Genomic DNA, 72,089 nt, shown 5'->3' on the forward strand with positions numbered 1-72,089 from the left:
CGTAGCCCTCATCCTCATTAAATCTTCGTTCTGCTCATAAAGCTTTATTGGTTGTCCTGACCTTTTAGAAAAAACGCCATGGCGGCTGCTGCTTTGACCATCTTGCAGCCACCTTTTGGAATTCGCTACCGTTTCCTTTAAAAATGAGCCCAGATCTTCTCACTTTTAGACATTCTCTTAAAACATGGCTTTTCAATCAGGCTTATTGTTGAGTATTTACTGTGTGTTATGTTCCCTCCGATAGCGCCATGAAGCCTTCGGGCGTACGAGCGCTTAACAAATAGTAACATAACATAACATAATATAACATAACATCCTCCTAGACCTCTCCGCAGGGTTCAACACCATCTCGCACCACACACTAGCTACCAGGATCCACAACTCGGGAATACAGGGGGATGCCCCCAACTGGACCCGATCCTTCCTCTCCGACAGAACCCAGAGGGTCAGGCTCCCCCCTTCCTCTCTGCCACCACCAACATTATCTGCGGAGTGCCGCAAGGATCTTTACTAAGTCCGTCTTTTCCCAACATCTACATGACCCCCATCGCCGCCATCGTCAGGCAGCATGAGCTCACCATCATATCCTATGCTGACAACACCCAGCTCATTCTCTCCCTCATCAAGAGCCATGAAAACACCAGACTCAGCTTCCAGAAAGGAGTGAAAAACATGGCAGCTTGGATGAAGAAAAGCTGTCTCAAACTCAACTCCAAAAAGACCGAGGTCATCATCTTCGTACCCTGCCCTTCCCCCTGGGACACCTCCTGGTAGCCTCCTGCCCTCAGGACCCCACCCACCCCTACAGATCACGCTCGAACCTCAGCATAATCCTCGACTCATCCCTCTCCATGAACCGCCAAAGCAACGCTATCTCCTCCGCCAGTTTCAACTGCCTTCGGACCCTATGAAAAACCCTCAAGTGGATCCCCCCCGACTGCAGAAAAACCGTCACCCACGCTCCCATCACCAACAGACTGGACTACGGCAATGCCCTCAATGCCAGAATCAACAAGTCCCTTCTACGCAAGATCCAAACCATTCAGAACGTGCCCGCATGGCTCGTCCTAGGAACACCACGCCGCGAACATTTGACCGTAAACCTGCTAGAACTACACTGGCTCTCCGTTGAGAAGAGGGTCGCATACAAACTCCTCAATCTCACCTACAGATCCCTCAATGATATCGGACCCAAATACCTCAACGACCATGTGTGTTTCCACGTACCCAAGAGGAACCTTCACTCAGTCGACCTCGCCCTTGCAGAGGTCCCCCACATCCACAGAAGCAGAGCGGGCGGGAGGGCTTTCTCCTATACCACAGCCATAACATGGAACATTCCCCCGGTAGACGTCAGGCACTCTCCTACCCTGGACACTTTCAGACGGGCCCTCAAACTCTGGCTCTTCGACTGACCGGAGCAGCCTTTCCCTTCCCCCAGTGCCTTGAGACCCTCATGGGTGAGAAGCGCACTTTACCAACCCCTGAATGATTGATTGATCGATTGAACATGGGGACCTCAGATGTCTTATATTTTTAGTTTGAGACAATTGATGAGGAGGTTCATTAAGGGGTTTCTGGATGTCTTGAGATCCACCAAGTAGGTGCTTTCCCCTTCCTCTCAGTCACCTCATAGGGCCCTGTACAACAGCCTTGGAGGGCCCTGGGCTCAACCGGATCCATCACCCACACCTTCTGGACAGGATGAAACTCGATCAGAGTGGCCTCCTGGTATACAACTGTTTTATGACTTCTCTGCTAGATTCTTAGTTCGCAGATGCCTTCTTCCAGAACTTGACCTTCAGGTATTTAAGGGATCACATGTAACTAACCAGATTATGGTGGATGCTTCTTGGGTAACTCCCCTCACAAGAAGGAACTAAAATGGGTTAAACCCAACCCCTTTCTGTGGCATCTCCTTGTAGGCAAGAGCAGGCATGGTAATACGGTGCCCTATTTCTGCCTCATGAGCTCAGGCAGGCCCATAACCAAGCCTTTCAGGGTCTTGTTAAATCTTTCAACATCCACATTAATCTGATGATGTTAGTGTGTAGAGAAATTGTATGTTACCCCACTCCCCTACCACAAGGACTTCATGTACACAATCAATCAATCAATCATAATACTTGTATAGCGCGCTACTCACCCGGGAGGGTCTCAAGGCGCTTGGGGGAAGGGGTCCGCTACTGCTCGAACAGCCAGGTCTTGAGTTGCCTCCTGAAGGCGAGATGGTCCTGGGTCAGCCGAAGGTGGATGGGGAGGGAGTTCCACGTCTTGGCTTCCAGGTAGGAGAAGAATCTGCCTCCGGCCGTGGCTCTTCGGATGCGTGGTACGGCGGTGAGGGCGGGGCTAGTATATCGTAGCTGGCGGGTGGGCGTGTAGAAGGTCAGGCGGTCGTTGAGATACCTGGGGCCCAGGTCGTGGAGAGACTTGTGTGCGTGGGTGAGGAGCCTGAACGTGATCCTCTTGTTGGCGGGGAGCCAGTGCAGGTCCCTCAGGTGGCCGGAGATGTGGCTGCGTCGGGGGATGTCAAGGATGAGTCGGGCGGAGGCGTTCTGGATGCGTTGGAGTCTTTTCTGTAGCTTGGCTGTGGTTCCGACGTAGAGGGTGTTTCCGTAGTCCAGTCAGCTGGTGACGAGTGCCTGGGTGACCGTCTTCCTGGTTTCGGTCGGGATCCATCGGAAGATCTTGCGGAGCCTGCGTAGGGTATGAAAGCATGATGAGGAGACGGCGTTGACTTGTCTGGTCATCGAGAGGGAGGAGTCCAGGATGAAGCCCAGGTTGCGTGCGTGGTCTGTTGGCTTGGGAGTGGTGCCCAGGGCGGGGGGCCACCAGGAGTCATCCCAGGTGGAGGGCGATGGTCCCAGGATGAGGACTTCCGTCTTGTCTGAGTTCAGTTTCAGGCGGCTGTTCTTCATCCACTCGGCGACGTCTTTCATCCCTTTGTGTAGGCTGGTTCTGGCGGTGTCGGGGTCTCTGGTGAGGGAGAGGATCAGCTGGGTGTCGTCGGCGTAGGAGATGATGTTGAGGTTGTTTTGGCATGCAATGTCTGCAAGAGGTCTCATGTAGACGTTGAAGAGGGTGGGGCTGAGTGATGATCCTTGTGGTACGCCGCAGATGACTTCGGTGGCCTTGCATCGAAATGGGGGAGGCGGACTCTCTGTGTTCTTCCGGCGAGGAATGAGATGATCCACTCCAGTGCCTTCTCTTGGATGCCGATGTTGCTGAGGCGTTGAACTAGGGTGCGGTGGCAGACAGTGTCGAATGCTGTAGAGAGGTCCAGGAGGATGAGTGCCGCTGTTTCCCCGTTGTCGAGCAGGGCTCGGATGTCGTCGGTGGCTGCGATGAGGGCGGTCTCGGTGCTGTGGTCGGCTCTGAAACCGGACTGCGAGGGGTCGAGGGATCCGTTCGTCTCGAGGAAGGCGGCCAGCTGTCTGTTGATGATCTTCTCGATGACTTTAGCAGGAATAGGGAGGAGCGAGATGGGGCGGAAGTTCCTGAGGTCGGTGGGGTCCGCTGTTGGTTTCTTTAGTAGGGCGCTGAGCTCGGCATGCTTCCAGCTCTCCTGGAAGGTGGCGGTGTTGAAGGAGGTGTTGATGATGTTCTGGAGTTGGGGTGCGATGGTGGAGTCGGCCTTTTTGAAGATGTGGTGGGGTAGGGGTCGGTCGGAGATCCGGAGTGGATGGTGTTCATCGTGCGGGCTGTGTCTTCGGTGGTCACCGTGGTCAAGGTGCGGAGGGTGGCGGTGGGGGGCGTTGGTTCGACGGTTGGGTGCGTGGATGGTGTGCCGAAGCTGTTGTGGATGTCGGCGATCTTGCGGTAGAAGAACGAGGCGAGGGAGTCTCAGAGATCTTGTGAAGGAGTGATGTCGTTGTTGCCGGTGCTGGGGTTGGAGAACTCCTTGACGATGCTGAAGAGTTCCTTGCTGTCGCGGGCGTTGTTGTCCAGTCGTTCATTCAGTGATTTCTTCTTGGTGGTGCGGATAAGCTGGTGGTGCTTGCGGGTGGCGTGTTTGAGGGCGGTCATTTTGTTAGTGGTCTGGTCGAGGAGCCAGGCTTTTTCGAGGGTGCGGCAGGTCTTCTTGGAGTCCTTGAGTTCGTCGGTGAACCAGGAGGCCTTCTTGTTTCTGGGTCTGCTGGGGGGGTTCTTCAGTGGTGCGAGGTCGTCGGCGCAGGCGGTCAGCCACTGTGTGAAGTTGCGGGCTGCTTCGTTGGAGCACACCAGATATGCAGTTAGTGCCCCTTTGACACCCCTTCCTTGGGGAACCCCATCCTGGGTAAAAATACCCATCAGGGCTCTAGACACTGTACGTGCAGTCCTGGGAGGGATGGCCTCTGCTTATTTAGTAGAATAATCCACCAAAACACGATAAAATTGTAGCCGAGGCATTATTCATCCAACGCCACTAAAATGTTGATGTTCACTCTTTTAAACGGGGTGCCAATAATATATAGGTGACTCAAGGGTGCTGTTTTACCACTGGCAGGTGAGACATGTCATGCAGAATATATCTGAGGATATAGTCATCCTTGGCCAATAGAAGTGGAATACAAGTCTGGCAAAGGTCTTGTCCTCTCCCAGGTGTCAGGCCAGGGGTATCTCTTAAGCCTGCCCAAGTAGTAAGACCCTGTAGCATTGGGGGACCAACACCTACCATGTTGGATGATACACAGGTGCCTTAGGCCCATTATAAAGAAGGTCATTCTCCCAATAAATGATTTGATCACCGGAGGTATAACCAGCTACCTGGTCTTGTTCTTGCGTCACCATGCGGTCTAGGATTGGACACTTCTTCAGTATATGCAGAACACCTCCTTGGTAGGACCACCTTCAACTTTCCATCCAGCAAGCTCGGTTAGGTCCCGTCGGGAAGAAATGTCACCCCTGGTAGGTTCTAAGATGGTCTCTTCTGCGCCCTATCCACCTGTTCAGCTGGAGTTTCAGGGTCTGGTTTCCAATGACCCCTGCCTTTCCCTTTCTAGGCAGCTGTCTGGATAATTATTCCAGGCTTTGGGCCTCTTTGTTTGCCATCCTGGGCAGCCATGGACTGTGTGGCCATGCAGATCAAATCAGGTAACCCCAACATTTGCAAGTGTGACCTGAGCTCCACTTCCTTCAAGGCAGTGTGCTCCAGGTAATTTTCTAACAAATGATTCACAGGCATGGCAGGGCTCACAGCTGCCTTAAGAGAACCTAAAAAACACTCATTCAAAGGAAACCAGAGCCACTGGGTAGGGGCCCTTGTGGTTGTCTGCTACTATAACCTAATGGGATATATTGGGGATCACCTGCTCTAAGGACCCCAGATGACACCTGACAGTAGTCATTCTTGTTTTTGTGTCCCTCAGACCCTCCACTCTCTGCCCATTGATAATGACACACTACTTGTACTAGGAAGAGTAGGGTAACCTAGGCTATCTCTCCCAAAGTAGTGTCCTTCTGTAGTGTCACACTGCCCATTCATTGTGGCAGTACCCTCTCAGGGTGCTTGGCATCCCCCTTGATATACCCAAGCTGGTAACACTCAGAGCACGTGGGGACACATTTACCAGTTTTCTGCTCAATCAACCCATTTTTCTTCTGGTCAAATTAGGGCTGGGTCCCTTTAACCTGTGAATTATTTTGCTTGTCTTGTTTTTTATCTCCTCCTTCCTTTTGCTGGTGGGAATCTTGACCACCATTTTGGTTGTTCTCCCGGAAACAATTTTGGATACTCTGGTACTTACCCAGATGTCTGCCTCTTCAGCAAGCTTCCTAGGGTCAGTAGGCCTAGTACTCACTAAGTGCTGGTGCAGCTCTGTAAAATAAGCATTGCTCTGGGGCTCTCACAAGTTGTACAGGCAACACATTCCTCAACATTTCTGTCCCTCACCCAGCCATTCACTTGCCTTGCTGGACTAGCGTTAGATATCCACCCGACTGGTTTGGGAGGTTGTGGCTTTCCTCTAAGGGGTCATTCCAAACTGAATGAAAAGGATGGGCTCCTAGGAATATGCTTAGTCTGGTCACCCATCTCAAGTGTAAGAAGTGTGGCCCTCCCTCGTAGGCATGTGTTTCCATAGGTTAGCCCCCAATGCTTCTCATGGACCTTTGAATTCTCAGGGTTACAGCAGAAAACCATTTGCCAATCTCCCCCCTACCATATAACTGCCCCCCAGATTTTGTGATATACAGACTCTTACCTCTCCATTAGCCACTGTATATATGCTGACATTATTATTGATACACTTTGCTTACTTGGCTTTGATTTCCAATTCACTTAGGGCCAGATGTAGGTAAATCATATTTACCGTCTCTTAAATACCGAATTTTACCGATTCGGTGTTTAAGAGTCGGTAAATATGAAGGGGGGAGATGTAGGTATTACAGATTCTGTAAATACCGAATCGTTAAGATTCGGTATTTACCGAATCTGTAAATACCTAATCGGTATTGCCAATTGATTCCTATGGGCCTTGAAGCCCATAGGAATCAATGGGCAATACCGATTCTGTAATTACAGAATCGGTAAATACCGAATTTGGCAAGGGTGCAGGGGGTGTCACTTTGACACCCTCTGGCACCCCAAAAATAGGCATGTGCGCCATGTGGCAAACAGACATGCCCGAAGGGCATGTCTGTCTGTCACATGGCTAGGTGTACATGCACACATGTGCATGCACACCTGAATTCGGTATTTTAACACCCAATTGGATTGTGTGTTAAAATACCGAATTTGTAGGGCCTTTGGGACTCAGAAGAGTCCCACCTACATCTGGAAGGTACCGAATCGGTAAAAATACCGATTCGGTATTTTACAGATTCTGTAAATTTACCGATTCAGTAAATATATAGAATCTGTAAAATCTGGCCCCCTACATCTCAAGATGCCAAATACCGGTCGGAAACGGCCGAATTCGGCCGTTTCCGACCGGTATTTGCCACCTACATCGGGCCCTTAGTCTTCAATCATGAGCAAGCCTCTTATCTTCCAGTCCTAGTTTTTCCTCTAATTTAAGCATGGATGTTTGTAGCCTGAACTCCCTCTCATCCATCCTGTCTGCAAACTCTTCAGGAGTCAGGCTGTGGGGGGACATACAGCTCTTCTGTTCAACAGAAACCTCCTTTCCTGTGGACAAGTAGACCTTTACTGTGGGTAGTTACAGTTCTCTTTCCCTAGCCATGCCCTCTTCCTGATCCACGTCCGAGTCCTACACCTCGGTATTGTCATCCTCCTGCTCTTCTGGTGTGACCTGTATCCACTTGACCTCCTCATAGGCACAGATGGCTCTCTGGAGGACCAGTTTTTAAGCCATCTTTTGTGCATGTAACCCCTCTTTTTGTAGAGATTCTGCAGCCCAGCCCTGCTGAAGGTATCAATACTGAGTAGCTTTGTTTATATGGATAAAGAAAGGAAGTATTTAATTTACATTTCCTTTCTTTCTAGCTCTGACTCCAGAAACACCACAAGGGAGTAATCAACACTCTGTGTGAGCAGAGGACACTGCATAGTCAGGTGTGTCAGCTCTTCCGTCACATACTGCACAGGATGAACCATGAGGATACAGCTGGGCACTCAGATACACCGGACCTTCCTTTGTGTGTGGCTGTCTAGAGGGGATATACAACACCCAGACATGAATTGGAGACATACAGAAGGCCCACAGGGCTGAGAACAGGAAAATGCCAACTTTCTTAAAGTGTCATTTTTTAAATTGTAATGATAAATTCAACGTTATCATTAAAAGAGATGTATCATTACAACTCTATAGGTTCTAAACATGACAGCCCTACCTTATTCCACTTCGGAATTTCCTTTATTAGATGTAACAAGGAATTGCCAATGTTCATCTAGGGGAGGAGCAGGCCTCACAGAAGAACACATTTAGAAAATGTTCACTACCAGGACATGTCTGTCTTATGGGCTACATATGACTGACCTACTGTGGTGCTAGAGGCACTTCTATGTATTGAATCTATGTGATGACCTTTAACCACCATTGTTTTAATTGACTTTTGGTGATTATTGGTGTTTTACTTTATCCCAGCTTAAATCTGCACATTTCTATGGAGATGTCTTTTGTTTCTCTTTGTTGTTTTAGACGGGGACACCTTTCAAAGAGTAGAACAGTCTTTCCAGGAATAGAACATGTGGGATGTGCATTTGAAAGCATGAGCAAGAGAGAGGTGTGAAAATTAGTTATTGGTCTCGAAGTGCAGTGTTATGAGCAGTGGTGCTCAAATGTGCATTATTTTTTACATTGGGAGATGAAGTATGTGAGGCTATAGGTAGTGGAGGACCGATGTTTATTGTGCTGTATATTGGGACGCATTATGAAGTTCTTACTATTGGCTTTTAAATGCCCTCATGTCATCTTGAATTCTGAGTCTTTCTTGCATGAGCTTTTGCGCACACAGGCAGCGCCCCAGATTACTCAAGTTGTTTAGGCTATTCATGTTCGAAGTTTTTTTGTTGACTGTACTACTGGAAGACTTCTGTAAGCTTCATTAAGATAAAGGTTAGAATATGTGAGAGTGCTGAAGGAACGTGAAAACTATTTTGCCTTTGGAATGCTTGCATGGATAGGGGCCAAATCAGGTCAAGTCAAGTCAAGTCAAAGAATTTATATAGCGCACTACATACCCGGAGGGTTTCAAGGCGCTTAGGGAGGGGAGGAGGATTACTTGTCAAAAATCCAAGTTTTAAGTTGCTTTCTGAATTCTAGGTGGTTCTGGGTAAGGCGAAGGTAAGCGGGGAGTGAGTTCCATGTTTTAGCAGCCAGGTATGAGAAGGATCTGCCTCCCATGGTGGTCTTGTTGATGCGAGGTACAGTGGCGAGGGCTTGGCTGGAAGAACGTAGTTGGCGGGAGGGGGTGTAGAAGGACAGTCGTGAGTTGAGGCAATCTGGACCGATGTCGTAGAGTGATTTGTGTGCGTGGGTAAGCAGTCGGAAGGTGATCCTCTTATTGACGGGTAGCCAGTGGAGGTCTTTAAGGTGACCAGAGATGTGATCGTTGCATGGGATGTCTAATATGAGTCTGGCTGAGGCGTTTTGGATTCGTTGGAGTTTCTTCTGGAGTTTTGCGGTAGTACCTGCGTAGAGGGTGTTTCCGTAGTCCAGTCGGCTCGTGACCAGAGCGTGGGTGATTGTTTTCCTTGTTTCGGAGGGGATCCAGCGAAATGTTTTTCTGAGCATGCGAAGAATGTTGAAGCAGGAAGAGGATACGGCGCTGACTTGTCTGCTCATTGAGAGTGAAGAATCCAGGATGACGCCTAGGTTCCGTGCGTGGTCTGTCGGGGTGGGTGCTTTTCCGAGGGCTTCCGGCCACCAGGAGTCGTCCCATGCGGAGGGGGATGTACCTAAGATGAGGACTTCTGTTTTGTCTGAGTTCAGTTTCAGACGGCTTTGTTTCATCCATTCGGCAACTTCTTTCATTCCTTCGTGTAGGTTGGTTTTGGCGGTGCTGGGGTCATTGGTGAGGGAAAGGATCAGTTGAGTGTCATCCGCGTATGAGATGATGTTGAGGTTGTGTTGGCGTGCGATGGCCGCGAGGGGGCTCATGTATACGTTGAAGAGGGTGGGACTGAGTGAGGATCCTTGTGGTACGCCGCAGATGACTTCAGAGGCCTCGGACTTGAATGGTGGAAGGCGGACTGTCTGGGTTCTTCCGGTGAGGAACGAGGTGATCCATTCAAGTGCTTTTCCTTGGATTCCGATGTTATTGAGGCGTTGTAAAAGGGTGCTGTGGCAAACTGTGTCGAATGCTGCAGAGAGGTCGAGGAGGATGAGGGCGACTGTGTCTCCATTGTCCAGTAGAGTTCGAATGTCGTCTGTTGCTGCGATGAGGGCGGTCTCAGTGCTGTGTTTTGCTCTGAAGCCAGATTGTGAGGGGTCGAGGGATTTGTTGGCTTCGAGGAAGGCGGCGAGCTGGTTGTTGACAGCTTTCTCGATGACTTTGGTCGGGAATGGAAGAAGCGAGATGGGGCGGTAATTTTTGAGTTCGGTGGGGTCCGCTGTGGGTTTTTTCAGAAGGGCGGTGAGTTCAGCGTGTTTCCAGCTTTCCGGGAAGGTGGCGGAGTTGAAGGAGCAGTTGATGACGTCTCGGAGGTGCGGTGCTATGACGGAGTCTGCTTTGTTGAAGATGTGGTGAGGACATGGGTCTGTGGGGGATCCTGAGTGGATGGAATTCATCAGGCGGATGGTGTCTTCAGTGGAGATTGGGTTCCAGTCGTTAAGGGTGTTCACGGGGGGAGAATGTTCAGCAAATGGTTGGGTGGGTTGGTCTCCGGGTTGGATGTCGAAGCTGTTGTGGATGTCTGCAATCTTGTTGTGGAAGAATGAGGCTAGGGAGTCGCAGAGGGCTTGAGAGGGGGTGATGTCGTTGGAGTTGGCCGAGGGATTGGAAAATTCCTTGACGATGTTGAAAAGTTCCTTGCTGTTGTGGGCGTTGTTGTCAAGTCGATCCTTGAATGCTGTTTTCTTGGCCTTTCGGATTAGTTGGTGGTGAGTGCGGGTGGCGTTTTTGAAGGCGTCCTTGGTGCTGGTGGTTGTGTCTTTTTTCCAGGCCTTTTCAAGGGAGCGGCAGAGTTTCAGGTAAGTTTCCTTGGCACAGAGGAGGGCCTCTCGGAACCTTCTAGTCGGTGTTGAGATTATAAAGGTGCGGTTTGCTAACTTAGAAACTGGGATTTGGAATCTGAATGGAGACGGGCGCGTATACTTCGGTACAGCAGAACCAGGTTTGAATTGATCTCAGTAGTTTAGTAGTTTTATTATTATCAGCCATGGGGAGCACCAGCGGGCGGCCTCACTGCCAGAGATTTGTGGGCCTGCTCGACCACCAACGTCTCTAAAAAGCCTTCCTGGCCAACAGGTCAATGAGCATCTGCTCTATATACAGCTCCATCTTACTGGTGTTTGTGGTCTCCAGAATGACAACAATCCGAACATTGCTGCGCCCTGAGCTGCCTCCAGGTCTACATTTTTAGCTTGAATAATATTGAGGGGCTTTTCCATTTCCGTGCATTTGCTTGTTGTGGCTTGTACAACGTCATCTACATTAGATAGTCTCTGCTCCGCCTCTGCAATTCTCGAGGCTTGTTTGTCCAATTTCGATGCTCTGGAATTCATCCGCTGATTTAGCGTGTCCATCTTACTGTCTATGAAAAGAAGGCTTTGTTGCATGGCCTGAAGCGTCGCTGCAAGTTGCGTAGGGTCCGGCGCGGAAGGGGTCTTCTCCTGGTCAGTCTGTGCCGTTTCTTGTGATTATTTTGCCTCAAAGGTGAGACGAGGCTGCACTTCATCAGGCTTATCATATTTGTTGGTCGGTCCCAAGGTGGGGGCTGCCTGTGTGCCAGCCAGGGGCCTTTAAATGTGTCAGCCTCACCCTGATTGCATCTCCAGCTTATCACTTTTGATGTATTTTTTTTTTTTTTTTTTTGTTTGTTTATTTTTTTTTTTTTCTATCCACTGAGACGTGGACTTCACATGTCCTCAGCTTCCTTATCACAGCAGCAGGGGGGAATCCGCCCCCTTATCGTTCCCTGCTTGCTGTTGTCCCATGAGACTCCCCAGTGTACCGCTGCGACAAGCGGGACACCGCAATATCTGCAAGCCCTCACTCATGCCGAAATATTACAGGCCTTCACCCAGTTCTACAAAATGGCACCAGCGCAGACACTCTGCATTACGTCTGCCTCAAGCGGGCTGCTGTGAACCCTCAGAATATGTCGCTTAGCACAGAGCAAGCATGCTTATTCAATGATACAACAGTGTGGCCAATTTGGGAAAATTCATGTCTCAAGGTAAAGTAAGAAAGAATTTTGGGACTGTTTGGAATTTTTCTCCCAAATTACTGATGTAAGGTTAAATAATAGCAGGTCCTTTTCAAAGAAATTGGAGGGCATGGTCAGGATGGGAATGGAGAATGGGAATGAAGAGAGATATATCTCACCTCAGCTTGGGATCCGCATGGGTCTACATATTGGCTCGTGGGCTCTTTGCCACCACTCCGGCTGCTATCGTCCTGGGGCAGCTCCCGCAACTATGTGAAGCAGCTGGTGAGGGCAATTCAAACTTGCTATTGATGATCTGTAGCCCAGAACATCATCTAAAGTTGGTAATTTTGAACAATACGCCTCCTACACCTCGTGAGGCCTCTGCTGAGAGCCACTTTGATGACTTGTCCTGCCCTGGGTCAAAGCAACAGTAAGTGCAGCCCATAAAGCATACCTAAGAGGGCCCTGAGGCGGGCCCATCTTCCTGGCCCTCTTGTAAGAAGCCATGGTGACATCCTGCCTCAATATTGGGTTGGCCCCACCATACTCAGCCATTATTTTGGATTATGCCTTGATGTCAGAGGTCTGTTAGATTGCCTTGGTGGACTCGGGTGCTGCCACGTGAGGTCATGTGTCACCGGGGGTCACATTACACACTGCACACTGCTGCTGCCCAGGGCCCTGAACTGAATGCTGCAACCCCCGGGGGCTTCCTTGAATGTGGGACAACACATTGCTGTACTAGGCCCAAGAGGTAACCTGGTAGTGTGGAGGGCCTGCCTTTGCCTGCCTTTCTTACCTGCTGGTGAGGCACCCGGTCTGCTAAGACCCCCTGAAGGGACCACTGCTGGCCTGGCCGCCCTCATGGCTCTTGATTTGAGTGTCATCACTCTGGCATTGTTGGGAGGCTCTGGGGACCAGGTGGAATAACCATACGGATAAATCCAGTGCTAATCACTGAGCCTTGTATTGTGAGTGCCTAGAAGCCTTGAACTGTGAGTACTGAATGGCCAGTGTTTCAGAGGATAGTGATGTGCAGGGCATGTAGGGAGGCTGTCAGAGGACTTGGTGACAGCCCCCCTGGGAGCCGTTGATACTGCCCTGCTATCTGTGAAAAGGCACCAGTCTGGAGGTGGAACAGAACCTTGGCGAGGAGACCATCACTGAAGGATTGGTGCAGTGGGAGTTTGGGGGCAACAAGACTGTAAGCACACCTCAACTCATCTGCTACATTCCCTTTTGGTGATGCCCTGATACAATTGCCTTTTTGTTTAGTCCTCCCAGAATTGTAAGAGGGACACTAGCGAGAATAGTTTGTTTAGGGTTATTGTGTTATATATTCATGCTTTTTGGTTTATGTATAGTATGTTGCAATATATGTCACTGTTGTGTTCACTTCATTGATTAGATGCTATTGTCCATGTAGGTTATAAATATGTTTTGATATATTCATCAAGAATAATAATTGTGGAGAAGGTAATTAAATGTGCTCTACTCAGAAATGATCTTGTATTTATTTCCTTTATACCACTTGTTATTGTATAAAACATTGACTTTTTGTTGCCAAATCTACTGGACCTGGGCCTACCCCTCTCTCGGTTTTGGCAACCTGCATGTGGCTGAAAGGAGAGGCCCTCTCCTGCTGACCTGCTGGTACATAGGGATTTGTCTCTCCACTAGAGTCCAGGGACTAAAGACATGTCATGCAGTCATGCAGAGGGCCTGAACTTGCTAGATAGGTGATTGAGGGGTTCGGACACTCTGTAGTCCTTGCTCCAGGGACCCAGTGCCTGCAAGATCATGGTGCTACATTATGATGCGTCTCAAGTCTACCAAGGAGCATTCTGTGACTTTGCTGTGGGGCAAATCTCCTGCGACTCAGGTGGCCACTTGGAAAGCATGCCCTTAGCGTCAACTGGTGGCTCTGCACCGGCACCTACATCTCAGGACTATAAGGACCACTTTTATGAGGAGATACACTATGAAATTGGGTCACTCAAGACAGACTTTAAGTTCTGCATCCATGAAATTTGCAGATAAGTTTCTGAAATTGGAGGTCCGGTGTATGATCTGGTGTGGATCCTGGATGCGTGCATGGAGGGACAAGAAATGCTCTGGCATAGAGTTGCAGCACTCAATGATCAACAGGTTAAATTATTGGCCAAGCAAGACAACCTTGAAAACAGGAGTGTCATTAACAACAGCTGTATATGAGGTGTACCAAGAAGAGGAGAGGTGATGATGTCATGGCATTCACCACCAACCTAGTTACTCGCTATTGAGTGGCTACGGTGGCTGGGTGACGCAATTCAACTCTGGATATCCTAACACAGGTCCACTTCTTTACTGTGAAAAATTCTATTATGTGTACCACCAGGGTGTTTAGAGATCATACTATCCATCTTTTTTTAGGACCTCTCCCCGGTCACACTGCAAAAGAGACGCAACTTCAAATTGATTCTGGACCTCTTGAGGGAACTGCACATTCGGTATCACTCTTCGGCACTCCTGGGAGAGGCAACAGAGGTCTATTTGTTCCATGACTGAGGCCGGGCAATTGTTGTGTGTCATGCATGACCCAACTAAAGGTTGATCTTTGCAGCCCATTTGGACCCCTGGAGATGGCTTATGTAATGTCTGGAGAATATCGTAATGCTGCTGATACGACAAACAGCAAAAAGAATATGAATCTCAAGAGGCTAAGTAGGGCATCAATACCCATCTACAAAATATTGGAAGGCACCCTTCTCTCACTGTCACCGTACCCTCCTGATCTGGCAGGGACTGTGTGCCTATGGAGTGGCCTGCCATCATCTCCGCTGCTGTGGACCTAGAGGTCCTTGGGGCCCTATCTCATGGAATATCTGATCCATTGGTCTGAATTTACACTATGAAGCCACAAGAAAACTTCTCTGCAACTCACCTATCCCACCTCACACCCCAGACGGGTGATGCCTCTGGCCATCTGTGTATCTACACACCAATCTGTGTAGGATGCAGATGACTCTATTGGGGCCCGTTGGCCCTTGACGGAATTGATTTTTAATCTTTTTAATTTTCTTGTAGGTCCAGCATTTCTTGGATGAAATGCATCTGGAATAACAAAATTCAATTTCCTCCCTTTTTCCCAACTGCTCGCCACACTCCCTGTACCACAACTTACTCTGATGTATGGGGATCGTCTTGCATACTAAGTCACTTTCCTTAAATGTCATGTGGTTAAATCCACCTAGTAAGTGCAAGTAGATCTGGTAATACCTTTTACAGCAAGACTGGGATGTCATTCTCCTTCCGGAGACTCACCGCCTGGAAGTGGATAGCTGGTGCATGGCCCACCTGATTTATTTGCATTGATATTGGCACGTGCTTCCACTAATACCCTGAGAGTCGGAATCCAGTGCAAGGTGGGCTTCTGCACTACTATCCTGAAGGTGGCCAAGGAGGAAGAAGGCCGCTTCCTAAGTTTACAGCTTAATATCTATGTCCTGAGCCAGGCACAGGATGCTTACCTCAGGCGGGTCTTGAAGGACCAACTGTCTGGCAGAGAGGGGGATATTTTGTGTGAGTGGGAATCTGAACTTGGTGTGGGATTTGGATCTAAACAGAAGCACAGCAACATACCAGGGTGCAGGTGATGCCTGTTTAACTTAAAAGAGATATTATGCATCGAGGATTGGTAGATGCATGGAGGCGCATTTTTCCGTCGCAGGGGGAAGGAGTTGTTCTGCCGATCCCTCCATCGTGGACTCCATCTATTTCGGACCTACGGGTGAATTTCAGGCTCTCTGCCTCTGCATTCTGTAACTTTGCCTAAAGCGTGTGCACATCGACGCTGTCCTCGCGTCTATAATGGACATTACCCGACCCTATCATTAAGGTCACCCGAATATCGATTCCTGGTCCTTCTGATAATATTTTTCATCTATTTGGAGAGGCTTTATCAGACTTTGTTTGGAACCCTCTAAAAGACATCTGGGTGGTCTTTTCTGCCCTCCTGACCCGTATTGGTAGCCAAGTTCCCTCCATGAAACGTGTTTGGACTCTCTACAGGCCCCTTAAAATGTGATGCTCCAAATTTTGTTCGCCTATTGAGCACATACACTGGACACTCTTTATATTCGTTGGTAGCCAATTACCTATTTCTGTGAAGTCGCCCAGTGGTCCCGCGGTTAAAGGGCCCATAGAATACCTACTTTCAGTCTCTGATGCTACTAGGACCGCCTTTCCAGCACCTTGTGTCAGACGTTCTTCATTGCGTCTGCTTTGTTTCCATTCCAAGTGCGCCCTGATGAAGGAAGCCTGTTATGGCACTTGTCCGAAACGCGCGTCGGCGCTTTTTGTGTGTGATGATACGTATGTGAATGTTTGTGTATGAATCTGACTGTACAAAAGGTGTGTTTGAGTGTATGAGTGAATGGATTTTGTGCCTTCTTTTTGAAATTACTTCTGCGTGTCCTAGTTTTTATATTGTATTTTTGTATATGATCCCAAAAAAAACTTTGCAGATATTATTTTACTGTCTAAATGAAATTAATTTTCTATGAAAACAATGCATATATAATAATAAAAAAAGTTTTCTTTGAATAAATAAATTCTTTTTGTGGTTGTGTGGGTTAGCTGAATGCGCGATCAGACTTCTTGCTCTTCTGATATTTAGGGAACACCCCTTTCCATGTTTTTCTCTAGTATTCTCGCCCTGGCGGGTTGTTTCCCTCTTGTCATTTATTTATAGATTCAGGGCCCCTCTCTTGTTTTTTGACTTTTTGGCACATTGTGTTCATGCCTTGTTGTTTGTGATTCATTGCTCATTGTTGAAAGATAGTCCTATGGCCTTCTGGGACATGTAGTCCCCATGTACCCCTTTTTTGGTCCTTGATGATAATTATAACATTTTAAATAAAAAATAAAATAGAGACATTAACTGTATGTATCCTGTAATGTGACTTGCACCATCCTCACATAGACGTGGTGGTATTATCCATACGATATGTATCTATATTTAACTCCTTATGTGATGATTGCTCGGTGTTTGTCCACTGTTACTGTGCCTGTTGTTTTTTCAAAAGTATTCTTGATATTATCATCCGTGTTCTCTATAGGACGAGAACTGGCCATTCCCTGTAATATGTGCTCATCTTACTTTCAGGATATCATAACACGGCCTATACATTGTTATTCCTCTAGGGCAGGCACAGGGCATTCCTGTACTCTAGACTCCACATTGCTTATTATGATGTTTTACCTGGGGGGAGGTATATACAAAACTGACATCAAACCTGTAATGACAGGGTGTGGAAAATAGTCACCGGGTCACTCACCTGGTGCAAAAATCCCAGCACTATGGCATGGCACCTTTTGCTTGATGTGGAGAAGGCATTTGACAGGGTGAGTTGGACTTTTCTGACAACAGTCCTGGACAAGATCGGGATGGGGCTGGGTATGATCACCAAGCATTAATGGTCAGTATAAATCCACATCTCCAGAGACACTCAACAGGAGTGCCTGCTATCACCCCTCCTTTTGCCTTAGTGGTTGAGCCCTTGACTATTACTGTGTGGTAGATGGTAGATATAGTTGGCATCCCTTTTGATAGCCAAGCCCACGAGTTCAGTCTTTCTGCAGAGGACCTCTTACTTACCATCATCCAACGGAGCCCTCCTGCCGATGATCATTGACTGCTTATTCACCTTGATGGAGTCTCAGGATTTAAAGTCAACATGACAAAATCTTTTGTGCTCAATTTCACCATAACCCAGAAGGCTCTACCTGTATTTCAAGAGTTAGTGCAGTTTCAGTGGGCCCTGGGCAGCCCACTTACTTTGTATCTCTGAATGGGTAATTCACAAGAGTGATAATCACTGGTAACATATGGACTGGGCAGTGACCTGTTCCATCGATGGGATCTAACTTGGCACCCTAAGCATGCTCAATCAAGTAGCTTCTATTTGCCCACTCGCACTCTAATGGTTTGCATGATCTTGGAAAAGACAGCACTCCAGGGAGGCCTTGCTACTTCCCCCTCCCCTAATCCCTGTACCCCTGAATTCCGCATGGCACTAAGCCCTCACGTGTTTCCTAGCTGGGAAGCCAGGAAATGTAGAACACTAAGGAATCCATTATTGAGTGGCACACTTAATTCATTAGTTATTTTTATTTAACAAAGGTCCTAGGTTTTTAAGTAATACTTAGAGAAATAATTTACACAGGCTCGAGATAAAGGCTGTGTTTTTCTTCTTCAATGTCCAGCCGGACCTAGAAGCGTTTATTTGGAAAGCAATTTTTAGTATAGGCAGAATAGGGCGAGACAAGTCGCACATTGGTAACTGGGCACAAGCCTGTACCTAGTCAGAAGAAAACAATACAAGGGAAAAAGAAAAAGAGTTTACAGGCAAACAAGGAGAGCAGGGTGGCTTATAATACAATGCAAACAATTTTTGAATAAGCACAAACCCACAGTAACTGCCGTGAAAATTATAAATCATGAAACGAGCAGTACTGCAAAACAGTCGACGAACGTTTCGATCCCTATCTCCTACAATATAGTGGGATCATCTTCAGGACTATAATTGACTTTGCCTGATTGGTCGAGTGAGCCACAAGCGAGGCAAGGTTGGCCGGGCGTGGCTGAAGACACTTCAAATGAGCAATAGGCTTCCGATATAGCTGATGCCGTTTCCGCTTCGTAGTCGGGCGGCGTCAGAAAATGTGTGGATATCAACCCAGTTGGGTCGGTTCAATTCAGACCCTTGAAGCCTAGCATCTAGCGTGGGCTCGACGGGGAACTTCAATGGAAGTTTAACCGTAATATGCGGTTTGTGATCTCCGCATGGCGCTCAATAGCGTGGGCCTTATCCGTGCGAGCCGTAATACGCTCGTAGTGGGGCCGCAATGGGTTCCCGTCTGGAGGCTCGATGGCCACGCCCGGCCAACCTTGCCTCACTTGTGGCTCACTCGACCAATCAGGCAAAGTCAATTATAGTCCTGAAGATGATCCCACTATATTGTAGGAGATAGGGATCGAAACGTTTGTCGACTGTTTTGCAGTACTGCTCGTTTCATGATTTATAATTTTCACGGCAGTTACTGTGGGTTTGTGCTTATTCAAAAATTGTTTGCATTGTATTATAAGCCACCCTGCTCTCCTTGTTTGCCTGTAAACTCTTTTTCTTTTTCCCTTGTATTGTTTTCTTCTGACTAGGTACAGGCTTGTGCCCAGTTACCAATGTGCGACTTGTCTCGCCCTATTCTGCCTATACTAAAAATTGCTTTCCAAATAAACGCTTCTAGGTCCGGCTGGACATTGAAGAAGAAAAACACAGCCTTTATCTCGAGCCTGTGTAAATTATTTCTCTAAGTATTACTTAAAAACCTAGGACCTTTGTTAAATAAAAATAAGTAGTTCCACCCGTGGTCCTTGGCCATTTTTACGGGTTCCCTTGTATACTGATACCTACAGTTAATTCATTAGAGCAGATAACTGACATAATATCGACGGCAACAATATCGACCTTCCAGAATATCATGTCAAGAATATTGATGTGCAGAATATCGACATCCGATCCACAACATGTAAATGTAAATGTAAATGTGTTGGACTTGTAAACCGCATGGCTGCCCATAAGCGTACCGGCGCTGGAGACCGCTGGGGAACCCGTCCTGGCTTTCCCTGTGAGATGGTCCTTTCTGGGTATTTCCAAGGTGAAACCAGGCATCCCCGGCGTCTGTGGGGGGCCGTTGTAGAGATGAGGCAAGCTTAATACCCAGATTTGCCGAGTGTGATCCCTGGTTAGAGTAGGCACCGAGGCGAGAATTGTCGAGTCCGCTGACCCTGGTCCACGACCCTGCCGTGTCGGGAATTGAACCCTGGTCCCGGGCCGTTCTCTGCTTCCGGGTCTGCTGCCTCTAACCAGTGAGCCACACCACTCCAACATGGTCTTGTAAGAGCACTGGCCCACATTGGGTTGACAGGCAGTGAAAACTTCATATTTGTCTGCCCAACCTATATTGCGAGGCCTTCCATGATCTTAATATTTTCCACTACTATCTCAAGTAAAGACTGCTTTACTTTTTCTTCACAAACTGTTTCCTGGAGTGGAATCAGTCTTTCAGTTGAGAGTGGGGAGAGGTCATTGTCATTGTTTCTTAGGACCTCATGTAGATATGTTTAGTGATTCAGAAATTGCTCTCAAATTGATTTGCAACCACGAAAAGTTTCCTAACAATTTATGAAAGGTCTGATAAGGGTAATTCAGTAAACTTGAAATATGTTTTTTCCTGTGTCTTCCCCTCCATGCTTACATGGCTTTCTTTGTAGTTGCATCACATGTGCGGTGTGTTATCTGTACTTTCCCTGTGAGTAATTCCAGTGTCTCATCCGTGACATTTTGGGCAGCTACAAATGTTGGGAGAACGAGTAGTCATTGTGAGAGCACCCATTTGTATAAGCCCTTTTAACCCAGGAAAGTATGATACATTAGTATCTGTAATATTAAACTCTGGTGACAGTGTATATGTACATAGAATTTCTCTTTTCACTCCACTTTACCTAACCGTTGGTTAGAATTGGTGTTATATTGCATATAGGTACCCTGATATAGGTCAAGGGAACATCGTATACTTTCCCTACATCATCTCCTCGTCATTTCATATGAACGAGCCTTATAAGGACATAACTCCAAATAAGGACAGAATGCCTTATACGGACATAAAACCTTATAAGGACTGTAGCCTTTTAAGGAATAAACCTTCTATGACGAGAGTGAGTTCTGCCCGATCAATATTGCTAAGACGTCATCCTTAGCACATACCTACAGGAGGTACACTTCACCTCTCCTAACTACGCAGAAAGGTTTAATCCCCAACGTTATCCTCATACTGAACAATGGGTAACACACAAACATAGACTGTACAAAGACAGCATCTCTTGCTATCAGTAGTGAGGAGGGAACCAAGACTTCAAGGCCGACACACTGACCAGAGCTGCTGCTGCTCTGGCATGCCATCGCTCCAGCTGACAGTGGTCTGACTATCCCTTGCGGGGTGTCCAACTCAAGTCCAGGATGAAGTCCAACACTCTCACTATTCAGGTTTGGGGGTTGTAAACACACTCAACTGTTTCTTCAATGTATCTCTCTGAGAGCAAACCAAGCAAGCACAAGTGACTGGGTGAAAAGTAGTATATTGTTTCCACGAGTCTGAGGTTATTGTGTTCTGAAATTGAGAAAAACGTATCTCTCTGATAACAGGAGATTCTAGTGGCACTGCAAGCTAGCTAATACAAAGACATAGGCTAACATATGGGGGAGGGGTGTCCGGAGTCAATCTGCCACCAGACCCACAGTATATGTTTTCCGTAAACAGCATAGGTCCTACAGGACAGGGTACTATTGGAACTACACTACATTCGGTAGACGTGATACAGTGGGGTATGGCTTGGTTTCGATTGCTTTGTTGTGTTATGGAATAGTACTGTATGCTATGGCATGGTTCAGTACCCTATGGTGTCCCTATGTAGCACCAAGCCATACGTCCCTCTATGTGATTCATTTTTCATCTTGTGAGTTATGGTTTTAGCTCCTCATTCTATATCTGTTCTTTCTCCAGGCTCCCAGCTCCTTCTGCAGCGAGAGCTGCCTCCCTGGGTTCAGACAGTCTGCGAGGAAAGGCTGGCCTGTCTGCTGCTTTGACTGTGTCCCCTGCTCTGCTGGTGAGATTTCAAATGAGACAGGTGAGCATCCTTTGAGTCTGAAGTACATATGTCACAAAAACAATCACTGCAGATCTATTGATTTCAAGACTCCGCAGGTTAATGGAGGTAACTTTAATATCAATCAAGCTATTGTATCTATGGAAGTATTGGCCAGAACCCTTAAAGAACATTTTCAAGAAGTCTCTTTGTTATGGAGTGATTATCCATTTACCCAAGGAATGCAGAGGCCCCTATAACCTCTTTGGAGTCAGTAGACTACAGTGAGTAACTAACTATTGCTGTATCTGTGGCAGCTTCTCCCACCCCGCTTGGCGCCGACCTTGTATTTATATCTGTCACGCTGTGAAAACTCTGAAAATACTGAGGTGGCTAGAGTAATTGAATGATTTTAAAAATCAATTGTCACCACAGTGACTGTTTTTAAATGTTGAATTGCACAATTGTGTAGCTATTAGCTGTGTAGCATCACGCTGTACTGAAAAATTCCACTTACCTGCACTCATACAGGGTTTTAGTAGTGGGACTGTTCCTTCTGCCTCCTGACCCCTGAACCGGCACTGCAGCCAATCGCGGTGTTTGGAGGGCGGGGCAGAGACGGGACACACGGAGAGTCGAACGGTTAGCGCTCTAGACCTCCAGCATTTCAGGGCTATTTAGCCCCTCGTCGGCCTCAGCGCGCAGCGTTGGCGCCTATTCCTGCGCCTAAGACGAGCCAAAGACCAGCCCGTCTGCGCCCGTCCGCGACAGGACGGGGCTAGGGGCAGGAGGATATGGCGATTCTCCCTGTCATCGTGGAGGTCTCTAGCACTAAGCGGCTAACATATACACCACAGGCATTATCAGCCTTACGTAAGTACCTACCGGCTGCCTGTGCCGTAAAGATAGAACACCACTTAGAAGGACCATTTGCGTGCATGGCATGTAGAACGCAGTTCTGCCTCAATGCTGAGGGAACGGCTCACCAACAAAATACTGACGCTAGGTTTATCACAGCGTCTAATATTGTTCCTGGAACTATCAGAAAGGACAATCCCCCTTCGGGGAGTAAAAATCTGCTATGCAACGCACGATCATTAGTAAAGCATACCATACAGATCTGGGACCTGATAGCTACTGAGTCACCTGACCTATATTTCCTAACAGAAACCTGGCTCAAGCCCCACCTAGTCCCAGCTATTACGCTGGGCATCCCGTTAGGATATAAAATATTCAGAATGGATCGCCCCAACAAAGTAGGAGGGGGGGTGGCAATTGTGCACAAAGAGGAACTAAATATTACTACTCTGGAGGAAATCAGCACCCCACAGATGGAACTTTTAATCTTCAAACTCAGTTCCACATCTAGGGAACAGAGAAAGGGCGCTCTGGTATATCGCCCTCCAGGCCCGAGTGGGAATTTCTCCATTGCCCTCATAGAAGCCTAGCACCATTCGTAGAGGAAAATCAGAACTTCCTGCTAATAGGGGACTTTAACATGCACGGAGAGTTAGAAAAATGCATGGAAGTTAGAACTCTTCTAACGGATCTCGAGACCTTAGGTCTCAAAAAGATCAATCATGGACCTACACATGAGGCAGGCCATACTTTGGACCTAGAGTTCTCTAATTCACCTCGAACTACATGCACAGTACCCACTCAGGTAGAATGGACTGACCATTTTATTTTAAAGTTCTACACTGATGCCATGAATAAGCCACGCATACAGACCACCCTGGCTACTAAAAGAAGACCCTGGCATAAATTAACTGTGGATACTTTTAGAGAGATGTACAAAGCCCCTCTGTCTATTGACTACTCAGGAAATATGACCACTGAGCTCCAGCGGCTCGAGCAGTCTGTTAGTGAAGCAATAAATTCCACCATCCCGCTGAAAATATAGTCAAAGTCAAGTCAAATAATTTATATAGCGCGCTACATACCCAGAGGGTCTCAAGGCGCTTGAAGAAGGGTGGGGAGTTACTTGTCGAATATCCAGGTTTTAAGTTGCTTTCTGAATGTTAGGTGGTTCTGAGTGAGGCGAAGGTGAGTAGGAAGTGAGTTCCAGGTTTTAGCTGCCAGGTAGGAGAAGGATCTACCTCCCATGGTGGTTTTGTTGATGCGAGGTACGGCAGCAAGGGCTTGGTTGGAGGAGTGTAGCTGGCGGGAGGGGGTGTAGAAGGAAAGTCGTGTGTTGAGGCATTCGGGTCCAAGTTCGTAAAGTGCTTTGTGTGCGTGGGTTAGGAGGCGGAATGTTATCCTCTTATTGACGGGGAGCCAGTGGAGGTTTTTCAGGTGATCAGAAATGTGGTCTTTACGCGGGATGTCTAGTATGAGTCTGGCAGATGCGTTCTGGATGCTTTGGAGTTTTTTCTGAAGTTTTGCGGTGGTACCGGCGTATAGGGTGTTTCCGTAGTCCAGGCGGCTTGTAACCAGTGCGTGGGTGACCGTTTTTCTAGTTTCGGTGGGGATCCAGCGAAATGTTTTTTTGAGCATGCGAAGAATGTTGAAGCAAGATGATGAAACGGCGTTGACTTGTCTGGTCATCGAGAGTGAGGAGTCCAGGATGACGCCCAGGTTCCGTGCGTGGTCCGTCGGGATGGGTGCTTCTCCAAGGGCCTCTGGCCACCAGGCGGAGGGGGAGGTACCTAAGATTAGGACTTCTGTTTTGTCTGAATTCAGTTTCAGACGGCTGTGCTTCATCCACTCGGCTACTTCTTTCATTCCTTCATGTAGGTTGGTTTTGGCGGTGTTAGGGTCTTTGGAGAGTGAGAGGATCAGTTGAGTATCATCAGCGTAGGAGATGATGTTGAGGTTGTGTTGGCGTGCGATGGCCGTGAGGGGGCTCATGTATACGTTGAAGAGGGTGGGGCTGAGTGAAGATCCTTGTGGCACGCCGCAAATGACTTCAGTGGCCTCTGACTTGAATGGCGGGAGGCGGACTCTCTGAGTTCTTCCGGCAAGGAACGAGGTGATCCATTCTAGAGCTTTTCCTTGGATTCCGATGTTTTTGAGGCGTTGTAACAGGGTGCTATGACAAACTGTGTCGAAGGCTGCGGAGAGGTCAAGGAGGATGAGGGCGACTGTGTCTCCATTGTCCAGAAGAGTTTGAATGTCGTCTGTTGCTGCGATGAGTGCGGTCTCAGTGCTGTGTTTTTCTCGGAAGCCGGACTGTGAGGAGTCGAGGGATTTGCTGGTTTCGAGGAAGGCGGCGAGCTGGTTGTTGACAGCTTTCTCGATGACTTTGGCCGGGAATGGAAGGAGCGAGATGGGGCGGTAGTTTTTGAGTTCGGTGGGGTCAGCTGTGGGTTTTTTCAGAAGGGCGCTGAGTTCGGCGTATTTCCAGCTTTCCGGGAAGGTGGCGGAGTTGAGGGAGCAGTTGATGACGTCTCGGAGGTGTGGTGCTATGATGGAGTCTGCTTTGTTGAAGATGTGGTGAGGGCATTGGTCTGTGGGGGAACCTGAGTGGATGGAGTTCATCAGGCGGATGGTGTCCTCAGTGGAGATTGGGTTCCAGTCAGTAAGGATGTTCAGGGGGGGGTTAAGGTACGGCAGAAGGTTGGGTGGGTTGGTCTCCAGGTTGGTTGTCGAAGCTGTTGTGGATGTCAGCGATTTTGTTGTGGAAGAACGAAGCTAGGGAGTCGCAAAGGGTTTGAGAGGGAGTGATGTCGTTGGAGTTGGCAGTAGGGTTGGTAAACTCTTTGATGATGTTGAATAGTTCCTTGCTGTTGTGGGCGATGTTGTCTGGTCGGTCTTTAAATGCGGCTTTCTTGGCGGTCCGGATCAGTTGGTGGTGTATGCGGGAAGCGTTTTTGAAGGCGTCTCTGGTGCTGGTGTTTGGGTCTTTTTTCCAGGCTTTCTCAAGGGAACGACAGAGTTTCTTGGATTTCTTAAGGTCCTCGTTGAACCAGGAGGCGTTTTTGCTGCCTAGTTTGATATACAAAGCCCGCCAGGCAGATAGACAAGAAATTTGGTTCTCCGAAGACCTGAGACTGCTGAAACAAAAAACCAGGAAGCTGGAAAAAGTATGGAGACAGTCTCGTAGGATGGAGGATAAGGAACTCCAAAAAAATCTCACTAAGGACATACCACAAAGCCATTAGGGCAGCTCAGAAAAACTATATTGCAACACAACTAGCAGAGGCTGGGAAAGACTCCAAAGTGTTGTACAAAATGTTACAAACATTTACCAAACCAGCAGCATGTGAGACCACAGAGGTTCCATCCCAGGCGCTATGTGAGGAGATTGTATCAATTTTCTTCGTGAAAAATAGTGCAATCTATGAAAAGATAGTAGCCTCAAAGACAAGTGAGACAGTTGAAATAAATCTTCCTCACAACAACATACAACTGAAACCAAATCCTGACTGCCTTAAAAGCTTTCCTTCTATCTCTTTAGAAGAGGTCACTGTATTAATCACTCAGATTAAGAGTGGAAGCCCTCAGGATATCGTTCCAGCCCGCATTATGCCTATGTTGTCGGAAGTCCTTGGGCCAGAAATTCAACAGCTAATAAATCTATCTCTTAGTACTGGAGAAGTTCTGAGAGACTGGAAAAGGGCCCTAGTGAGACCTTTGAAGAAGAATTCCGCCATTCCCTGGACCGATTTTGCCAACCTACGACCTATCTCTCTTCTCCACTTTATGGGTAAGATTGTGGAGAAATATGTCAACAGACATTTGTCAAAATACATCGAAGAGACAAATGTACTGGACCCTTCCCAGTCGGGTTTTAGGCCAGGACACAGCACCGAGACCACCTTGCTGTCAGTCGCAGACGATCTACACAGGTTCCAGGATAAAGGCTACTCTGTTATCCTGGTTCTGTTGGATCTGTCTGCGGCGTTTGACACTGTGTCATATGACATCATGACCACCAGGCGTATTAACATCGGCCTGGAAGATAAGGCTCTGGCATGGTTGAGGAGTATCTTGGCAGATCGCACCCAAACAGTCACCTTGGGTGCCTATCAGTCAGAGGAGTTGGGAATCTCGAAGGGGGTGCCACAGGGCTCTTGTTTGAGCCCTACCCTTTTTAATATCTATGTGGCCCCCCTAGCCAACATCATGAGATCCCATGGGTTTATCCCTGTGTCATACGCGGATGATACCCAACTCCTCTTCCCCTTTAAATCCCTTACGGATGAGATCAAGAACTCCTTTTCCCAGGGGATGAAGGCAGTGGCCCACTGGATGGCATCTAACCTCCTGCAATGTAATGTTGCAAAGACGGAGGTGATGCTGTTCGGTGAAGCCAAACTCCTGTGGTCCCCCGACTGGTGGCCGCAGGATCTTGGCCCAGTACCTGAGCCTAAGCAGGCGGTTAAGGATCTCGGTGTTCGCCTAGACCAGGAACTTTCTTTCAAGCAACATACCACTCAAGTGGTGGGGTCTTGTTTCCACATCATTGGGATGTTGCGGAAAGTATTCCCTCTGCTTCTTGATTCAACCAGGAAAACCTTGGTACAGGCCTTAGTGCTGAGTCGTCTAGACTACTGCAATGGGTTGCTTCTCTCAGCTAACGAGGGGGTAATCTCTAGATTGCAGGTAGTCCAAAATACAGCTGCTCGTCTTGTTCTTAATCAGCCCCCCCGAACACCCTCTAAACCCCTCCTGACCACTCTGCATTGGCTCTCTGTGAAACAGAGGGTGAAGTTTAAGGTCTGTTGTATTATGCACAAGTGTCTTCAGAGAAAAGGCCCTATGTACCTGTCTAATAAATTCTCCGTCTATGTACCCTCACGATCCTTGAGATCTAGTGAACAGGCCTTGCTGTGGGTACCTAGAGCCAAAAAGGCAAGACAAGGGGATAGAGCACTTTCCATTGCTGGTCCTACGCTGTGGAATACCCTCCCACTCTCCTTGAGACTCTGTAAGGAGCATCTCCCCTTTAGGAGACAGTTAAAAACCTTTTTATTTCATAAGCTACAATGACAGTACTGTTTATTTGCAATAAGGCTGCCAAAGGCGCGGAGATACTCCTTCGGGATGTGATCCCAGCGCGATACAAACTCGCAAATAAATAAATAAATTAAATAAATATTTATTGGCAAGAAGTACAGCGCAGCAAGTTTCCGTGCCACCCTGTATCCAAGAGAACTATAGCTCAATACTGTCCTTTCCTCAGTGCTATTGCACAGTGGACTGCCTGGCTCCAGCACTGGCACCCTTGCACCATGGTGTAAGGGTGTCTCCGTTGCATGCAGGATTGTTTATGTGCAGCATGGGGCACATAAAAAGTATCTTGTGAGGTTGTTTCCTCTTTCTATGTGTGCTGCCGACTGCAACATATTGAAAGATGAAAAACAAGAAGAAATGAAAACATCTCTCCTCGTTATGCCTCACCTGGGGATGAGAAGGTTTTGGGGCAATCCCAGGTCCACCACTTCTAGTTATTCTTGGATTGCAACAAAAGACTTGGATGTTGCATTGAAACAACCACTGAACACGTATTGAATGCCTCTCAGGGTCAGAATAACACAAAGTAGAGATGTGTGCTGCGTTGCTTTTCTAAAGATTTATGAAGCCACTCAAGGCTACTCAAGGTGGCCCTGTGTGGCGTTTCGGCTTACGTCACTCTTGCACTACTTTGCGGGGTGCAAGAGCGAAGCAACTCCCTTCATTATGATGCTCTTGTGTGTAGTTCCTCATCAGTCCTACAGTATAAGGAGGGCCATGAATGTCATTGGGGGCCAGATGAACCAAAAATGAATGTGAGTTGGTTCTGTGTTTTGTACCATGGAGGCCCCAATGAAATTGATTCATAGCATCAAAAATTGTGACAGCCTGTTGACCTGATTCTTCTCCGTGCATTGTATTTCAGGGCTGCCGGATGCCTGTCTTTGTGTGTGATGCAGGTCATTTTAAATATGCATCTCACTTCAGTAGGAAGCCATGGCTTGATGTGACTGAACTGTTTCACTTCTGGAATTGGACTTGTTGTTCGTCTCAGAGCTATGTCTGACTTATGACTACCTGTGAGTGGAGCACTTCTATAGCCAGGTTTTGGCATCAACACCTCATCTCTGATAGTAATGGTGGTTTCATCCTAGGTGTCAGCAACTTGAGTCATATTCAAATTCTCATTTGTGATTTTCAGTTTAGATGATATGTTCAATGCTAATGTATGAAATTTGTGAGAAATTGAGTTGTTGATTGAATAGGGTGTGAGCTCTGGTCAAGCAACAGCCACAAAAAACTGTCAGGCTTAACTTAAAGGTAAACAAACAGTAATAGAGTACAAAAACAACACATGATAAGTCCCTGATCAATTTTGAAGAATAGAGAAAGTTGTAATAACATTTTTGACATCAACATGACAAAAATCTAACAAGTAGACCCACAGTTATACATTTTAGAACTTCTGAGTGAAATTTATCCTCGAAAAGATCAAAGCAACAAACTCAGACATCTGTTTGTACGAGACTTGGTCAAAGTCGAAACTTAAGGCCAACCGGGCTGAAGCATGGTTCTGATACAAGAAGTGGATTGTGTAGGGCAGCACTTCATTCAAACTTAGAAAAATGTCTTAAGAAAAATGTCTGAGAAGGTTGCTTTGATCTTTTAGAAGCTGAATTTCATTCAGAAGTTGTAAAATTATGACTTTTGCGGAAGGGCAATCAAGTTTCATTGATGGAGCTGAGTTATATATTTCCGAACATCATGTCTGCCTAGCTTTATCTCCCATAGAATCTATCCGGGAGAGACTTTGGAACGTCAGTTTATTGATAGTGAAAGACGTGGCATACCTCGACACAACACAGGTCCTCGTGGCTACTAGAGCAGTTGCCATACTTGGCCATACTTGGCCCTACCTTGCATAAACTGGACAGAGTGAAATGCAAAAACCATGTCATGGAATCCAGGACCTCCTTCAGTTTATCTGGATCCCCAGAATAACAAGGAGTACCAAGCAAGACTACAGGAACATCCTCAGTGAGGGTTTGACATAAACTTGCATTTTCACTCTGTGCTTGCTGAAGGTGTTGAGCCCACTGTTCGGTGGTCTGGGCATGGTCCTGAGCTTGGTCCATCTTCTGGAAAGCTGGCATTGCAAATGTCACTCTGCCAATGTCTGGAAGAGCTCCTGAAGCTATCTTCAGCTCTGGATGTTCTGATCTTCACAGACCTGATCTGCTTAAGGTAGTGCCTTCAGGAAGCAGCACCAAGGAGGAAAAATCCACAGAGATAAAAAACCGGTAGTCCACGGAGGCGGGCTTCGATGGTTTAAAACACGATGATAGAGGAACCAAAAGCTCCACTGTAGAGAAGAACCAGGTCCAGGGCTTGCCACACTTATGAGGAAGAACAGAAGACTAGACAGAGGTGCAGATTTCCAGATACTGCACAGGACGAAAAAGAGAAGAAGAAACTGACACAAATTCAGGCGAAAAGTCATGAAGAAAAGAGCCAGAAGCATGGAAAAGGACAGAAAACACTACTCAAAGTTTTGTGCAAGTTACAGCTGAATTTCCTCATTTTTACAGTATAAGAGAAGGAAGTTATATCAAGGATCCATGCAAATATATTGGATTGTAAAAAGTCAATTGGAAATAATTAATGGAGGCCCTCTGGCAAATGTACCACTTAAGACCCAGAATGCCTCAGGATAAGAAGAAATTGACCCAAGCTTGAGACAATGCTGGTGTCTCTGCAAGACAATTCCCAAGGAGAGGAATGACCTGCCTCAATAACCTACCATTGGGCAGGCCGACGTAAGGTAGGCGTAGATTACAGTGCTTATCTGATCCTCCCGTGCCTGCTGAGGATGCTGCAGGACTCGAGTCATGGTGGGAGTGCAACTTAAAAGGCCTACTTATAAGTGACATATCTATCTTAAAAAATAACTTTTTCCCTCTGTCAAAAAACAGGCCAAACTTTTTTTGTGTAAAGTTATACCCCCAACTGTGGAGTCTCAGCAGGTATAAAGTTACTACTAACTCACAGTTTTTTGAATACCAAAAATTAGTAAACGTGCACAAACGTGTATGTTTATTTTTAGAATCTTAGATTCACTAAAACTGGGGCAGGCTGAGCTACAAAAGTAGGAAGGGTTACCCTGAAAACATTTTTCTCATTGGCTGGGGAGTTTCCAGGAAACACCCTCACTCACTAGCTAGAAAAGAGAGGCACCTCATCCACAGCTCAGCAAAACACGTTCTCGACCTATGGAAGAACCTAAGAGGTCTGGACCTTCTGTCCGAAACCTGTGACAATACCTCAAGGGTTTAACATGTTCCCTTGACCAAAGAGTGGACTTCAAGACTCAGTTTTCTGAAATGCTATGTGACTCAAAAGACACCAAGTGCTGATAATGCCTTTTCTGCAGTGACCAGTTGCCACTGAAAAAGAGCTGAACCCTAATGGTAGCCTCTCCTGGATTCAATCAATCAATCATATCATTTGTTAAGCGTACTACTCACCCGTGAGGGTCTCAAGGCGCTGGGGTGGGGAATGCTGCTACTGCTCGAAAAGTCAGGTCTTGAGTATCCTCCTGAAGGTCAGCAGGTCTCGGGTCTGCCGTAGGGGGATGGGGAGGGGAGCTGTGTCCGCGAGGCGGGGAGCTGTGACCTGACCTGACCTGGTCAGAGCCGGTCGCTCCATCCGCCGCGTGGCCCATCCTCGTCTGCCCGGTCCCCATTGCCACCGACGCTGCCCGTATTGTATCCACTGTTGTGCCCCTGATCTCGCTGTTGTGCCAGTAATTGTTTTCTTTCTACTGTTGTGCCCCTGATCTTGCTGTTGTGCCAGTAATTGTTTTTCTTTCTACTGTTGTGCCCCTGATCGCCGTTGTGCCAGTAATTGTTTTCTTCTCAACTGTTGTGCCCCTGATTGTTTTTGTGCCTATACCGCCGTTTTTCCCCCGCTGCTCCACCACCGCAGTTTTTCCCCCGCTGCTCCATCCCGCTCCCCGCTCCCTGCCGCTGCTCCCCGCGGCTCCACCCCCATTCCTTCCAGCATCCCGCACCGCTCCCCTCCCCACTCGCCACCCCGCTCCCGCTTCCCAGCTGCTCCTCCCTCCCACTGTATACATAAGCTTGTGTCCGCGAGGCGGGGAGCTGTGACCTGACCTGACCTGGTCAGAGCCGGTCGCTCCACCCGCCGCGTGGCCCATCCTCGTGTGCCCGGTCCCCATTGCCACCGCCGCTACCCGTATTATATCCACTGTTGTGCCCCTGATCTCGCTGTTGTGCCAGTAATTGTTTTCTTTCTACTGTTGTGCCCCTGATCTCGCTGTTGTGCCAGTAATTATTTTTCTTTCTACTGTTGTGCTCCTGATCTCGCCGTTGTGCCAGTAATTGTTTTCTTCTCAACTGTTGTGCCCCTGATTGTTATTGTGCCTATAACACAGTTTTTCCCCCGCTGCTCCACCCCGCTCCCTGCCACTGCTCCCCCGCGGCCCCACCCCTGTTCCCTCCAGCATCACCGCACCACTCCCCTCCCCACTCGCCACCCCGCTCCTGCCTCCCAGCTGCTCCTCCCTCGCCCCGCCCCCCCACTCTCCATTTATGGCAGAGACCGCGCGTACGCGCAGCGTTCACGTGCACCGGGTGCGCCGATTCTGCGCCGAAGGCACGCCAAAGGCAAGCCCGTCTGCGCCCGTCCGCGCCTGGCCCGCGCCCAGCGCCAGGACCCCTGACCCCTCCCATCGCCAGACCACACGACGGACCTACAACGCCACCACCCTCCACGCACTCAACACCGTCCGATCGCTAGCAGGCTACCGAGCCACCCCAAAACGCACCCACGGACCCTTCACCTGCCAAGCCTGCAAATTCACCTGCCTCCGGACAAGCACCGCACCCGCCAAGCCGAACACCAACAGCAACCACCTCAAGTGCATCCTGATCAACACCCGCTCCGTCCACAGACACGCCATCGAACTCTGGAACCTGCTCGACACTACATCACCAGACGTCGCCTTCCTCATGGAAACCTGGATGAACGCCTCTTCAGTGCCCGACATCGCCATCTCCATCCCGGATGGATACAAGATCACCCGGAGGGACCGCGTTAACCAGACTGGAGGAGGCATCGCCATCGTGCACAAGAACACCATCCGCATCACGACCAGCTCCGACGACACGTTCACCGCCGCCGAACACCTCAACTTCCAGATACACACCGACCCCAAGACCACACTCAGAGGCACCCTCATCTACAGACCCCCAGGTCCACGCACTCGTTTCAGCGAAGACATCACAGACTTCATCAGCCCGCACGCCCTCTCCTCCGATGACTACATCCTCCTAGGGGACCTCAACTTCCACCTGGAGAACAACAAAGACAGCAACACCACCACCCTGCTGGACAACCTCGCCAACCTCGGCCTCAAACAACTGGTGAACACCCCCACCCACTACGCCGGCCACACGCTCGACCCAGTCTTCTCCTCCAGCAAGCACATCTCCTTCAGCCACTCGACCGGACTTCATTGGACGGACCACAGCTGCGTCCACTTCAGCTTCAGAAGAACCACGACCCACCACCACCCGCAACAGGTTCCCCGCAGGAACTGGAACAAGATCACCGCCGACCTGCTCACCACTTCCCTCAGCCAGAACCCACCTGCCAGCACAATGGACCCCACCGAAGCAGCCAACAATCTCACGCAATGGATCACCAACTGCGCAGACGTACTCGCACCACTGAAGACCCCTCCCAGCAGACACCGCAGCAAGAAAGCCTCTTGGTTCACCGACAAACTCATGAACTCCAAGAAGAACTGCCGCACCCTTGAGAAAACCTGGCGCAACAACCAGACCACAGTCAACTGGTCTGCCCTCAAGCACGCCACACGCAACCACCACCAGCTGATCCGCACCACCAAGAAGACAGCATTCAAAGAACGACTGGACAACAACACCCATAACAACAAGGAACTCTTCAGCATCGTCAAAGAGCTCTTCAACCCCAACGCCGGAAACAACGACATCACTCCATCGCAAGACGTCTGCGACTCACTCGCCTCATTCTTCCACTGCAAGATCGCCGAAATACACAACAGCTTCGGCGCTCCGATGACGCACCCTACCACCAAACCAATTTCTAAACAACAAGGGGACCCAGCGGGTAGCAAAGGACCATGGGTAGTAGTTACTTTAAAGGAGACATAGGTCCTGAGCATAACTTAAATATTAGTACAATGAAGCATAGACCACAATAGGCTCTATATAACACTTTTCCTTGTCCAGCCGGACAGGAAACTTTAATCATAGATTTGATAACAGTTTAATATACAGTATGAACACACAGCAATGAATCGTTACAGTACAGCACACTCCTGTGCCGTACCATGGGGAAACAGAAGAGAAAATACGAGAATAGGAAAGGGTGTATCAGGCAAAGAGAACAGACATGTCACTATTTTGAATTAATGCAATTTGTTAGTGTAACCTGAAGCGGCGCATACAACATTAACTTAACAATGCAACAAATGTATGCCCACTCAGAGGAGTCGACGTTTCGATCCCGCAAACAAAATAACAAGGGATCATCTTCAGGACTTAATTGAATATTTGCCTGTTTGGAACTTTATCAATAGCCTTTGGAAAAAGTGGACCAAAGAGGGATGAACACACGGCAATGTAAAAATGGTCCCAATGGTTGCAGCAGGGCTCGGCATGCGAGGTGCTAGTAAATTAAAGTTGGACTCCTAAACTTAGTCTCGATGGAGTGACAGCGCGTGTGCCGGCTGTGCCGTACGTGAGGCTGGTGGGGCGGTGCCTTCCATATCCTTTAGGAGTATGAGCTGCCCTTGGATGAGGGTTAAGTGATTTGGGGGGACCAGAGAGGCTTGATGGCCACAATCAACAGCGGTCATGAAATCAAATGATCCGCTTATGCGGACAGTGCCGCCACGTTCAGCGATGTAACCGTCTACCACCAAACCAGCGCCCCCCACCACCACCCTCAGAACCTCGACCCCGGTCGGCACCGAAGACACCATCCGCACGATGAACACCATCCACTCCGGATCCCCAACTGCCCCCTGCCCCCACCACGTCTTCAACAAGGCCGACTCCATCATCACACCCAACTCAGAGATATCATCAACGCCTCCTTTAACACCGCCACCTTCCCAGAAAGCTGGAAGCACGCCAAGCTCAGCGCCCTCCTGAAGAAACCAACAGCGGACCCCACCGACCTCAAGAACTTCCGACCCATCTCGCTCCTCCCTTTTCCTGCCAAAGTCATCGAGAAGACCATCAACAGACAGCTTGCCGCCTTCCTCAAGGCGAACGGATCCCTTGACCACTCGCAGTCCGGCTTCCGTGCCAACCACAGCACCGAGACCGCCCTCATCCCAGCCACGGGGAAACAGCGGCCCTCATTCTCCTGGACCTCTCCGCAGCGTTCGACACCGTCTGCCACCGCACCCTAGTGCAGCGCCTCAGCAACACCGGGATCCAAGAGAAGGCGTTGGAGTGGATCAACTCGTTCCTCGCCGGAAGAACCCAGAGAGTCCGCCTCCCCCCGTTCAGCTCCGAGGCCACCGAAGTCACCTGCGGAGTACCACAAGGATCTTCACTCAGCCCCACCCTCTTCAATGTATACATGAGCCCCCTCGCAGCCATCGCACGCCAACATAACGTCAACATCATCTCCTACACAGACGACACCCAGCTGATCCTCTCCCTCACCAACGACCCAGCCTCCGCCAGAACCAGCATACACGAGGGGATGAAAGACGTTGCCGAATGGATGAAGAACAGCCGCCTGAAACTGAACTCAGACAAGACGGAAGTCCTCATCCTGGGACCATCTCCCTCTGCCTGGGATGACTCCTGGTGGCCCGCCGCCCTGGGCTCCACTCCCAAGCCAATGGACCACGCACGTAACCTGGGCTTCATCCTGGACTCCTCCCTCTCGATGACCAGACAAGTCAACGCTGTATCGTCATCATGCTTCAACACCCTGCACATGCTCCGAAAGATCTTCCTTTGGATCCCCACTGAAAACCAGGAAGACGGTCACCCAGGCCCTCGTCACCAGCCGACTGGACTACAGGAACGCCCTCTATGCCGGAACCACGGCCAAACTTCAGAAAAGACTCCAACGCATCCAGAACGCCTCCGCACGACTCGTCCTGAACATCCCCCGACACAGCCAGATCTCCGGCCGCCTGAGAGACCTGCACTGGCTTCCCGTCAGCAAGAAGATCACGTTCAGACTCCTCACCCATGCACACAAAGCTCTCCACAACCTGGACCCGAAGTACCTCAACAACCGCCTGACCTTATACACGCCCGCCGGCCAGCTACGGTCGACCAGCCACGCCCTCGCCGCCGTCCCACGCATCCGCCGAGCCACCGTTGGTGGAAGATCCTTCTCCTTCCTGGCAGCCAAGACAGGGAACTCCCTCCCCATCCACCTCCGACTAACCCAGGACCATCTCTTCTTCAGGAAGCAACTCAAGACCTGGCTCTTCAAGAAGTGATGGCCCCCCCCTCACCCAGCTCCTTGAGACCCCCTGGGTGAGTAGTGCGCTATACAAATGTCATGATTGATTGATTGATTGTTCCAGGTCTTGTCGGCGAGGTGGGAGAACGATCTGCTGCCGAAGGTGGCTGTTCAGAAGCAGGGGACAGTGGTGAGGGTGAGGTCTTCAGAGCGGAGCTGGTGGGTGGGGGTATAGAAGATGAGTCGACTGTTGAGGTACGTTGGTCCGGTGTTGTGAAGTGCCTTGTGTGCGTGGGTGGGGAGCTTGAAGGTTATCTCTTGTTGACCAGGAGCCAGTGCAGGTGGGGTGTGATTCGGCTGCAGCAAGGGATGTCAAGGATCAGGCATGCAGAGGCGTTCTGGATGCGTTGGAGCCGTCTCAGGAGTTTGGCAGAGGCTCCTGCATAGAGGGCGTTTCTGTAGTCCGACCTGCTGCTGACGAGAGTCTGGGTGACCGTTCTTCTCGTTTTTGTGGGGATCCACTTGCAGATCCTGCGGTGCACGCGGAGGGTGTTGAACCAGGAGGAGGAGATGGCGTTGACCTGTTTAGTCATAGAGAGGGTGGAGTCAAGGATGACCCCTAGGTTGCATGCGTGGTCGGTGGGTGTTGGAGCGCTTTCCAGTGCGGTCAGCCACCAGGAGTCATCCTAGGCGAAAGGAGTGGATCTGAGGATGAGGACCTCGTCTTGTCCGACTTCAGTTTCAGTCGGATGTTCCTCATCCATTCAGCGACGGCCTTCATTCATTCGTGAAGGTTGCTTTTGGTGGTGTGGGAATCCATGGTGAGGGAGAGGAACAGCTGGGTGTCATCGGCGTAGGAGATGATGTTGAGGTCGTGCCGACGGGCAACGTGGGCGAGCGTTGCCATGTAGATGTTAAACGGAGTTGGGCTGAGGGATGAGCCTTGGGGTATTCCACAGATGATCTCGGTGGCTTCGGAGCGGAAGGGGGGAAGGCAGACGCTGTGTGTTCTGCCGGAGAGGAAGGAGTTGATCTAGTCCAGGGCTTTTTCTTGGATCCCAGTGTTGTGGAGGCGAGTTCGTAGTATGTGGTGGCAGACCGTGTCGAAGGCGGCTGACAGGTCCAGGAGGATGAGGGCCGCCATTTCTCCGTTGTCCAGCAGGGACTTGATGTCATCGATGGCGGTGATGAGGGCAGTATCGGTGCCGTGGTTGCTGCGGAACCCAGACTAGGAAGGGTCCAGGATGTTGTTCTCTTCGAGGTAGCGGGTCAGTTGTTCGTTAACGGTCTTCTCGATTACCTTTGCCGGGAACGGGAGCAGGGAGATGGGCCAGAAGTTCTTGAGGTCCTTGGGGTCCGCCTTGGGTTCCTTGAGTAAGGCATTGATCACGGCATGCTTCCAGCTCTCCAGGAAGGTTCATGTCTCAAAGGAGGTGCTGATGACTTTCCGGAGATGGGGTGCGATGGATGTGATGGTTTTGTTGAAGATGTGGTGTGGGCATGGGTCTGACGGAGATCCGGAGTGGATTGTATTCATGATCTTGATGGTGTCGTCATCGTTGATGTTGGTCCAGGAGAGCAGGCGTTTGGTGCGGATGGTGGTCATGGGGCAGATGTCTCAGTGGTTGTCGGGGCGGTCGTGGCGTTGAAGCTGTCATGGATGTCTGCGATCTTGCGTTGGAAGAATGTGGCCAGCGAGTCGCACAGGTCTTGCGATTGTGGGACGTCATTGGTGTTTGAGCTGGGGTTGGAGAGTTCCTTCACGATGATGAAGAGCTCTTTGCTGTTGTGCAATTTGTTGTCTAGGCGGTCTTTGAAGGATGCCCTTTTGGTGGTTCTGATGAGGTGATGGTGTCTGTGGGTGGCGTCCTTGTGGGCTCTCTGGCTGTCTGGTGTTTGTTCACGGAGCCAGATTGTCTACAATTTTCGGCAGGTTTGCTTGGAGGCCCGGAGTTCTTCTGTGAACCAGCTGGCTTTCTTGTTGGTGTGACTGTTGGAGGGTTTCTTGGTTGGGGCGATGGTGTTGGCGCAGTCATTGATCCACTGTCTGAGGTTGTGGCCGGTGGTGTCGGGGTCGGTGGGGTCGGTGGGTTGGCTCTGGGCGAGGGTGGTGGTTAGCTGGTCTTCAGTAACTTTGCTTCAGCAGCAGCGAGGCATCTGTTGGGTGCGGTGGTACATTTCTTGAAAGAGAAGTGGATGTAGCGATGGTCAGTCCAGTGAAGTTCAGTGGTGTCGTTGATGGAGATTTGGGGGCTTGCGGAGAAGATGGATTCAAGCGTGTTACCGGCGTAGTGGGTGGGTGTTGTGACGAGTTATCTGAGTACAAAGTTGACTAGGTTGTCGATCAGGGTGGTGGAGTTGGTGTAGTTGTTGTTCTCGAGGTGGAAGTTCAGGTCCCCGAGGAGGATGTAGTCAGTGGAGGCGAGGGCGTGCATGCTGACAAAGTCGGTCATGTAGTCGCTGAACTGTGGTCGGGATCCGGGGGTCTGTGGATGAGGGTTCCTCTGATGGTGGTCTTGGGGTCGGTGTGGATCTATAAGTGCAGGTGTTCGGGTGATCTGAGGGTGTCGTTGGTGTTGTTTGAGACTCTGAGAGAGTTCCTCTTGACGATGACGATTCCTCCTCCTGCTCCATTGGTGCGGTCCCTGCTGGTGATCTTGTGGCCTTCCGGGATGGGTGTGGCTATGTCGGGTGCCGAGGTGGGGTTCAGCCAGGTCTCCTTCAGGAAGGCGACATCAGGGGAGGTTGAGTCGAATAGGTACCAGAGTTCAACTGCGTGTTTGCGGGCGGAGCGGGTATTGAGAAGGATGTAGCTGAGGTGGTTGGGTTCTTTCCTGGTTGGCAGCATGGTGGGGCAGATGCTTGTGAAGCTGCAGTTCCGGCAGATGAAAGCTCCGTGGGTGCGCTTTAGGGCAGCCAGGAAGCAGGTGTGTGATCGTCCGGTGTTGAGTACGTGGAGGGTTCTGGCATCGTAGCTGTGTCGGGCATCGTGGCATTCGCGGATCCAGGTGTCCTGGCACTCGGTGCGGTACAGGACGGACGGGCGCAGACAGGCTTGCCTTAGGTGTGCCTTCGGCGTGCCAGCCTCCATATGAGAGGATGTGGGAGGGAGGAGCAGATGGGAGGCGGAAGAGGGGCAGCAAATGGGATTGCAGAGGGGCATGGCGCATGGACACAGCGGCAGGACAAAAAACAGGGGCCGTGGGAGAACTGGGCACAGAGGAATAAAAACAAGTTTGACAAGAAAGCAAGTTAGGCACAGTGTAATAAAACATGTCTGGGCAAGAAAGCAAGTACAGGCACAGGGGAATAAAAACAAGTCTGGGCAAGAAAGCAAGTACAGGCACAGAGGGAATAAAAACAAGTCTGGGCAAGAAAGCAAGTACAGGCACAGAGGAATAAAAACAAGTCTGGGCAAGAAAGCAAGTTAGGCACAGGGGAAAATTACAAGATTAGGCAAAAACAATGCAGGCAGAGCCGTGCAGCAGCTTGGAGCGCGACCTGCCTGTGAGCAAGGTCAGAGGATTGAGTCCAGACCCCGTTGAGGTTCTGGGAGCTTTAGTGGTACCCAGCAAAATATATTGTAAATTCTCTAAATAATTTGCACTTACAAAAATGTTGGACTACCAGACCTTGGGCGGAACGTGACCAATTGTACACATCAACACCTAATTCCTTCCCCCCAATTAATAAGTCACATTTTTACATCCAGTTTTTAGTTATTTTTCCATGCTCATCAATCAGAATGTTTTTCTGTGGTGTGGGAGAAAACAGTGAGGTATATCTAGTCATCCAGTAAGGGCTTTTAATCATCAGAACATCATTCTTTGTTAAATGAAGTCCCAGATGAACCTTTTCAAAAGTGTGGGGATCCTACACAGTTGTGTCATACTGCTTTTATTAGCAATGGTATTCTTATAAGAGTCATAATGGATACTCAATCGCCGTAGTCGATGGTATTAGAGGACAACATTTCTTTTACCAATGATGAGTTTGGTCACTTATTCAATGAATACACCATTATCACCCAGTGGGTGATAGATAATATGAGTTCAGAGTCCAGAGTTCTAGTTCCAGTCTTGGAATGAGTGCCTGGTTTTACGTAAAAAATGTGTGAAGTGGTTAAGATATGTGTCAATGGTGAAAACCACTTCACATGTTCTCCTCTGTGGGTACAGACCCTTCATTGAGAAATCTAGTGGGGCCCAAAGGTTCAGAACTGGTCGAGAGGTTACATTTAGTAATGTTGAGGTGAGAAATAATATATTTAATTGATGTAAATGAATACTGTTTGAGTGTTGCAGCAGAACCAAACATGAGCAAAAAGGATTGAAAGGAGATCTCTGTCATGATTTCCTGGTATGATGCACTGGGAAGGAGGCCCAGTGGGCGTAATCTTGTTGGTGCAGTGATCTTCCCTCAAAAGGGGTAGCTTGTTAGTTGAGACACAATGTTGAGATGCTTCAGCTAAGGTGGTGAAATCATGCAAGGCTTTATAAACCAAGGAAAGGGTATAAAATCCAATTATTATTTTGATTTCAGTGGAAACTCGTATGGTCCAGAGTGGTATCATAAGAGTCCTTCATATGTTGAGCCCTTTATGATCTGGGTCTAGAGTTTGTCCTGAGACTACATTACAGTAGCCGATACGAGAGAGTGAGAGGAGGCTAAGGTGGGAACGTTGTTCTTCAGTTCACAGTAGTGGGAGGATTCTAACTATGTGACACTATCAAAATGAATCTTGCACACACAGCATTACCTGAAAGTGGTAAGAGCATTAATTGTCAAAGATAACTGCCAGGTACCTGACATATTTAACAGGGTTTGATAGGAAGCAGAGGCTCTGGAGCCAGCTAGTGGTTATAGTCTCTTTTGTTCTTGAGGCCTAAAAGGATTATCTCAGTTTTCATGATTTAGGACAAACTTAAGAAAAAATCCTAACTTAAGTCTGTCTTAATTCTGTCTTAAGTCTGTCTTAAGTTTGTCTCAATTCTGTCTTAAGTCTGTCTTAAGTCAGTCTTAACTAACTTTACTACTACTAAATGCCTTCTGTGAATACCAAAAGTAGTAAGTTTAGGATTTTGTCTTGAGTTAGTTCTGTGAATCGGGCCCATAGATCCTATGACAGATTTTAAGCTGAACCAGTCGCAAGCGTACCGGAATAGCCACCTCTTTAGGGGAGTATACTGCAGCTAGCCAATACTCATTGTCTAGTCCTATCCCATCCTGTGTCAACTTGTCCCAGAGTGTCCGTAGAGGGTCTGCCATGTGATTGATTAACTTTTTATATATTAATGAGATTGTTTTATCGGGGAGGTGACTGTCTAAAACTCTGTCTTCCAGAGGAGAGGCCCCTGGGGGATTGGAACCCTTGGGCAACAAAGAGTGGAGTGAGTGTGAGACCTGTGTATATCGAAAATACTCGGTGTCCGAAGGCTCATATTTGCTCTGAAGCGTACTGAAGGACTTGACTCCTTCTCTGCCCCAGATATCCTTGATAGCTGAGATACCGATCAGATCCCACCTATCGAAGCCCTTCATTTTCCACAGATTTGCTCTGAAGCGTACTGAAGGACTTGACTCCTTCTCTGCCCCAGATATCCTTGATAGCTGAGATACCGATCAGATCCCACCTATCAAAGCCCTTAATTTTCCACAGATCGCCTAACTTCTTCGAGTCCCAAAGAGGAGTGGTCAAAGTTAATTTATGTCTCCAACCAATTGAGTCATTGGCGTTATGCCAAATTTGAACAGAATGCTTCAGGGGCCCTCAACACAAATCTTTTAGGTCAGGAATACAAAGCTTTTCTGTAAGTGCCCCCCGGAAGGAGCCATCTGTACATGGCGTAGCCCGGGACGTCCGCACGACCATATGTACAATGATTGATGGCTGCCGAATAAGGGTAATTCGGGGTCTACCATCCCATAATAAGCCCCTGTGAAAGGCCCTCAATCTCCCTAAAGTGAGGAGCTGGAACTAGATCTAAGGTGTTTTGTAGGGCATAAAGGAATCGTGATAAGGCCATCATTTTGAAAAGGGCGGCCCTGCCCAGGAGAGAAATAGGGAGTGTCCTCCAACTAGAAAGGTCACTTTTGAGTCTTCAAAGAGGGGGAAGAAGATTTTGGGCATAACGTACCGAGGGGAGATCAAAATTATCAAATATTTAAATCCGGCCATGTCAATTTGTATTTGATAGTCCCTGGGTGAAAAGGGGGCTCCCAGCTCACTACAAATAGTAGTGATTTTCCCCAGTTGATGTAGAGTTCAGAAAATCTGCAGAAGATTGTGAGGATGTCTAGCACTACTGTAGGAGGTTTCGTAGGAGATGCCAAATAAAGTAGTACGTTGTCTGTGCATAAAGATATGCGGTCCAACCATCAGCCCCCTTATCATCGGATCCCAATGGATCCAAGCAGCAAAGGGTTCCAAGGCCAAGGAGAAAAGGATGGGGGACAGTGGGCAACCCTGGCGAGTTCCCCGTATAAGCGAAAACGTGGTCGAAACTTTGTTATTTACCACCACTTGAGCCAGTGGTTCGGAATAGAAAAAACGCACCCAGGGGATATTTAATGGACCAAATCCCAACTTCGCAAAGACTGCCCATTAATAGGGCTACTCAATTGTATCGAAGGCCATGAACACATCTAGTGACACGATCACAGCAGGTCCTCGAAGAGTGTGGGCTGTATCCACCACCCTGTGAACCTAACGTAAGTTGGGGCTTAAAACCAGATTGATCCGGGTGCACTAGGCCACTTATCACTTTCACCAGGTGGCTAGCTAATAGTTTGAAGAGAGATGGGCCTATATGAGGCACAGTCTGTTTTAGCCTTCACTTCCTTATGGATAGTGACAATGGTAGCTATTCTCCGCTCCCGGGGGAGCATTCCAGCTTCCCTAGATTCTTCAAACATGGCTTTAAGATGGGGGCAAGTTTATCCAGCTTAAGTTTGAAAAGTTCAATGGGAAATCCGTTTGGGCCAAAGCTTTCCCAGAATTTAAAGAGTGGATCGCTTGCGCAATCTCATCAGTCATAACAGGGCTGTCCATAAAGTCTTGATCTTCCAGGGAGAGACAGGGGGGCTTAATATCCCATAGCAAGCCCAGAGAGCTTCTGTGTGGGAGTTCACTGACGTATAGACCGTTTGAAAATGGCCCGCAAACCTATCTACTATTTTCTGAGGCTCCGTGATCAAGATGCCACACTCTACTATAAGCTCTGGGACCAGCCGGCTTGCCCATTCCTTTCTGTCCAGCAATGCTATGAGCTTCCCAGCCTTATCTCCCTGATCGTAAAGTCTGCCCTACTGTTCCCTGCTGAGGGCCTTGGCCCTATCAGAGACTAAAGTTCTGTAGTCATGCTGCTTCAGGCTCAGTAGATGGTGCTTTTCCGTGGTCACCCCAGATTCCAGGTCGCTTTCTAGTCTGTAAATATCAGCCTCGAGCTTGAGTACTCCCTTCTGCTTATCTCTTTTGGGTCCAGATATTAGAGACAGTGTCTCCAAATCACAGTCCTAAAGGCTTCTCATAAGGTCTGGGAGGACGACACAGACTCCACATTGTCAATGGTCTTAATAAGGACTTTACAGATCTTAGGGTTGCACAGATACTAAACTTCCCACATGCCCAGGCTTATGAGCAGATTGACCCAGATGGACGAGTGATCGGAGATACCCCTAACTAAGTGTTTGATTTTGTTTATATAGGTGGCTTTTTTATTGGTACCGAGACAGTAGTCTAAACAGGAGAGACTGTGCTGTGTGCCCCAGAGTGAAAGGTGTGTTGCATCTTGTCTGGATGGTCTACTCTCCATCCATCAACCAGCCCCATTGCCTCAAGAAATTCAGGTAACTACCGTGCCTATGGCTTCCCCTCCCAGGGGGATACCTATCCAATGTACCTGAGACCACTACATTAAAGTCACTCCCTATTAGTAAGAACCTATCCAGAATGGAGAGCAGGACCACAGCCAAGTTAGCGATTTTGTGTCCTGCAAGCCTGGAGGGACATAGACGAACATGAGGGTAATGTCCCAGCCTTCCCACTTCCTGGAGTCACCAGCGTATCTGCCTCGATCATCCAACCACGTGGAATTCACCGCTATTGGAAATATATTTCTCGTCATGATACCCACCCCCCTGGAACCCGAGGTGAACCCAGAATGTGCAAACATGTTATATCCCCCCTGTGCATTGCCTTACATAGTTTCCCAACCAAGTGCGTTTCCTGAAGTAGAACTACATCAGGAGCATGCCTCTGGAGAACAATACTTCATTTGATTTTGTCCCCTAACCCATTAACATTACAGCTCAAGATTTAAAAAATGTTATCCCCATCATGCCTGTGCTTCAAGTCGTAAAGCCAAATACACTCTGCATTTACCCCACCTGTTATTTTTCTGAGGATGTAGTCATATACAATGCCGATGTAGCAAAATTAGCACCAAACCAACAAACAAAACACCCAACCCAACAACCCGCCACCCTGCTGCCCTGCACTCTGGGCTTAGAACTGCCCATAGAAAACTTGCAGAGTGACTGTAGCCCCAGTGAAAAATTCAAAGAAAGAAAGAGGGGAAAAACAGTGTGCCAGTGTGCAGTGTCCCTGCCCCTAATCATGGTACTCGTAGCACCTCTAATAGGCGGGTAGCTTAAGGCCATATGCAATCCTCAGCCCAAGCAATCAAATCAATCAATCAATCAATCATAGCATTTATATAGCGCACTACTCACCCGGAGGGTGTCAAAGCGCTGGGGGGGGGGTCCGCTACTGCTCGAACTGCCAGGTCTTGAGCTGCTTACTGAAGGCGAGGTGGTCCTGGGTCAGGCGGAGGTGGGTCGGAAGGGAGTTCCAAGTCTTGGCAGCCAGGTAGGAGAAGGACCTTCCTCCTGTGGTGGCTCTTCGGATGCGGGGGACGGTTGCGAGGGCGTGGCTGGTCGATCGAAGCTGGCGTTTGGGAGCGTAGAAGTTGAGGCGGCTGTTGAGGTATCCTGGTCCTTGGTTGTGTAGGGCTTTGTGTGCGTGGGTGAGGAGCCGGAAGGTGATTCTCTTGTTGACCGGGAGCCAGTGCAGGTCTCTCAGGTGTCCGGAGATGTGGCTGCGGCGGGGGATGTCCAGGATGAGTCGTGCTGAGGTGTTCTGGATCCGCTGGAGTCTTTTTCTGGAGTTTGGCGGTGGTTCCAGCGTAGAGGGAGTTGCCGTAGTCCAGACGGCTGGTGACGAGGGCCTGGGTGACCGTCTTCCTGGTCTCGGTGTGGATCCATCGGAAGATCTTTTCGTAGCATGCGCAGGATGTTGAAGCACGACGAGGAGACGGCGTTGACTTGTCTGGTCATGGAGAGGGAGGAGTCCAGGATGAAGCCCAGGTTGCGTGCGTGGTCTGTTGGTTTGGGTGCGCTGCCCAGGGCGGGGGGCCACCAGGAGTCGTCCCAGGCGGAGGGTGAGGATCCCAGGATGAGGACTTCCGTCTTGTCCGAGTTCAGTTTCAGGCGGCTTTCCGACATCCATTTGGCTACATCTGTCATCCCTTCGTGCAGGTTGGCTCTGGCGGTGGCGGGGTCGTTAGTGAGGGAGAGGATCAGCTGGGTGTCGTCGGCATAGGAGATGATGTTCAGGTTGTGTTGGCGTGCGATGGCTGCGAGGGGGCTCATGTAGACGTTGAAGAGTGTTGGGCTGAGCGAGGAGCCTTGAGGGACGCCGCAGATGACTTCGGTGGCTTCCGATATGAACGGGGGAGGCTGACTCTCAGTGTCCTTCCGGGGAGGAAGGAGGTGATCCACTCCAGTGCCTTCTCCTGGACTGGATTTCTCCCAGTGAAAAATTCAAAGAAAGAAAGAGGGGAAAAACAGTGTGCCAGTGTGCAGTGTCCCTGCCCCTAATCATGGTACTCGTAGCACCTCTAATAGGCGGGTAGCAAAAGGCCATATGCAATCCTCAGCCCAAGCAATCAAATAGTTGTGCCGCACCCTCCCTGGCCCACCCCGCCACCATGTCCCCAGTTACTCAGTTTCAGGCAGCCATGTTATGAGTCTTTATCTCAAGGAGGTCGAGTGTCAGCAAGTTCCCCGGCGTCGCGATCAGTAGGACCCTTTATACCTCGATATTCAATCCACTCTGCCACTGCTTGTGGTTGGTCAAAGAACCATGCTCTTACCTCTGCCTCAACCCAGAGGCATGCTGGGAAAAGCATTGAGTACTTCAGCCCCTTTCCCTCAGGTTGCATTTCACAGAGAGGAATGAACGACTCTGCTTCTACACTCTTTGTGGGAAATCCAGAAAGAAGGAAATGTTAGTATTTTTGTAGCAAAGGGGGCCCCTGCTCTGGAGTTCTGGAGAATCAAATCTCTGTCATAAAAGTTTAGGACTTGAGCCAGCATGGGCCGCGGGGGAGCGCCCAGTTAGGGACGGCCGCCTGGGACCCTGTGAGCACGTTCAATAACGAAGAACTTACTAAGACCTGTGGGTTGGAGGTGTGTTATGGATAAGGTCCTCGATAAATAGGTCTGGAGATTGCCCCTCAGCTTTCTCCAGAATTCCCAGGATGCGAACATTATTGCACTGTAGTCGACCTTCATAGTCATCCAACTTTAGATCCGTGAGAGTGCGAGAGTCCTGGAGCTCGCGGACCTCCCTTTGTAGCTGCGAGACGTCATCAACAAGACTAGAGGTCATGATTTCTACCTGCTTGACTTTTTCGTTAAGTTTTCCAAGATCGGCCTTGATAAGATTTACGTCAATCGCCACTCCAGTAATAGCCTCCATGACACCATTAAGCGACGGCTCCAGTTCACTTACCCGGGGCTCCGTTTGACGGCATCTTCAGACAGTCGGCCCGCTGAGCATCTTTGGAAACTGTGTAGCAGTCCAGTTTGTTAGTTTGGACCGGTTTCGTCTCACGTGATCCAGTGCCCTTGACATGCTCCATAGTAGTTCCCAAAGGTATGCTTTCAAGCAGACTAGGGCACTCAGAGTGGGCCGAGGCACCACCCCCCACAGTTCTTAAGAGCTACACCTGCCGGGTAGAACCTCAACAGCGATGTGCAAGCCCTTGAAAGTTTATCACATAGTTTGTTCCCCCCCGGGGGGATGCGCCCCTGAAAAATTAGTTCCTGGCAGCTGAAGTCGCCAAGGGGGCCAAAAAATGCCAAGGGAGTCACAGGCTTCAGGGACAGCTGCTGTTTGCACATCCAGCAGTCTTCTTGCATTGACCCCGGGACACTCACCTCAGCCCCTCCCCCCTGGAGTAGTTTGAATGACAGTGAAAGCACAGGGGGACCACTGCTCCCTCAAAGCCCCCCTTAGCTCCCAGGAGGTGTCTCTCCAGCGCATCAATGGACCAATTATTTACTGTGCAGGTTGTCTGATTAGTTAGATTATGTAGTAGATGTGGCTCCGATGGGCCAAGCAGGGAGAGGCTACAATAGTCAAATGTGCATCACCGCCATTAGCCAACTGGCAGTGGATGTGTGCTGTGCTGCCCGCGAGGATTGCGCCTCACCCCCTCACCGGGAGTGTTGTGCGGCTTGGAACTCACTGCCGCCGCTGCAGGTATCAGGCACCTGGTAGTGGTGTCGTCATGGGGAGTCACTGTGGCACCTTTGATCTTGTGGCGCCGCCACGCAATGCGGTTGGAGCCCCTCTGGTGATCTTGTGCAATGCAGCATTTAGTTGTTTTTTGCTGGGCGTCTAGTCACCGCCGTGGGTGAAAACACTTCTTTACAGCTCCGTGCCAGAGCTGCGGCAGCCCCTCTAGATTGCAGCACCATCGCACAAAGGGTCCGGACTTGCCGGGCTTCTCCTCCCGTATCCTGAGTACTGTGGGCCCTGTCTGCTGTGATCTCAGTAGGCCTCAATGTTCCGGGGAAGATATCTTACCCATCCAACCTGTTTTTGTGCACAATGGGGCTTTTGGTCCACATTACACCGCAGCTGGGGAGGCACATGTTTTTGCTGCATTCCGAGGTCTACCACTTATGATAAATCTGGGATGCATAAACATCCCTAGATGTGGTTCTGTGGGAACCCATGGAAATGCCTCCCTGGTGCAGAATAATGCAAGGCAGCTATTTACTCAAGATTATTGAAGCCTCATAGGGCCCTGCGTGGCTTCATATATCTTATTTTTAATTTGCGTGATGTAAGAGTGACGCAAACTGGCTCATAAAAATGCCCCTTTGTTTTCATTGAGAATAAGTCCCCTCTCCGACAACATATAAATCAAGCCATAATTTGAAGGGAAATTATTAATTTTCTAAAATAAAAAAGATTGGAGCAGTTATATCATTCTTTAATTTTTGAGGGCATTAGACTAAAAGGATAAATAAAATGAAAGTGGTGCATCTCGGGAAATGTGTATTTAGTAGGAAGGTAAAAATATTCAGTTTTTCTTTTACAGAAATAATTGAAAGTTTATGGGAAATGAAATAAAGACAATTGACACATGTGTACTTTTAAAATCCTATACTGCGATAATGGCTGCAAATTTATATTGACTTCTACAAGCCACACACTCATTCTAATCAGTGACAGTTGTGAATATTCATTTCAGTACATTCTCTTACACTCATGGTTGGTGCCAAATTTAACCCTAATAGTTCTGGTGCATCACCCATGATCGAGACAGAAAGCTACCACCGACTCTCTGGTTCTTATCATGGTGTTCATCAAATGACATCTTTAAATCAGTCATGTTCAAGACACTCAATAAAAGATTCATTCAGACTGTAGAAAAAGCAGGTCAGAATAATTATTTGTCATGAAGAGAATCCACAATACAAACTACAGAATCAAAATAATCCCCAAACTCTATCTATAAAGCAAACTTGACTGCTCTTTAATACTCCTAAGCATGAATAGGAATAATGAAGTCTGGTACACTATAAAGGAAACCTGCAAAGTCATGTAGATGGATAAGGTCTCAGAAAGAAGATAACATTCTAACTAACAGAGCTTCTGCAAGATCTTGGAAAGTCTCCTGGCTCACCCCCAAACTATGGTTTTTATGCACATTTTCGAATAGCCAATAAGCAGAATAACAACTTACAGTGGTGCGGATCTCATACTGAACCAATTAGAGGATTTAAGATCCATCCAATGCTCTTTTTTCAGACTACTTTTTATATATTCATTCTACAAATCCGTGTGTGTTTTCAGCTGTGTCTGTCGCAATTTTCTCCCTCTGTGTTGATCCCCTATCCCACCCTCGTTGTATGTATACTTGCCTCCAGCACCTCCCACCACAGTCTGTTTTCTTTCTGCTTGCACCAAGCCCTGCAGTCCACCCACCACTGTGGGTGAACTTGCCCCCAATCCTACCAACCACCTTCTGGTGTCTCTCTGTTTGACCCAGCCTCTTTGTGTGGTTGCCAACACCCCTCTCGCCTACACTCTCATGCCTGTGTAACTCCCCACAGAACTCGTTGTGGAAGCTAAATGAAATAGCCACACACACAGGTGTATTTTAAAGGCAGCTTTGTACATATATACAGGCATAGAAAAACCAAATGTCCGAGTTGTGGAAGTTGAACAGTCTTTTATGCCCCAAAACCACAAAAGGCGTTTCATTATATTTCACAAGAACAAGAGAGTTTATTGGCGGATGTGGACTAATACATCATGTGTCCATGCTACAGACAGGTCAGGTTAAGCTAATATTAGATACAGAGCCAATCAAAAGAAGCCAATATTACTAATACCTCCATGTTGCATGGTAAGGGTGGTGTTCACATCCTTCCTATGTGTCTAGATCGGGACAGTAGGGTTTTTTCCAAGCTTGCTTTATCCATACGTGGTGTTCTTACAGTCTTTTTGCAGAGCGAATATGCAATTGCAAGTAACGGGTGATGTCCATAAGCAAACCTTGCATTAGAAGCTGTTTTCTTGAGCAGAGTACATCAGTTCACCAACGTTCAAAATATAAGCTATGAACATTCTACAGGCCTTACCATCATTGAATATCACTGATCTCAGGAAGACAACAGGGATTCCATGCATGACTGAAAAACATGATTCAGCATCCCCACATATCCTCCATTAGCCATCTGCTTGCCCCATCCCCTCCTGACCACCCTCTGCTGTCCTTGCAGTCCACCATCCCTTTATGCCTGTCATCTCCCCCAACCTGAATCCATTTTCCCACCCTCTCTGCCTCAGTGTTGCCTTAGGCAAGCACACAGATAATAGTGAGGAAAGCAAACAATCCGTGTTTGTCTTGTATTCGTGTTAGCCACTGCAAAGTAATAACTTTCTAAATTCTCATGCAGTCACCTATTAGTATGATGACTTATGATAAAAACCTCCAGATCACTTACAACTCTTAACCATCAAAAATAAGAAGCCACATAGGCTGATGAACGTTTCTGGACTTCTACTCCTGTAAGGTGTCTCCTTCACTGAATCACCCACATGGATGACTTGGCATTGAGCGGATACACTTGGCAAGTGAGAGATTGGACCCACACGGTGTGACATACAGAGGGTCAATCACACAGTGCCATGTCAGGCACCAAATCAAGCAAACAGACCACACTTGTGATACAGAGATGCAGTTCCATAATAATGTGGCCGAAGTATTATCTGATAAAAAATACATCCCTAGTAGAGTGAATCATAGCAAACCAACAAGAGAACGATGAGAAGGAGGTACAAGAGTGTACGTTTTACTCCCTGACCGCCCAGAAAAGACAATGGGGCTCTAAATATATGTAAATGTTTCTTTTACATTGACTATAAAGGAACTCAAATGGGGCTGTTTGCCAGCGATGGTTTGAAGTCCTTCAGTATCTTTTTGATTTTTGTATTTCAGAAATGCACAGATTGTTATCCTATATAAAAAAAAATGTCCAGTCATGCACGATATGGTCATTTGACGTAGTCTTTTTCCATTAATGGCTGTATTGTGTTTATGCACAACTGTATTTTCTTGCGTTAGCATGTTAAAGTCAAATCAGTTGCCAAGGGCAAAACTGTTATTTATTACAGATGATTGTTGTGTTGTATGAAGTTTTGAACAGTAAACTACCCACTGTTACATTACCTCTGTGCAATTCAGTTATTTGAGCCATGTGAAGGGTTGTTCTAATCTGTTCTTTTTTAGGTATTGCCAAAACAGCGCAGGTACTGCCTCTTACGAGACCTTTTATCACCTCACCGGGGGGGCTTAGAAGGAACCCTTTGTTTACCATTGGTTGGTTTCCATGTCACTTTCATTATGCTCGGTTCTTATTCGTCAGCTTCTGTAGGCTTCCTACCTCTTCATATGTTTTTCTCTTCCCTGGAACAAGGACCAATTACTTGTGTTGTTCAGCTGCTCATTTTTAAGGTGCTACTTGTATCTTGTGTTAACACATTTTACAAAACAGCATGTGTTTTTCAACTGCCTTCCATGCATGCTTCACCCCCTCTGTTGACCTCCTCCCTGCTCCTCATGCCTACCCTACGTCCATTGTCCATGTGCTTGCCCCATCTCCCTGCCTAAAACCCTCCCTTGTCTGTGTGATTGCCTCATGCACCTCCCAACCTCTGTTGCCTGTGTGCTTGGCCCCGCCCCATAGCCTCCTCTCTGTTGTAAGTGAGCTAGACCCAACCCCCATAGCCTCCTCTCTGTTGTAAGTGAGCTAGACCCCGCCCCCATAGCCTCCTCTCTGTTGTAAGTGAGCTAGACCCCGCCCCCATAGCCTCCTCTCTGTTGTAAGTGAGCTAGACCCCGCCCCCATAGCCTCCTCTTTGTTGTAAGTGAGCTGGACCCCGCCCCCATAGCCTCCTCTCTGTTGTAAGTGAGCTAGACCCAGCCCCCATAGCCTCCTCTCTGTTATAAGGGGGCTGGGCCCCGCCCCCATAGCCTCCTCTCTGTTGTAAGTGAGCAGGACCCAGCCCCCATAGCCTCCTCTCTGTTGTAAGTGAGCTGGACCCAGCCCCCATAGCCTCCTCTTTGTTGTAAGTGAGTTGGACCCAGCCCCCATAGCCTCCTCTCTGTTGTAAGTGAGCTGGACCCCGCCTCCGTAGCCTCCTCTTTGTTGTAAGTGAGCGGGACCCAGCCTCCGTAGCCTCCTCTTTGTTGTAAGTGAGCTGGACCCAGCCTCCGTAGCCTCCTCTCTGTTGTAAGTGAGCGGGACCCAGCCCCCATTGACTCCTCTCTGGTGTAAGTGAGCTGGACCCCGCCCCCATAGCCTCCTCTCTGTTGTAAGTGAGCGGGACCCAGCCCCCATAGACTCCTCTCTGTTGTAAGTGAGCTAGACCCAGCCCCCATAGCCTCCTCTCTGTTGTAAGTGAGCTGGACCCAGCCCCCATAGCCTCCTCTCTGTTGTAAGTGAGCTGGACCCAACCCCCATAGCCTCCTCTCTGTTATAAGGGGGCTGGACCCATCCCCCATAGCCTCCTCTCTGTTGTAAGGGAGCTAGACCCAGCCCCCATAGCCTCCTCTTTGTTGTAAGTGAGCTGGACCCAGCCTCCGTAGCCTCCTCTCTGTTGTAAGTGAGCTGAACCCAGCCCCCATAGCCTCCTCTCTGTTATAAGGGAGCTGGACCCAGCCCCATAGCCTCCTCTTTGTTGTAAGTGAGCTAGACCCAGCCCCATAGCCTCCTCTTTGTTGTAAGTGAGCTGGACCCAGTCCCTATAGTCTCCTCTCTGTTATAAGTGAGCTAGACCCAGCCCCATAGCCTCCTCTTTGTTGTAAGTGAGCTGGACCCAGCCCCCATAGCCTCCTCTCTGTTGTAAGTGAGCTAGACCCAGCCCCATAGCCTCCTCTTTGTTGTAAGTGAGCTGGACCCAGCCTCCATAGCCTCCTCGCTGTTGTAAGTGAGCTGGACCCAGCCTCCGTAGCCTCCTCTTTGTTGTAAGTGAGCTGGACCCAGCCTCTGTAGCCTCCTCTCTGTTGTAAGTGAGCTGGACCCAGCCCCCATAGCCTCCTCTCTGTTATAAGGGAGCTAGACCCAGCCCCATAGCCTCCTCTTTGTTGTAAGTGAGCTGGACCCCGCCCCCATAGCCTCCTCTTTGTTGTAAGTGAGCGGGACCCAGCCTCCGTAGCCTCCTCTTTGTTGTAAGTGAGCTGGACCCCGCCCCCATAGCCTCCTCTTTGTTGTAAGTGAGCGGGACCCAGCCTCCGTAGCCTCCTCTTTGTTGTAAGTGAGTTGGACCCCGCCCCCATAGCCTCCTCTCTGTTGTAAGTGAGCGGGACCCAGCCTCCGTAGCCTCCTCTTTGTTGTGAGTGAGCTGGACCCAGTCTCCATAGCCTCCTCGCTGTTGTAAGTGAGCTGGACCCAGCCCCCATAGCCTCATCTCTTTTGCCTGTGTGCTTGGCCCCGCCCCATAGCCTCCTCTTTGTTGTAAGTGAGCTGGACCCAGCCTCCGTAGCCTCCTCCCTGTTGTAAGTGAGCTGGACCCAGCCTCCATAGCCTCCTCTTTGTTGTAAGTGAGCTGGACCCAGCCTCCGTAGCCTCCTCTCTGTTGTAAGTGAGCTGGACCCAGCCTCCATAGCCTCCTCTCTGTTGTAAGTGAGCTGGACCCAGCACCCATAGCCTCCTCTCTGTTATAAGGGAGCTAGACCCAGCCCCATAGCCTCCTCTTTGTTGTAAATGAGCTGGACCCAGCCTCCATAGCCTCCTCGCTGTTGTAAGTGAGCTGGACCCAGCCCCCATAGCCTCCTCTCTGTTGTAAGTGAGCTGGACCCAGCCTCCATAGCCTCCTCTTTGTTGTAAGTGAGCTGGACCCAGCCTCCATAGCCTCCTCGCTGTTGTAAGTGAGCTAGACCCAGCCCCATAGCCTCCTCTTTGTTGTAAGTGAGCTAGACCCAGCCCCATAGCCTCCTCTCTGTTGTAAGTGAGCTGGACCCAGCATCCGTAGTCTCCTCTCTGTTGTAAGTGAGCTGGACCCAGCCCCCATAGCCTCCTCTCTGTTATAAGGGAGCTAGACCCAGCCCCATAGCCTCCTCTTTGTTGTAAGTGAGCTGGACCCAGCCTCCGTAGCCTCCTCTCTGTTGTAAGTGAGCTGGACCCAGTCCCTATAGTCTCCTCGCTGTTGTAAGTGAGCTAGACCCAGCCTCCATAGCCTCCTCTTTGTTGTAAGTGAGCTGGACCCAGCCCTCATAGACTCCTCTCTGTTATAAGGGAGCTAGACCCAGCCCCATAGCCTCCTCTTTGTTGTAAGTGAGCTGGACCCCGCCCCATAGCCTCCTCTTTGTTGTATGTGAGCTGGACCCAGCCCCCATAGCCTCCTCTCTGTTGTAAGTGAGCTGGACCCAGACTCCATAGCCTTCTCTCTGTTATAAGGGGGCTGGACCCAGCCCCCATAGCCTCCTCTCTGTTGTAAGTGAGCTGGACCCAGCCCCCATAGCCTCCTCTCTGTTGTAAGTGAGCTGGACCCAGCCCCCATAGCCTCCTCTCTGTTATAAGGGGGCTGGACCCAGCCCCCATAGCCTCCTCTCTGTTGTAAGGGAGCTAGACCCAGCCCCCATAGCCTCCTCTTTGTTGTAAGTGAGCTGGACCCAGCCTCCGTAGCCTCCTCTCTGTTGTAAGTGAGCTGGACCCAGCCCCCTTAGCCTCCTCTCTGTTATAAGGGAGCTGGACCCAGCCCCATAGCCTCCTCTTTGTTGTAAGTGAGCTAGACCCAGCCCCATAGCCTCCTCTTTGTTGTAAGTGAGCTGGACCCAGTCCCTATAGTCTCCTCTCTGTTATAAGTGAGCTAGACCCAGCCCCATAGCCTCCTCTTTGTTGTAAGTGAGCTGGACCCAGCCCCCATAGCCTCCTCTCTGTTGTAAGTGAGCTAGACCCAGCCCCATAGCCTCCTCTTTGTTGTAAGTGAGCTGGACCCAGCCTCCATAGCCTCCTCGCTGTTGTAAGTGAGCTGGACCCAGCCTCCGTAGCCTCCTCTTTGTTGTAAGTGAGCTGGACCCAGCCTCTGTAGCCTCCTCTCTGTTGTAAGTGAGCTGGACCCAGCCCCCATAGCCTCCTCTCTGTTATAAGGGAGCTAGACCCAGCCCCATAGCCTCCTCTTTGTTGTAAGTGAGCTGGACCCCGCCCCCATAGCCTCCTCTTTGTTGTAAGTGAGCGGGACCCAGCCTCCGTAGCCTCCTCTTTGTTGTAAGTGAGATGGACCCCGCCCCCATAGCCTCCTCTCTGTTGTAAGTGAGCGGGACCCAGCCTCCGTAGCCTCCTCCCTGTTGTAAGTGAGCTGGACCCAGCCTCCATAGCCTCCTCTCTGTTGTAAGTGAGCTGGACCCAGCCTCCGTAGCCTCCTCCCTGTTGTAAGTGAGCTGGACCCAGCCTCCATAGCCTCCTCTTTGTTGTAAGTGAGCTGGACCCAGCCTCTGTAGCCTCCTCTCTGTTGTAAGTGAGCTGGACCCAGCCTCCATAGCCTCCTCTCTGTTCTAAGTGAGCTGGACCCAGCCCCCATAGCCTCCTCTCTGTTATAAGGGAGCTAGACCCAGCCCCAAAGCCTCCTCTTTGTTGTAAGTGAGCTGGACCCAGCCTCCGTAGCCTCCTCCCTGTTGTAAGTGAGCTGGACCCAGCCTCCATAGCCTCCTCTTTGTTGTAAGTGAGCTGGACCCAGCCTCCGTAGCCTCCTCTCTGTTGTAAGTGAGCTGGACCCAGCCTCCATAGCCTCCTCTCTGTTGTAAGTGAGCTGGACCCAGCCCCCATAGCCTCCTCTCTGTTATAAGGGAGCTAGACCCAGCCCCATAGCCTCCTCTTTGTTGTAAGTGAGCTGGACCCAGCCTCCATAGCCTCCTCGCTGTTGTAAGTGAGCTGGACCCAGCCCCCATAGCCTCCTCTCTGTTGTAAGTGAGCTGGACCCAGCCTCCATAGCCTCCTCTTTGTTGTAAGTGAGCTGGACCCAGCCTCCATAGCCTCCTCGCTGTTGTAAGTGAGCTAGACCCAGCCCCATAGCCTCCTCTTTGTTGTAAGTGAGCTAGACCCAGCCCCATAGCCTCCTCTCTGTTGTAAGTGAGCTGGACCCAGCATCCGTAGTCTCCTCTCTGTTGTAAGTGAGCTGGACCCAGCCCCCATAGCCTCCTCTCTGTTATAAGGGAGCTAGACCCAGCCCCATAGCCTCCTCTTTGTTGTAAGTGAGCTGGACCCAGCCTCCGTAGCCTCCTCTCTGTTGTAAGTGAGCTGGACCCAGTCCCTATAGTCTCCTCGCTGTTGTAAGTGAGCTAGACCCAGCCTCCATAGCCTCCTCTTTGTTGTAAGTGAGCTGGACCCAGCCCTCATAGACTCCTCTCTGTTATAAGGGAGCTAGACCCAGCCCCATAGCCTCCTCTTTGTTGTAAGTGAGCTGGACCCCGCCCCATAGCCTCCTCTTTGTTGTATGTGAGCTGGACCCAGCCCCCATAGCCTCCTCTCTGTTGTAAGTGAGCTGGACCCAGCCTCCATAGCCTTCTCTCTGTTATAAGGGGGCTGGACCCAGCCCCCATAGCCTCCTCTCTGTTGTAAGTGAGCTGGACCCCGCCCCCATAGCCTCCTCTTTGTTGTAAGTGAGCTGGACCAAGCCCCCATAGCCTCCTCTCTGTTGTAAGTGAGCTAGACCCAGCCCCCATAGCCTCCTCTTTGTTGTGAGTTGGAGCCCGCCCCCATAGCCTCCTCTCTGTTGTAAGTGAGCTAGACCAAGCCCCCATAGCCTCCTCTTTGTTGTGAGTTGGACCCCGCCCCCATAGCCTCCTCTCTGTTATAAGGGAGCTGGACCCCGCCCCCATAGCCTCCTCTTTGTTGTAAGTGAGCTAGACCCAGCCCCATAGACTCCTCTCTGTTGTAAGTGAGTTGTACCCAGCCCCCATAGCCTCCTCTTTGTTGTAAGTGAGTTGGACTCAGCCCCCATAGCCTCCTCTCTGTTGTAAGTGAGCTGGACCCAGCCCCCATAGCCTCCTCTCTGTTATAAGGGAGCTAGACCCAGCCCCATAGCCTCCTCTTTGTTGTAAGTGAGCTGGACCCAGCCTCCGTAGCCTCCTCTCTGTTGTAAGTGAGCTGGACCCAGTCCCTATAGTCTCCTCGCTGTTGTAAGTGAGCTAGACCCAGCCTCCATAGCCTCCTCTTTGTTGTAAGTGAGCTGGACCCAGCCCTCATAGACTCCTCTCTGTTATAAGGGAGCTAGACCCAGCCCCATAGCCTCCTCTTTGTTGTAAGTGAGCTGGACCCCGCCCCATAGCCTCCTCTTTGTTGTATGTGAGCTGGACCCAGCCCCCATAGCCTCCTCTCTGTTGTAAGTGAGCTGGACCCAGCCTCCATAGCCTTCTCTCTGTTATAAGGGGGCTGGACCCAGCCCCCATAGCCTCCCCTCTGTTGTAAGTGAGCTGGACCCCGCCCCCATAGCCTCCTCTTTGTTGTAAGTGAGCTGGACCAAGCCCCCATAGCCTCCTCTCTGTTGTAAGTGAGCTAGACCCATCCCCCATAGCCTCCTCTTTGTTGTGAGTTGGACCCCGCCCCCATAGCCTCCTCTCTGTTGTAAGTGAGCTAGACCAAGCCCCCATAGCCTCCTCTTTGTTGTGAGTTGGACCCCGCCCCCATAGCCTCCTCTCTGTTATAAGGGAGCTGGACCCCGCCCCCATAGCCTCCTCTTTGTTGTAAGTGAGCTAGACCCAGCCCCATAGACTCCTCTCTGTTGTAAGTGAGTTGTACCCAGCCCCCATAGCCTCCTCTTTGTTGTAAGTGAGTTGGACCCAGCCCCCATAGCCTCCTCTCTGTTGTAAGTGAGCTGGACCCGCCTCCGTAGCCTCCTCTTTGTTATAAGTGAGCGGGACCCAGCCTCCGTAGCCTCCTCTTTGTTGTAAGTGAGTTGGACCCCGCCCCCATAGCCTCTTCTCTGTTGTAAGTGAGCGGGACCCAGCCTCCGTAGCCTCCTCTTTGTTGTGAGTGAGCTGGACCCAGCCCCCATAGCCTCCTCTCTGTTGTAAGTGAGCTAGACCCAGCCCCATAGCCTCCTCTCTGTTGTAAGTGAGCTGGACCCAGCCTCTGTAGCCTCCTCTCTGTTGTAGGTGAGCTAGACCCAGCCCCACAGCCTCCTCTCTGTTGTAAGTGAGCTGGACCCAGCCTCTGTAGCCTCCTCTTTGTTGTAAGTGAGTTGGACCCCGCCCCCTTAGCCTCCTCTCTGTTGTAAGTGAGCTGGACCCAGCCTCTGTAGCCTCCTCTTTGTTGTAAGTGAGTTGGACCCCTCCCCCAAAGCCTCCTCTCTGTTGTAAGTGAGCTGGGCCCCGCCCCCATAGCCTCCTCTTTGTTGTAAGTGAGTTGGACCCCGCTCCCATATCCTCCTCTCTGTTGTAAGTGAGCTGGACCCAGCCTCCGTAGCCTCCTCTCTGTTGTAAGTGAGCTGGACCCAGCCTCTGTAGCCTCCTCTCTGTTGTAGGTGAGCTAGACCCAGCCCCACAGCCTCCTCTCTGTTGTAAGTGAGCTGGACCCAGCCTCCGTAGCCTCCTCCCTGTTGTAAGTGAGCTGGACCCAGCCTCCATAGCCTCCTCTTTGTTGTAAGTGAGCTGGACCCAGCCTCCGTAGCCTCCTCTCTGTTGTAAGTGAGCTGGACCCAGCCTCCATAGCCTCCTCTCTGTTGTAAGTGAGCTGGACCCAGCCCCCATAGCCTCCTCTCTGTTATAAGGGAGCTAGACCCAGCCCCATAGCCTCCTCTTTGTTGTAAGTGAGCTGGACCCAGCCTCCATAGCCTCCTCGCTGTTGTAAGTGAGCTGGACCCAGCCCCCATAGCCTCCTCTCTGTTGTAAGTGAGCTGGACCCAGCCTCCATAGCCTCCTCTTTGTTGTAAGTGAGCTGGACCCAGCCTCCATAGCCTCCTCGCTGTTGTAAGTGAGCTAGACCCAGCCCCATAGCCTCCTCTTTGTTGTAAGTGAGCTAGACCCAGCCCCATAGCCTCCTCTCTGTTGTAAGTGAGCTGGACCCAGCATCCGTAGTCTCCTCTCTGTTGTAAGTGAGCTGGACCCAGCCCCCATAGCCTCCTCTCTGTTATAAGGGAGCTAGACCCAGCCCCATAGCCTCTCCTTTGTTGTAAGTGAGCTGGACCCAGCCTCCGTAGCCTCCTCTCTGTTGTAAGTGAGCTGGACCCAGTCCCTATAGTCTCCTCGCTGTTGTAAGTGAGCTAGACCCAGCCTCCATAGCCTCCTCTTTGTTGTAAGTGAGCTGGACCCAGCCCTCATAGACTCCTCTCTGTTATAAGGTAGCTAGACCCAGCCCCATAGCCTCCTCTTTGTTGTAAGTGAGCTGGACCCCGCCCCATAGCCTCCTCTTTGTTGTATGTGAGCTGGACCCAGCCCCCATAGCCTCCTCTCTGTTGTAAGTGAGCTGGACCCAGCCCCCATAGCCTCCTCTCTGTTGTAAGTGAGCTGGACCCCGCCCCCATAGCCTCCTCTTTGTTGTAAGTGAGCTGGACCCAGCCCCCATAGCCTCCTCTCTGTTGTAAGTGAGCTAGACCCAGCCCCCATAGCCTCCTCTTTGTTGTGAGTTGGACCCCGCCCCATAGCCTCCTCTCTGTTGTAAGTGAGCTAGACCAAGCCCCCATAGCCTCCTCTTTGTTGTGAGTTGGACCCCGCCCCCATAGCCTCCTCTCTGTTATAAGGGAGCTGGACCCCGCCCCCATAGCCTCCTCTTTGTTGTAAGTGAGCTAGACCCAGCCCCATAGACTCCTCTCTGTTGTAAGTGAGTTGTACCCAGCCCCCATAGCCTCCTCTTTGTTGTAAGTGAGTTGTACCCAGCCCCCATAGCCTCCTCTTTGTTGTAAGTGAGTTGGACCCAGCCCCCACAGCCTCCTCTCTGTTGTAAGTGAGCTGGACCCAGCCTCTGTAGCCTCCTCTTTGTTGTAAGTGAGTTGGACCCCTCCCCCAAAGCCTCCTCTCTGTTGTAAGTGAGCTGGGCCCGCCCCCATAGCCTCCTCTTTGTTGTAAGTGAGTTGGACCCCGCTCCCATAGCCTCCTGTCTGTTGTAAGTGAGCTGGACCCAGCCTCTGTAGCCTCCTCTCTGTTGTAAGTGAGCTAGACCCAGCCCCATAGACTCCTCTCTGTTGTAAGTGAGCTGGACCCCGCCCCCATAGCCTCCTCTTTGTTGTGAGTGAGCGGGACCCAGCCTCCATAGCCTCCTCTCTGTTGTAAGTGAGCTGGACCCAGCCTCCGTAGCCTCCTCTCTGTTGTAAGTGAGCTAGACCCAGCCTCCATAGCCTCCTCTCTGTTGTAAGTGAGCTAGACCCAGCCCCCATAGCCTCCTCTCTGTTGTAAGTGAGCTAGACCCAGCCCCCATAGCCTCCTCTCTGTTGTAAGTGAGCTAGACCCAGCCCCCATAGCCTCCTCTCTGTTGTAAGTGAGCTAGACCCAGTCCCTATAGTCTCCTCTCTGTTGTAAGTGAGCTGGACCCCGCCCCCATAGTCTCCTCTCTGTTGTAAGTGAGCTAGACCCAGCCCCCATAGCCTCCTCTCTGTTGTAAGTGAGCTAGACCCAGCCCCCATAGCCTCCTCTCTGTTGTAAGTGAGCTAGACCCAGTCCCTATAGTCTCCTCTCTGTTGTAAGTGAGCTAGACCCAGTCCCTATAGTCTCCTCTCTGTTGTAAGTGAGCTGGGCCCCGCCCCCATAGCCTCCTCTTTGTTGTAAGTGAGTTGGACCCCGCCCCCATAGCCTCCTCTCTGTTGTAAGTGAGCTAGACCCAGCCCCATAGACTCCTCTCTGTTGTAAGTGAGCTGGACCCCGCCCCCATAGCCTCCTGTCTGTTGTAAGTGAGCTGGACCCAGCCTCTGTAGCCTCCTCTCTGTTGTAAGTGAGCTAGACCCAGCCCCATAGACTCCTCTCTGTTGTAAGTGAGCTGGACCCCGCCCCCATAGCCTCCTCTCTGTTGTAAGTGAGCTGGACCCAGCCTCTGTAGCCTCCTCTTTGTTGTAAGTGAGTTGGACCCCGCCCCCATAGCCTCCTCTTTGTTGTGAGTGAGCGGGACCCAGCCTCCATAGCCTCCTCTCTGTTGTAATTGAGCTAGACCCAGTCCCTATAGTCTCCTCGCTGTTGTAAGTAAGCTGGACCCAGCCCCTCCCAATCACCCTCTGTTGTCTATCTACTTGCTGCCAACTCCTCCTTCCCACCCTCCATTGTCTGTGTGCTTGACCCCAGACACTCCTGCCTAGCCAACATTTCAGAATAATATGACCTAAACACCATCAGACAGATATATTTGTTTTACAAAATACCGTCCTGCCCTTCCATCACTTCCAAAACTTTGTTCCGCTCTTGGAGTTAACCTGAGTTTGGAGTTACTACCAGGAGCATCAGCCCTACCTCTACTCACAGACGACTGTCAAGTCTTCACCTGAAGTCCTGTCCTTTGCAAATCAAGCAGTGGGTGCTTCGCCTTGCTACAAGTTCAGCAAGACACAGGTCATAATACATACGTTCCTTTTTCACTCCTAACCATTTAGCCCCAAGAAAAGTTGTCATGTGCCAAAATGAACAAGCATTGCCAAAGTCGGTAGGTCTCAAATTGTAGGCCAATTGACTCTGCCAATCCTTTTTGGCTATTCTGTGTCGCATCAAGGCTACTCTGCAGCATGGCTACATACAGTTTCATTATGAGCCTGACACATAATGTTTTTGTTTCACACATGTGTTTAAAAAAGATGCAATCATCTTTAAAATTGTGTGGGTGTTTCTTATGTTTTTATTTACCTGACCAAAATGGCTCATTCGATGAGAAAAGGAGCACAAAAACACTGTTTTAAAACCCTTCAGCCTGACACTACCATCATAGCCCGGAACATAGAAACACCGGGAGGGCTGAGGACGCAGACCCCCGATACCCATAGCGAAGCCAGAAAGTTTTCCCGAACCAACCTGTCCAAAGGAGGACAGTGAAAGCACGGAACTAGACAGCACGGGGCCACAGCAACTACCAAACCCAGAACAGAAATCAGCTGGTCCAAACACCCCAAGACCGCCCAACGGACAGCCAAAAACAAGAGGGGAGCAAAAGCCCAGGCGTCGGAACCTAGAAGAGGGGGCATCCCTACCACAGTGACCCAGCAAAGAACCACAGCAGTAAGAGACGCAGTCCGACCGAAACACAGCAACACCGCACTGAGGACCACCAACAGTGAGAGAGCCGAAACCCAAGGACCGAAGAACCAGAACCAACAGACAGGCTGTGGCCACAAGAACGAGGCGCAAAAGGGAACCCATCACGCCAACCAAACACCAAAAAATAAGGGCACCAATTCCCCACCAGAAAGGAAATAAACAGCTGGGACACGGACCCCAGTCACATAAAGGACCCCTCGGAAGGGAGTCTGACACCAATGAGAAAACCCAGGCAGGCACAATGCCAAAGAACCCAGGAAGCTGCCGGAATGACCCGGTCCCCAAGGGAACCCATCCGACCAACAGCAAAAAAAATGGAAAACCCCGAAGGCCACCCACGGAGCTCAAAGAGCGGAAGGGAGCAGGACCAGGGCCCAGCCACCAGAAAGGAAGTGAACCCCCACCAGGGGCCACCATGCCCAAGAACACAGAAAGAACCCGGCACCTAGGGGCCTAGCAAAATGACCCAGTAATGTTCCACGAGTAGTAAGCAAGCCGGCGAAGCGAGCACCCAGGAGGCCAGATAACAACCAGGCCCGACCCAGCTGAAAAAGGAAGAGCCGAAAGGCACAGGAACGGACAGGGAGGGAAGGCCACAGACAGCAACACCCCAAAGGCAAGGATGACAGAAGAGCAGGGCGAGAGGTGGCCAAGCAACGTCAGCAACACCAGGGAGTAACCTCGAGCCAGCAGGCCTCAGTACATAAAAGTACAACCCAGAAGCCACCACCAGTGAAACACCAGGGGTAGAACACACACAAGGGTAAGAGGCTGAGACCACAACCACCAAGCCACAGTGCCCCATCCAAAACCAAGGACAAAGAAGAAAGGATGCAAGTTCTGCACAGGAAACTAAGGGCCCCGTCTGGGGAAAATCAACCGGGGAACCCAGCCTCCCCGGACAAGGAAGGCACAAGTCGAACACACACCAATGTGGGAGCCCACAAAGTAGCAGCAGGAGACAAACCCATGTCCCGAGCAAGTCATGCCCCCAGATGCACAAGACACACCATCGAGCCATAGCAACACGGTCCAACGATCACAGCAGCAAAAAAACAAGAGAGAAGCACCCAGGAGGGTACCACCAACAGGTCAAACGCCCCGAACAGGCGAGACAAGCCCAGACCCCCGAAAGCAAAGGGACCAGAGGAAAGCGCAAAGCTGGAAGCCCGGACAAGAAGGCAGAGAAGCCAAAACCAGGGAGACAAACCTGAACAAGAATGACCCAGCCAAGGACAGCACAACCATGCCAACAAGCAAGTTGGTAAGCCCTGCAACCCCCCAGGAGAACGAAGCAGGGGACAAACTGCCCAAAGGAGCAACAAGGGGCCCCCGCAGGGCAGGGGCAAACCCCAGAAAGACATGGCATGGGCAACGGATGGCAGACGAGGAACCCACCTGCAGGAGTACTAACCGACGCAGTACAATCCGGGAACGTAAGCTCGCCCCACAGGATGACAAAGGTTGCCAAAATCTGGGAAGGGGAAACCAGGAGAGAAGTCCACTGGCCACACTGGAAGACAGAGCTGGAACTGAGCCACCCGGGCAAGAGAAGGGACACCCATGGGCACAGGCAAAGCCAGAAACGTAACCAAGTCAGGCCCAAAAGTCCAGAGACTAGCAGAACAGGGAGGACCACCAACGGACAGACCCAGCAAGCCCCAGGAAGAACCAGCCCAGACGCCTGGCCACAAGCACCAAAAAACACCCTAAAGGAAGGCCCCAACCAAACAACCCCAACACGAACAGCCGGAGGGTCACACAAAAGAGACAACAAAATGCACCCCCCCTCCCGCAGAGGTGAGTGCTAAACCCCTGGCCCGACCAGGCAGTCAACACCCAAAGGCAGCAGACCACCTAAAAGCCGTGGCACCATGGACAAGAGCAAGGAAGCCCAACAACCGACCACCGGCGATGACCGGAGTGGCCCAGCAGCAGGCAGGACACATTAAACCGAGAACGAGGCCACTCAGGATGGAAGGAAGGGCTACAGATGGCCCCCAAGAGGGCCCCGATGGCCAGGACCCAAGGAAAAGCATTTCATGGACAGGTGCAACAGCAGCCCACTGAGGCCAGGAAGCAGGACATAAAAGGGCACCACAGATGCGGTCCTGAACAGGAAAGAAGGGCAAGCCCTCCAGAAGCAAAAGCCCGCATGGAGACCATAGAAGCAGCCCAGAGAAGGACAGACAAACGCCAACAGCATCCCGTCCTCATCAGACATGCAGAATCCAATGGCTCACCGAATCCCAAAGAGGACGCTCAACCAGGGAGCACCCAGGCCAGACACTGCATCACAATGGTGAGCAGACGGGACCGGAACCCACAGGACGAAAGGACCGCTGGCCCAAAGCCCGGAAGGGAAGAAAAAACGAGGGACACACACAGCAGACACAATGAAGCCATGGCCCAGTGACACACCCCACATCAGGACATGAACACACAACCCATAGGGTAAAAGGTCGAAATCCAGACCAGTACATACCTAGATGGCAAAATATACAGAGCTGGCAAAATAGCGCGGCACATCACCCCATGGGACCCCTCTCAGCAACCCAAGATTAGAAACAATAGGAGAAACACCTAGAAGGACCAATGGCGAGACCTATAGTGCACATGACAGAGAGCGCACAGCAGTGGGATGTCGGCCGCAATATACAACAGCCAGAATAGACCAGTAGGCAATAAACACAAAGAATAATGCCACAAAGCAGAAGGAAGTGGACCAACCAGAATCTTGAGGCCACCTCCACACAACACCCCATAGTGTTCCCTCGGGCGAGAACACCCACCCGGCGGGAGGGAACTCAGAAGTCAAGAGCTGTACGGCGTAGTGCATGGCAGAAACTGAATCCTGTCCAGAGTGAGCCTGTGCCATCAGAGGCACAAAATCAACCCATGAGCCACAGCACCTTTGTCCATGTACACCCTGCGGGAACGGAGCCACTTCATTCAAGCCGGACTGATTGAATAATGAAGCCACCAGAGAAAGCTGAGAGGGAAACACAAATACAACACAATCAGACTACAGAGGTCCCTATTCACAGCAACACTTATGCTAGAGACTGAAACGGGACTGCAGCTCAGAAACATTACTAGCTCACAGATATCCTCAGTCGGAGGAATGCCTAGTGTACCTGCCTGCGGAAAAGACACTCAAAGCAGATTGAGAGCACAAAAGATAATCTTGCACACAGACACCCTCAAACTGAAACCTGGAATACAGGTTCGTAGCCTGAGGAAAGCATCGTGCACATGCGTGTGGGCAAGACACATCAACAAAACCATGTTCAAAGAACGACCCATGAACAAATGCGACAGACAGTACCACAAGATTATGAAGTAAATAAAATAAAAAAATAAAACAGAAAGAATCATACGAATGACAGCCGCCACCCGAAGGACAAAGTCAAATGCACAAAACCTTGCGCAGTCAGCCCACAGGAACGGGACAGTATGGATTTCCCGGGACAGGGTGAGCCAAGGATAAGACAGCAGCATGTACACTGCGCGCAGCAACCAGCAGCGCGCATGGCTACTCTGCCCCAGAGAGGGAGCTGCACGGAAGCAACCCCTGGCCGTAGGGTCCCCGCACAGCAACTTACAGCTGCGGGAGTCTAACCGAATCGGCTTCACCCTGAACGCGGGTAGACGCGCTCCAAGCCCAGCCACATCCTCCACAGCAGCGAGAGCAACCACCGTGCCTGTGCGGAAGCTATGAACACCATGGCGGCCGCCAGCCCCAAACGAGGACCGGCACCGTTAAGCCAGTAAGCGAATTTACTGGAAACCGGCCAGAGTGAGAGACAGAATAGTGCCCAAAAGTGGAAGATGTAACCACGCCTTTTCCAATCTACACGAGGCACCACCGCCGTACGTTGGACACCCCTCGGGGGGCTGGCGGTCAGTGTGCATGCAAGTGGGTGGCGCCCACTGTGAGTAAACGGGTGGGGGCACCGCACACACCTAATCCCCGGCACCCACCTGCAAATTCACAGCGAATGCCAGGAAGCCTTCCCACAGTGAAAACCAGAAACATGGGGAAACGGAGGGAAGCCACCCCACCGCGCAGCTCACACAGCCGGGGAACACAATCAGTGGGGCCATAAACAAACCTCAGGCACCCTGGCCGCCTCCCCTGTAGACCCGTGGCTCCCTAGGGCAGAGCCTGACCAGACCCTCAAGGAACCCGGGGGAAGGAAGGGGAGCTAGGTCCAGATCCTAGGGTCCGCTAAAGCAGGACCGCCAATCCTAGACCCCCATGCCTGCTACAGCAGGCAACACTTACCTGATGGCGCTCTGGAGAGATGTGCCCAGAACTAAAAAAACAGGCTGACGGGTTGGGCCGGCCCGCCTCTTATAGAGGTAATGGGTGATATTGATGGTAAACATGATATCGACTACAAAATATCGAGTTCAAAATATAGGCTGGACAAAATATCGAATCGACAGAATATAGACATCAAAAATATCCTTTTGAAGGTAAGTAATGTAATATCAAATTTTAAAATATAGATAGTCAAAATATCGAAGTACATAATATAGGTTTATAAAAATATGGAAAATGTTATAATATCGAATTTTTGATAGTGTATTTTATGTCTTGAAAGTGTTTATTGGTATTTGTTTATAATTGTTAATTATTATTTAATTCGTAATTAATTCAATTTTAATTGCTAATTAATTTTATTTATTGATTAATTGATAATTAGGTTAATTTATTTATTGGTATTTGTTTCAAATTAATTGTTAATTAATTTTTAATTTGTAATTATTTAATATTTAATTGTGAAATAATTTTATTTAATTGATTAATTGATAATTATGTTAATTTAACTAATTTAATTTTGTAGCAGCTTGTGGGTTTATAGGGAAATAGGGGGGTAGGGAATTTAATTATATTTAATTAAGTATGTAAATTAATTTATTGTTATTTGTTTATAATTGGTAATTCGTTTTTAATTTGTAATAAATTAAATTTTAATTGCCAATTAATTTTATTTAATTGATTAATTGATAATTATGTTAATTTATTTATTGGTATTTGTTTCTAATTAATTGTTAATTATTTTTTTTTTAATCATATAATTTTAATTGTCAATTAATTTGATTAAATTGATTAATTGATAATTATGTTATCTACTTTCCCTACTGTTGCACTCACTGGAGTGGGAATAGTAATTTTGTACCCCTACGCTATCCACCACTTTCCCTACTGTTGCACTCTCTGGAGTGGGAATAGTAATTTGTACCCCTACGCTATCCTACGCTTTCCTTACTGTTGCACTCTCTGGAGTGGGAATAGTAATTTTTACCCCTATGCTATCCAACCCTTTCCCTACTGTTGTACTCTCTGGAATGGGAATAGTAAATGTTTCCCCTACGCTATCCAACGCTTTCCCTACTGTTGCACTCTCTGGAGTGGGAATAGTAATGTTTACCCCTACGCTATCCAACCCTTTCCCTACTGATGCACTCTCTGGAGTGGGAATAGTAATTTTTACACCTACGCTATCCAACGCTTTCCCTACTGTTGCACTCTCTGGAGTGGGAATAGTAATTTTTACCCCTAGGCTATCCAACCCTTTCCCTACTGTTGCATTCTCTGGAGTGGGAATTGTAATTTGTACCCCTACGCTATCCAACCATTTCCCTACTGTTGCACTCTCTGGAGTGGGATTAGTAATTTTTACCCCTACGCTATCCAACGCTTTCCCTACTGTTGCACTCTCTGGAGTGGGAATAGCAATTTTTACCCCTACTCTATCCAACGCTTTCCCTACTGTTGCACTCTCTGGAGTGGGAATAGTAATTTGTACCCCTACGCTATCCAACGCTTTCCCTACTGTTGCACTCTCTGGAGTGGGAATAGTAATTTTTACCCCTACGCTATCCAACGTTTCCCCTACTGTTGCACTCTCTGGAGTGGGAATACTAATGTTTACCCCTACGCTATCCAATGCTTTCCCTACTGTTGCACTCTTTGGAGTGGGAATAGTAATTTTAACATTTCCTCTATCGTACGGTAATAATATTGTATGATATTTAATTATATTATGTTACTATATATATATGTTTTAACAAATATGATTGTAAATTTTTTTTATAACTTTCATTAATTATTTAATTATTATAAGGTAATTTAAGTATTTTTAATTCTATTTTAGTAATTAATTTGTAATATTATTTAATTTAACATTGTTTTTAATAAAGTCAATTTTTTTTAAACTATATTTCTGTAAACGATATTTTTTACTCGATATTTTTGTACTTACCTGTTTGTAGATACAAAGTCGATATTCTGTCTGTCGATATTTTGTCGCCGATATTTATGATAGTCGATATTATGTCCCTCGATATTATGTCAGTGATCTGATATTGATCAGCCATATTGAGAAGGGATGGGAGGCATGGGAGGCTAACTGTTTTGCTTTGGTTGGTTCTGGCGTGGAGCTGAAGCTCACTGAGTTAATCATGTGGTGAGGAAGACTAACGAGGAGGTAATGCTTATTTGCGAGAGAGATTGTTAATTAATTTTTAATTTGTAATTATTAAATTTTTAATTGTCAAATAATTTTATTTAATTGATTAATTGATAATTATGTTAATTTAACTAAATTAATTTTTGTAGCGGGTTGTGGGTTTATAGGGGAATAGGGTGGGAAGTAATTTAATTATAATTAATTAAGTATGTAAATTAATTTATTGGTATTTGTTTATAATTGGTAATTCATTTTTAATTTGTAATAAATTAAATTTTAATTGATTAATTGATAATTATGTTAATTTATTTATTGGTATTTGTTTCTAATTAATTGTTAATTAATTTTTTTGTAATCATATAATTTTTAATTTTCAATTAATTTGATTAAATTGATTAATTGGTAATTATGTTATCTACTTTCCCTACTGTTGCACTCTCTGGAGTGTTGGGTTCGGCAGTTTTTGAAGGAGCCCGCACTAAATGGGTCTCTATTGGTCTCTGCTTTGTGCCCTCCGGACTGGCAGGCATGTGATGTGCAGTGCTCACACTGCTCACTAGTGGAGAAGTTACAGCATGACGTCATGCCAGCCCTGATGAAGCCCTCCCCAGGATTAAACATGTTTACTGTGATGGATTGTGATCTCTGAAGATCAATAATAATTTTCACGGAGGAACCTAACCTGGGTGTTGCTGGCTGCTGAACATCGTCAAACTCCTTTTCCATCCAGCCTCCCCGTATCCCGAGAGGGATTGACCGCCCTGCCGCTTATTTACAACTTGCAGCACCCGCTTCGCGGGTGATGCTGCGCGGCGTGTGGCGTGGGGTCGAGGCTGTTGGAGTGCCTGCCGGTGTAAGGAAGGAGGAGGGAGCACCGCGAGTCTACCGAGGGAGCGCGCCGCAGGGACTCTCAAGACCAGGAGTCCCTGCACTGCACAGGTGTGCACGGCCGCGCCCCCAGCAAGACACGCCCCCCGGCTGTCCAGGACACAAAAGCGGGAAGCCTTCCAACTTATAGCGGGACCCCTTTCACGGAGGAAACTAACCTGGGTGTTGCTGGCTGCTGAACATCGTCAAACTCCTTTTCCATCCAGCCTCCCCGTATCCCGAGAGGGATTGACCGCCCTGCGCTTATTTACAACTTGCAGCACCCGCTTCGCGGGTGCCGCTGCGCGGCGTGTGGCGTGGGGTCGAGGCTGTTGGAGTGCCTGCCGGTGTAAGGAAGGAGGAGGGAGCACCGCGAGTCTACCGAGGGAGCGCGCCACAGGGACTCTCAAGACCAGGAGTCCCTGCACTGCACAGGTGTGCACGGCCGCGCCCCCAGCAAGACACGCCCCCCGGCTGCAACGCCCCCTTATAGTCAAGGAACTGCCGCTTAGCGGGACGCGAGCGGGACGCCGAGCGATGCCCGGGCAAAGGGCGGGCAGTCTGTGGCAGTCAGGGGCTGACAGAGGCTGGGCTGGGCCAGGTCCCCAACATCTTCTATACTGGCCCTGAATGGTACCGTGACATTTAAAACAAGGCACATTACGACCATGTCCACTCGCTCAGGGAAACCTCTTAGGGCTGGAGGAGAAGGGGTTGGGGGGAATCCGATGATAGGAACTATGGATAGGTTTATAACAAGAGTAGCGGCAGTCATAGAGAAGGAGATTGCAATGACGGAACGTCGACTCTCTGGGGACCTTTTTCCAGCTAGACGATCCTCTCTTGGCTCTGTAGCCAAGGACTTGTCACCCTCCACAGTTATGGCCCCACCACCACTCATTGTAGTAGTGCCTGAGCATTCCCGGGTGTCCGAAATAAGTGAAAGTATTGATAGGCTAGAGATTTTAGCAGCACAGTCAACATCAGGTGTTGTTAGTGATGAAGCTATGGGTGGGTCCGACTCACCTTCATTTTCCCTTGTCGCTACCCAAAACTCCCCGTTGCCAGACCCTGCACCTCCAGTGGTTATCACTAAGCCTTGCGTGTTTCAGGGTGCTTTGAAACGTGCAAAGAGGAAAAGAGTTGCGAGTACACGTAAAGGTAGCTACCCCACACTTTACAAACGTTCCAGGAAACAATGGTCAAGGGCCACAGGTGTAAAATTAGGTAATGGTCAGAGCCCAGAGCATATGGACGGGTTAGGTGAACCCCTGTCCCAGGAAACGGGACTCGACATTAATGACAAGCTACTACCAACCCAAGTCCCAGTTTCCCTGGAACAATTTGTAAATGCGCTCAATCGCTCTTTGACACCGCTCATACACCAAATAAAGAGGGTGGAGGATCGAGTAAATAGTCTTGAGCAGTCGACTCTCGATAACTTCTTTTCACTCAAATCTCTAATTAAACACCAGACTAGGAATTGTCAGGACCCCACTAGTGGCAAGTTGGGAAAAGGAGCAGCTGTTGCAGCTGCCCTGCCACAGGACCTAGTCCCGCAGAAGACGGTGTCATTAATAGAACTAAGTGTGGCAGCAACTCCTACTAATATTGCCCCATCCACGGCTAAACCAGGTCCTGTCCCACACTCTAATCCACCGCAAGGGAACCACATTAACGTCCCTAAAGTGCAAAAGTTAGTAACGCAACCAAAACCTCCAATGGGTGGGTGCAATCCTAATTCCAACCTTAAGAATTTACCCTTAAGTACCGCCAAAACAAAGGGAGACGGGGTAGTTTCATCAGCAAATCTTGCCAAAACCCAATCGGCAGTTTCTGCTTCAGCTGCACCTGCCCTGAAGAGATTGCCTCGCATTCCCAACACTGATCTTCCCCCGGATTGTCACCCTTATGTCGCTGTATTGGTGAAGGTTCCACCCTTGAAAGATAACCTACTGGAGACTCAACAGGCTTTAAAAAACAAATGCATTCACTGGCTAAAAACAAATAAACCCCTCCCTGCGGGCGTAAATGGACTAATCCTCGGTGTCCGTAGGGTGAGTTGGGTTGGGAAGAGCAAGAAGCAGCTGGAGGGGGACTGTGTTATCATCAACTTCCAGGATAATAGAGTGGCCAGACTGATTTGCAGCCAAGATCAAGCGGTGGGAGGCACTGGGGTTAGTGCAGTGGACCTGACTTATTTTTACCCGAGGCCTGCAAGCCACACCATTTTTAGGCCTGTGTTGGGGGAAATGAGCAATGGTGTTACTGGTGGAACAAATGCTATGCTCGAGCCCCTTTTCTATCCACAGACTGGGTGGCTTGGCCAAAATTGTGGCCTTACGAGTTACTGACTTGAGGCAGCGGGAGGCCTTGAAAGGGGGTATGTGGGCAAGCCCCCACATGCTACTGTAATGTTATCTATTTCTCCCCCTCTTAATGAAACCCAAACTACACCACCGCCTACTTTGGACCCTTTGGGGGACCAAGTCTCTGGTGACTACCGGGGAATATTGCCAGGTTCGGATGGGGCGGCTCTATGCCAAGAGATAGTTTCCCGCGACGCTCTTGCTGTGCCGGACCAACTCCTAAAGGTCCTCAGCTGGAACGTTGCTGGAATAACTAGAAAACTGGCACTACCCGACTGGAATGCATTAGTAGAAGAGTATTCCATATGCATTTTTCAGGAGACATGGAGCAGGGAGCCAGCACATAGGGTGGGATACTCTGCTTATGCCATTCCAGCTGTTTCCCCAGATTCAGGTAGAGGACGACCTTCGGGGGGACTTCTCATCTGGGTAGCTTCATCCCTTAATTGTAGGGTAGTGGAAACTAAGACCAATAGCCCAGACTTGCTTAACATCATA

This window comes from Lissotriton helveticus, chromosome 4_2, assembly GCF_964261635.1.
Source record: "Lissotriton helveticus chromosome 4_2, aLisHel1.1, whole genome shotgun sequence".
Classification (NCBI taxonomy): Eukaryota; Metazoa; Chordata; class Amphibia; order Caudata; family Salamandridae; genus Lissotriton; species Lissotriton helveticus.